Raw genomic sequence first — 72089 nt, 5'->3', positions numbered from 1 at the left:
TACATAGGAGTAAAAAGTAAAAACAAAAACAACATGGGAAACCCATGGACTCCAGCAGTCTGCTTGGCTGCGCCTTTGAACTTCTTGATCTTCATCTTCTGTCTTCGTGTCTTCATGTTCCTAAGCTTGTTCCACTCTCACTTGTTTTCCGTTGAGTTGAGGTCTTTACTGGAACGTCGTCCTTACAACTTCTGGTGATCCTTGCTGTCTCATCTTCAGTCAAGAAAGAAGGGATAGGAGCAACCTTAGGGAAGGTTTCTCTCTGACTTCTGACTTTTCCCCTTTTTGGCAACATAAAAAAGAGAGCTGATGATGGAAGCTATGATTGGATGGGACTTCAACTCCGATTCTCAAGCACTCGTGGGAGAACTTGAAAAGCAGAAGAGATCCCGAGATGCAAAAAGAAGAGGATGCCAGTGGAGAGGTGGAGAGATGAGAAGGGAGACAGAGAAGTGATGGAGACGGAGAGATGGAGAAGAGCAGGGTGTAGGAAAGGAAAGTATGCATAGCATGTTAGAGATAAACATGAGATGTAGCTATGCATACAATCCGGAGGGCGAATAGACAGATGAGAAGAGTAGAATTAGAGGAGTGCGAGAAGTGGGGAGGAGAAGCGAAGGAAATGCGTGGCGAGGCTTTGATGAAAGAAGTAGATCAAAACGCGCCTCGACATACATGGAGGAAAGAGAAGGTGAGGATGAAAAATCGAATCAGTGGTAGTCGTGAGGACTAGCACTATCGATATTGCGTCGTGGTGATGTATGAATGAATGGTGACCGTTGTTCGGTGAATTATCGGTGAGTTATAGATTTTACCTAGAGATTGATCGAAAAAATGAGAAGAGATTGCTAGATTGTTGAGAGCACGAGAAAAGATTGCTGCCGTAGTAAAAGTATTGAAAGCGTAAGTTTACAAAGTGCATGCTAAGGGCTATTTATAGATTACACGTTAAGGGTAAAAGGGTAATTTCATCATTGGAGCACGCATCTCGCATGGTCAGGGGCATAATGGTAAAATTAATGCTAAAGCATGCGCCTCGCATGGTCGAGGGCATAATAGTAAATTTGCTCCCGAGTAAGAGACTTCTCTGCTCTTTCGGTGATTTCTCTGGCGGTAGCCATTCCTCTGACACGGGCCACTTCTCTGGCGAACATGGTTCCTCTGACAGAGGCCATTTCTCTGGCGACACCCCGTTCCTCTGGCGAGATCCGTTCCTCCGATAAAACTCATTCCTCTGTTCTGCACATATTACTCCTCATCAGCTACTCCCCCCTCTGGTCTGACTAGTTCGCTCTGGAGCAGAGTAATCTAGTCAGAGTAATCACCGGCGTGGCTGACGTCATTCGCATTAACTGCCCGTCCTTTCACAGTGTACTTTCCCATATTTCGAGGTTACTTTTTAACCTTCGCGTCTTTTCGTCTCTCCGTAGGAATTCTTGACCGTTGATTATTTCCCTGATGCTACGTATCACTCATCCCGCGTGTTGGTAGTTGCCCGCGTACGTTATACTTAGACGGTTCAAATTTTTACTCTCCACTATTCACCTTCTCCAATTTTCTCCGAACCCTTTCGACTGCGATTTCCGGCGATTCCCCGATCTCAATTCCGGCGTATATCTCACAACCCTTCCGTTCCAGTCTTTACCGTCGATCTTTCTTTGACTTAGGTAACTCGCGTATCCTCCTCTCCCGATATTTGTGTTTAGTGTAGAGTGATTTTGAGAATTGTTGGTGCTCTGATTGAGCGTGGAACCCTAGTTTTTCTTCTCTCTTTTTAAGTTTTTATGATCATGGCCTCTACCTCCATCGCCCAGCCTGACTTCTCCCCTTCCCCTTCTCCCTCTCCGCTAGCTTCTCCGACTAACTCTCCCCCTCCTTCCAACTGTTGGGAACCTTGTGGAATATCCTAACCCTTGTTTTGATGATACCAAAATTCATAGGACTTAATTGTAATAGACTAGAATCTCTTTGAACTCAAGTGTTAGAGTTCGTTTCTAGTTTAGCTTGCGGTGTCGAAGACTGAAGACTGAAGAACGAAGGACTGAAGACTGAAGACTGTTTACCTCGTTTTTGGGTGGTATTTGCGAGTTTTTCTGCTGTGCATTCGAGCATGTTTCGTTTCTTTATGCTCTATTTTTCACGTGCTCGATGACTGTTTGGGTGTACTACTGTCGTGTGCAGAAATCGGGAGTTTTCAAGCTTTTTAGCATCTTTGGGAGCAGTTTTTGGAGTCAGAGCTCACGGCGGCCGCCGTCAAGACGCCGGCCGCGGCCCCACGGCGCGCGCCGTGCATTTTCAAGAGAGATCAGCGAAGGCAGCCTACGGCGCCGCCGTCCCACGGCGGCCGCCGTCCCTGGCATTTTGGCAGTTATGTTTTCTTCCATATAAAAGCCGATTTTTAGGGTTTTTGGACCTATTCTCGACCCCAGCAGCCTCTAAGGCGAATTCCACACTTTTTCCTTGGTTTTTAGAGATTCAAAACATCAACAATAGCTCTTGGATTCATTGGATCACCGTTTATGTCAATTTACATTCCATCGGATTAGTTTACTTGGATCGTACGTTTTGTAAGAACTCACTTGATTCTCTTTAGTTTATTTGAATCCTTTGGTTTGTCTCAATATTTGTTTATGCTTTTGATGATTGATAGATCTTAGATTATTTTCTATAACGTGGTTGATCGTTGATAATTTAAGTATTTGGTTGTTCTTTGTTGATCGCTGCGAATGCTCTTTGATTGTTTGTTAAGAAACCCTTCTAGATAACTATTAAAGTTCGTTTTGATTTTGAATTTGATGTTTGATCTTGTCTTCATGCCTAGGTAGTGATTATTCGTTGTTTACGGGTTTATGTTCATTCGGTTTGGCGTACTAGATTATAACCCTAGTTCGATAGGTTTAATGTTTAATGTTTAATTTCTACGTTTTTAATTATGTTTTGGTGTTTAGAAGAGCGAGATAGTGCCAGACCCAGCTTCCCGATTAGAGTGTTTAGGTTTTCATTCCGTTTCTTGTGAGTAACTCAATTAAAGCCCTGCTAAGCCTTCCGTGTGAGACGACTTGAGTCACCTTACTGCCCTAGAACGACCTCGTATAAATTCGAGTCCATCCGCTAGGTGTTTTGGATGAGTCAAATTTTGGCGCCGTTGCCGGGGAAGGCTTTAGGCATTTGATTGTGTTGCATTTGTTTTCAGTGTTTATTTTGTTTCTTTCTTTTAACTCGGTTATTTTCTCCCTACGGTGCGTTTGATTTGTTTGTTTGTGTTGTGTATGCAAGGACGCAGAAGCTTGAAGAGAAAGCTTGCACCTTACTACGACAACATACATCGACCTCGTGAGATCCTTTCAAGCCTGGAGGAGGAGTCCGAGTCCAGTTTGAGAAACCTTGTGGAATCACAGTTTCGAGAGGAAGACTGTGAAGAGAGAATCGCTTCCAATCCCATCCTGGAAGCCGTTGAGGATACACTTTCAGTGCATTCTGAAGGAGAAGAAGAAGTTCGTCCCAACCCTGACCACGAAGCCATGGCGGAGCAGAATATACAGTACATGGGCGACTTTTCCAGGCCAGTTATTGGGAACACGAGCACTTCGGCGATAGTGCTTCCCACGGCAGTCTGGAATTATAATCCGAAGCCCAACGATTCAAACCTACTTCCGCTCTTTCATGGGATGCCAAGTGAAGATGCCTTGCAGTTCATCCGTGACTTCTGCACTCAAGTGCAGACTTTCCCACTGCTGGAACTCACCGAAGATCAGTTGAGACTTAAGTGCTTACCTTATGCACTCAAGGACCGGGCTAGGACGTGGTTACTGTCCCTGCCGCCAAACTCCATCACCACATAGGGAGAGGCATGCGAGAAGTTCATGCTCAAGTACTACCCTAATCACAAGACACAAGAGATTAGGACCCGAATAATGAACTTCATACAAGGAGCTGACGAGCCTCTCCACGAGGCTTGGGAGAGATTCCAAGAGCTCCTCCGCCATTGCCCACAGCACCAGTTAGCACCCGTCATGTTGATGCAGTTCTTCTATGACGGATTGATTCAGACGGCACAGTTTATGGTGGACAGTACAGCAGGGGGCAACATTGCCCGGAAGACAGCTGATGAGCTCAAGGAGATTTTCAACACACTCGCCGCGAGTTCTCAACAAAAATCAGTCAGAAGTCAATGCTGCTCAGGGCTACCCGGGGAGGCCTCAATTTGAACAGAGGCCCATGTTCAATCAAGGGCAACAAAGCTCTAACTCGGGTTGGAGAACTCAGCAGAATTCTGGATGGAGGAACCAAGCTCCTGGCCAGGGGTCAGGATCAAACCAAGGCAATCAGTTCCGCCGACCTCCTCAGCAATTTGGGTATCAGAACCAGCAACAATTCTACCCACCTCAACAGCAGTTCCCCTTTCCTCAGCAGCAGACTTACCCTCAAGCATATCAGCAACAGCAACCCCAGCAGTATCAGCAGTTCCCTATGCAACAAGGGAATTTTCAGCAGCAGCAACAATACCAGCATGCCCCTCAACAGTTTCAGAAGCAAACTCAACCGCAGAATTCGTCTCTTGAGGACACGATGAAATCTTTTATGGAGATGACCAAACAGAGCATGGAGTCGCAGTCCGCCACAATAAAGCGTCTTGAGACAACCGAGGGGCAGCTCTCTGGGACCTTGAACCAGATGCAACAGCAGCAACAACCAGGGAAGCACCATGGACAAGGATTGCAACCTCACCAAGCTCAAGCAGTCACTGTTTTGTGCAGTGGAAAGGTGGTGAACAATAAAGTGGAAGCCCCTGTGGAAGAGCCCCCTAAGGAAACCCACATGGAGGAGCAAGTACAGAAGCAGCCGCAGCCAAGAGAGGAGGAGAAGGAGAAGGAGTCCGAAGTGAAGCTCCACAAGGCTGCCAAGCCATATAAGCCACCGGTCCCTTACCCAAGCCGATTGAAGAATGAAAAGCTGGACCAATAATTCACCGATTTCTACAACATGTTGGCAAAGGTGAATGTGAACTTGCCTTTGCTGGATGTGATCAGGAATGTCCCAGCTTACTTGAAGTTCTTTAAGGAGTTGGCTTCCAAGAAGAGGAGGTTCGAGGACAACGAGAAAATCTTGGTGTCCGAGGTTGCAAACTCCATAATGCAACAACCCTTACCGACCAAGCAACGAGACCCAGGTAGTTTTGTGATTAATATTACCTTGGGAAATGGTAAAGAGCCCCCGGGAATGTTAGATTTGGGGGCTGGAATCATTTTAATGCCTTACTCTATTTTCAAGCAATTAGAGTTAGGAAATTTGAAACCCACTCGTATGTGTGACGAAGCTGTCGTTTGAGCTTTGTGCAAATAAAATATCCTGTGCCCACAACTAGACTAGCTAGTGGTAAGTCCAGAGTCGAATCCACAGGGAACTGAGCAGTAACTTCTCCTGCAAGGGTGTCACTAACAAGGGTTTGTATTCTGCAGGGTTTTGACCACAACGTGCTTATGGGCAGAACGGGGTTTCCAACTAAAACTGAAATAACAAGGTAAACAAATCAAAACAATTCTGACTTGGGTTCGAATCACTAAACATGAACTGACACTCGATCATTGGTGCAAAGATAAATCACTATACTCGCATACCAGTGGTTATAGGCATAAGGATTGTTGTGCCCCTATTGTCACTCGTCACGCACACAAAAACCCCTTGCCCAATCTATCATTTCAGTTTATGATCCCTTAGAAGGGTCGGCTAATGGAAATCAACTACCCCGGGCAACATCCACGCTCTCTGCGATGGCCTATCGCTAGTTGTGCTTTGCCCAGAATGCTTTAAGAATTAGATAGACCCACTTGACTCTTACACCGATATTTCACAGCAGTCACGGCTCCAACACCAGTTGTACTATTTTGGAGGTCGATGGCAACTCGCCTTTTGCCCAAAGTATTACTTGTGACCAGAACTCCCTAGTTAACTAGTGATCAATTAATCAACCAAGTTGTTACAACCTTTTTGGAATCAAACCTAGTGTATCGGGAATATGCTCATACAGTTGTTATGCCCAAATTAGACCTCTCGAGTTAAGTGTTCATGCTTAGATCATCTTGCCCAAATCAGAATATAAAACTTAGCCAAACATAAAGTAAATAACAAAGGCAAAAGACATAAAGGAAAACATAAAGTGAAAACTGAAATAGAAACTTACTTAAGGCAAAAGGATACTTACGGCCAAAAGTGCCGCAGAAAACATGAACAGAAAATTAAACTGCTATGCCCATAAGGGGCGACTACTCCTACCTAACTATGGAAAGTAAAACTACAGCAATGGTCCTCAAAATTCGTCCTCCACTCTCTCTCTCTACTCTTTTTTCTCTCCTTGAATGATTCATAGCCATGTGGTATTTATAGGCATGAGTTAGGGCTACACAGGCTGGGCCCAAAAGGAGTGGGCTGGAATTAGGGCTCCTTCTGTCCGAGATTTCTTTCCTTATCCAAACCTCAAGGGATAAGGTTTTTGGATTTCTTTCCTTATCTACATCCTCTGCACTCTTCTTCTCTGCCCCGTCTGTACCTTCTGCCCATGATCATCTTCTGGTGCAACTGGGTCCCGAACGGTACTTATGGGCAAAGGGTCGATTTTGCCTTGAGCAACTCCAAACTTTATCTAAGCTTTTGTAACCTGCTGCTCCAATCTCCAATTGGCTCTGTAGCTGTGCTTATACTTCTTCCCCGTACCGAAGTCGCATTATGCCCAGAACATTCTTCTGATGCAACTGGATCCCGCGCGGTACTTATGGGCAAAAGGGTCGATTTGCCCAACATCCTGCTTCTCGGACTTTTGGTCTTCAAAACAAGCTTTTGAGTGTCCCAAACTCCTCTGCTTCAAACTCATGCCCCTTTCGCGGAATGTAGCACCATTATGCCTTAAAAGCACGTTCTGCCCAAAGAATGGGCCTGCCCTGGAACTACGCCCTCCCAGGCGACTGACTCTAGCAAAACAAAGGAAAAAGACTCTATCTAGACCTAAAACAGACACGAAAAACGAGCACAAACATGGGCTCATCAATGTGCTTGCAATTAGCCGATAGGTCGGTGAGGTATCCTCACGGGGTAGTTGGGGATATCCTTGTTAGAGTGGGTGGTTTGATTGTGCCAGTTGATTTTGTTGTTTTGGAAATAGGAGAGGTACATGAAAATGGCAAAGAACATACTCTATTGCTAGGAAGACCATTCATGGCAACTACTAACACGTTGATAGATGTTAAAAATGGCACCATTAAAATGACTGTGTTAGGAGAGTCAGTGTCTTTCTCTGTGCATCATAATCGAGCCATGCCATCATCTTCACTCACTAATGAATGTTCTTACATTGATGCTATTGATGGCTTGGCCGAGATGTTCTTTGTGCAGGAGCAAGAAGTTGTTGAGGTTTTTGCAGGGTCCGCGGACATGGAGGAGTTTGCCCGTGAAGCCGAAAAAAGAGAGCGGGCCCGCAAGGCGAAGCTCCCCATTGATGAGGCCGTGGTGATTGACTATGTAACACCCTAATCTAATTAAGAAGTTAAATAAAACTTTTAAATAAATATTTAATGCGAAACTCTTTAAAAAAAAATTTATTAAATCAACTTTTAAAATAAAATTCTAGCAAACAATTTAAGGAAAGTAAAGCTTTAAATGTAATAAACTTTTTAAAACAATTTTCAAACGATTTAAAAGATATCAACTTTTAATGATATATTCAAAGACTACCTTTGGTTTAAAATCGACAATCAACATCCTGTCCCAAAGCATGACATAAAGATGTCATGAAAATTTTTAACTATTAAGTAAAACTTTAAATACTTGAATCAACTATCTTCAAATGACTTGAGGCGGCCATTCGACCTTCCACGTGCCTCCGGCACCTTAAAACCTGAAAATGTTAATAATGGGATGAGCATACAAAGTATACTCAGTGTGGGATATCATGCAATAATTGTCCAAGATAATAACACAGTAAACACATACGGTCACTTCATATATATCCTCAATATTCGCACTGTGGCAACCCAAGGACTGTGAAGTCCTGGACCCTATTTACGGGCCCCTGGCGACATCCTCAAAATAAACCTCAAATCGCATTGTGGCAATCCAAGGACGGTGAAGTCCTGGACCCTATTTACGGGCCCCTAGCGATATCCTCAAAATATATGTCATAACACATATGGAAAACACATATTATTAAAATGGACAAGAATTAACCACAGCATGTACTGAAATAAATCCCACACCTGTAAATTTGAACTTGAACTCCAACTTCAACTTGAAAGTTAACTTAAGTAATTCAATCAAAATTCATGTCCTAGTCGCGCCGCACCTAGTCAGATAAAAATTCAATAATAAAACATAAGGGCCTAAATAAACTTAAAATAATTTAATTAAATCTAAGTAAATGATTGCATTTTATAATAATAATATTTAAATCCATTTAACATATCTGGACTGAAGAGTAATTTAACACTTGAAAATTTATTCTATAAACCATTGATTTAATTAGTAAAGTAAAATAATAATAAAAATACTTAAAGATCCATTCTTTAGGAAAAGTAGCTAAATTTTCTAATTTAAAACCAAGTTTAAAACCCAATATCAAACAAGGGCTAAACTTAAGCCCACCAATTTCTCTCTTAAGGGAGTACGCATAATCACCCATCCCCTGATCCCCATTTTCCTTTCTTCCTCTTCCTTTTTATTTCTCCCAAATTCACGCTCTCTCTCTCATCCCCAAACTGCACCACTGCTGTCCTTCTCTGGTGAAGCCGCCGGCAGCAGCCGGCGCCTCTCATCTCTCCCTCTCTGACCTTCCCTCATCACTGCTCTTATTGGAATTAAACCCTCCTCACCGCCTGCCTCCCTTTGCCGGCGACAGCAGCCCAACAGCCACCGTCGCCGCCGCTCTTCCTTTTTCCAGATCTGGCGCCGCAGCCGCAGCCTCTCTGCCTGTCTTTTCCAGCCGCCGTGACGCGACAGTACCCGGCGGCGCTGTCCAAGCTGGCTCCCCCTTCGCCTCTCCTGTCCAGCAGCCCTACACCCTTATTTCTCCCTTTTGCTTTCTATTTCTTTTATGTGAAATTAGTAAGATTTGTTCTATCCAATTCTTATGAGAGATTACAAATTAATATATCATTAGGAAAGATGAAATTTTGCGCGTGGGTTACTGATTGAGTTTTCCTTTAATCGGAGGTATTGATTTTATGGATTTTAGAAAAGGAATTGTTGAGCTAACTGCCATGTCTGATCAAGATAAATGAATGGAAAAATAATAGAAGGTGTAGTTTGCTGTATTGAAATAGATTTGTATAAATAAAATTACCGTTGCAATTCTGCAGATGAAGATGAAGATCAGAATGAGGAATTCAAGTTTGCAGGTTTTGATGTTTTTAGAGATGAAATGGTGAATGTTGACGAAAGTAGTAGTTTTGTTGAAATTTCACCAGATGTGTTGAAATGAGGTGATACGTGGCTGAGATATAAGAGGAACACACAATAGAAAAGGTTTGCGTGGCTGTGATATAAGAATAACACGTAAATTCATCTCCATTAATAACATACCTGATACTAATATATTGGCTTTTATAAAAACTTCAGCCCATCAATACTAAAAAATAAGGTCCCACAAAATAGCTTATGAAAATATTGTATTTAAGGCCCAAATTCGTATCAAAATTTTGATAATATACTTCTACTTTTAAAGGCATAATCTAAGGCTCAAGTTATACTTCTAACTAGGGGCGCGACTAGACAATTTATGAGCTTGACATATAATAAAATTCTCAACAACTACACAATTTAAATGCTTAAAAAAAAAATTGAAATTTAAATTAATTTAAAGTAAATAAGTTTAAATAAATGATTTGGTTTCGGGCTGTCACAGACTATGCCACGAAGAGTAAGCCAACTTTGGAACTCAAGGAGCTCCCCAAGAACCTCAAGTACGTATACTTGGAAGGAGATGAGGGAAAGCCAGTGATCATATCTGCCGAACTCACGCACGAGCAAGAGTTGGCGTTGATGGAGGTATTGCGAAAAAACAAGGCAGCTTTCGGATTGGGTCTTGCCGACATAAAAGGCATTAGCCCCGCCACTTGCATGTATAGGATACACCTTGAGAAAGGAGCGAGGCCAAAGAGAGATGGCCAAAGGAGATTGAACCCTGTCCTCATGGAGGTGGTACGCAAAGAAATCCTCAAACTATTGGCGGAGGGGATCATCTACCCCATCGCCGATAGTGAGTGGGTCAGTCCGGTGCATGTGGTGCCGAAGAAAAGAGGGATCACAGTCATCCTAAATGATGATCAAGAGTTGGTGCCAACCCGCCCCGTGATGGGGTGGCGCATGTGCATCGACTACACGAAACTGAATGCTGCTACAAAAAAAGATCACTTTCCCCTCCCTTTTATTGATCAAATGCTCGATCATTTAGCTGGTCATAACTTCTATTGTTTTCTTGATGGCCTTTTGATTTATGCTTAATTGTGCTAAATTTTGGGGTTTATATGAGCTTTATTTTAAGAGAATCTTCTGGAAAATGGTGTGTTTTATGGCTTGTTTGATGCTTTGCAGGAGATTTAGGTTTTTAGATGGAAGAATACAATTTTGGAGATTTCGGGGCTAAAGAGGTGTTTTTAGCATAACTCTGTAGCCAGAGCAGAGCAGCATAGTTCTATCGCCAAAGCCCGCGCTCCAGACCAGACCAGAGAAGTCAGCCGAAGCCCCGAGTAAGACAAACCAATCTCCAGAGCAGCGAAGCCCGCGCTGGAAGCGCCAGAGGAATCGAAGCGCCAGAGGAATCGAAGCGCCAGAGGAATTGAAGCGCCAGAGGAATCGAAACGCCAGCGGAATCAAAGTCCAGTGCAGCGGAATCAAAGTCCAGTGCAGCGGAACCGAAGTCCATTACAGCGGAATCGCAAAGTCCATTACAGCGGAATCGAGAAGCCAGAGAAATCACCATTCCGCTGGCAACCCATCCCGCTGGCGAGAGCCAGAGCGGAAGCCGTTCCGCTGGCGAGAGCCACGATTTCCGCCATAGTGGAGATTATTTCCAGAGCGCGCGTAACAGCTGGACTTACCTCCCTTTGCACGATTCTGTTCCTTTTAGAGTCCGGCTTTGCATGGCAACTTCCATAGTGATCAAGAAGGATTTGAAGTCTATAAATAGGGCCTAGTTTTTCTTTCAGATACAATTCCTTGCCCTAATTTTTGTTTTTCCGAGAGATCATCTTTCCCTTAGCAGCCGCAACTTTAGACTTAGACTTTTTAGTTTACTTTGATTACGTTCATTCTTTTGCTTTAGTTTTCAGTACAGACGATTTCTCTTTTCATTCCAGAGTGGTGATTTTATTTTCTTCGCAATTTAATTTATTCTCTTGTTCTATGTTTACTTTTATTTCTTTGCTTGTTCTTAATTTAAGCATGAGTAGCTAAACTTTTAATTCGGCGAGAATAATGAAACTCTAATTCAATTATCTGTGAGACCTAATTGGTTTAAAATTGATTCCTATTGATTCCGATTAGTTCCTAGGTTCAATGATAATTCTGATTTTATTTAAGCTTGATCAACTTAGGTTTAATTGGATTATAGTCAATTAGCACCTCCAATCCGTAATTGTTGGAATAGGGCTGATTAGTGACAAAACTACCATGTTTGTAGTAGGAATAAATTGGTGGATTAATTATTACTAGCGTATCTAGGATAATTGGTCTAAATTGGGTTCCTTCCTCTTAATGCTATTAGAATATTAAATCTAAGACTGGCGTATCCAACTAGGTTATATTTTAATAAGGGAAATAGATAAGACTAGCGTATCTAGCTGTCTCTCGACATAGTAAGTAGGAATTGGGGTATGTCAGTGCGTATCACGGTATCCTATAACTGGTTGGTTGATAGGGATTGATTAATTATTGCATCGAGGATCAGAGTTGAATTAGAGTGGATTTATTTGAGCCGAATTACCTTTTTATTGATTTATTTCAAGCGTATTTTATTTGATTTAATTCTGCATTCTTAGTTTAATTAACTCCTCTTAAAGTCAAGGCGTGGTGGCATCACCGAATTTATAGATTTAGGGATTTGAATGAGTTTTAACTGCTCTCTGTGGGATCGACCCTGCTTACCAATATACTAATTTATTTTGGTAATTCCGCAGGAATTATTTGGTGGTTGGCGACGTCCACCACCTTTCAGGTTACTACCAAATAGCTACTGCACCAGAGGACCAAGATAAGACGGCATTCACCACTCCCTTTGGCACTTTTGCTTGGAAGAGGATGCCATTCGGATTGTGCAATGCACCGGGGACTTTCCAACGGTGCATGATGTCAATCTTCGCGGAAATGATAGGTGATTTCGTTGAAATTTTTATGGATGACTTTTCCGTGTTTGGTTGCTCTTTTAGTGATTGCTTGTCGAAAATTGATGTGGTGTTGCAAAGGTACATAACTAGTGGGTTGACCTTAAGTTGGGAGAAGAGTCACTTCATGGTGACTAGTGGCATTGTTCTTGGCCACGTCGTGTCTAAAAATAGTATAGAGGTCGATAAAGTCAAGGTCGAGGTCATTCAAAAGTTGCCTCCACCTATTGATGTTAAAGGGATTAGAAGTTTCCTAGGTCATGCCGGGTTTTACCGGCGTTTCATTAAGGATTTTTCTAAGATTAGCCAATCTTTATGCCGTTTACTTGCCCAAGATGTGCCTTTCGAATTCAATGATTCTTGCATGCATGCTTTTGAGTTGTTAAAGCTTAAGTTGAGCACGGCTCCAATTGTGGTTGCACCCGATTGGGCAATGCCTTTTGAAATTATGTGTGATGCATCAAACTCCGCTGTGGGAGCGGTTCTTGGTCAACGTGTTGATAAGATGTTGCGTGTGATTTACTATGCTATCTTGACCTTGAATAGTGCACAAGTGAATTACTGAGGAGCACTTTAGATTGGCGGCTTTCCCCTTCACTATGACAGCAGAGGCGAACTCTTGGTTCGCGAGTCTTCCACCTTATTGTATCACTACGTGGGCAGAGATGAAGAGGCTATTCCTGGAGCATTTTTTCCCTCCCACCAAGACAAATGCGCTAAAGAAGGAGATCAGTGGTGCAAAGCAGGAGTATGATGAATCGTTAAGCGCCTACTGGACCAGATTTAGGAGATTGGTGGATAGTTGCCCGAACCATAAATTTTCCGAGGGAGATCTTCTGCAGTACTTCTACCAAGGGATGACAATAGAAAGCAAGAATTTGGTGAATTCAGCGAGTGGAGGAGGATTTTCCCAAAACACTGTGAGTGAAGCCAAAAGATTAATTCAAGACTTGGTGGAGGCTACGAGGGAGTATGAGGAGCCGCGTATACAATTGCTCAAGAAAGCTGCTCAAGCTAGTTCGTCGGATTTTGAGGATAAGTTCGAAGCAAGGTTGGGGAAAATTGAGAAGATGCTCAGTACTGTGGTGGAGAAGGTCGCAACGGCTGGACAACCATCAGAGAAGCCATGTGGAGCATGTGGTAATCCAAGCCACACCAGCCTGCAATGCACAGGAGATGAGGAAGAATATCAAGCCCAACTTCCCATAATTTTTACAACTGCGACGCGCCACTGCCACCTTTGCCCAAACGGGACCAGTACTCAAACAATCACAATGCGCCATGGAGAAACCATCCCAATTTCCGATGGAGAGATCCCGAACCGAAGCAGCCACCAGCGATGCAACCGCCGCAGCAGCAGAACTACCGTCCTCCTCATCAAAGGATGGGATATTAAGCTCCACAAACTCAGCAACATCCTCCCGAGACGCAAGGCAAGTCACTTGAGGAGATGATGGCGGATTTTATTGGTAACCAACAGTTTCTGCAAAGTAATGTGCAACAGCTTCAACAATCTCAAGCCGAGCAGAAGGTGCAAATCGAAGGACTATCCCGTCAGATGTCTCAGCTCGCCACATCCATGAATCAACTTAAGGGAAATAATGGAGCTTTACCATCTCAAGTTCATGTGAATCCCAAAGACCAAACTCATGTGAATCAACTGTCGGGCACTGTGAACCAGCTACAGCAGCAACAGAACCAAACTCATCAAGTGCTAGCTCTGGCGAAGATGCCAGAACATACTAGGATGCCAGCTCTGACTTGGCAGCCAGAGCAGAGGAGAAGGATGACAGAGCAGAGGAGAACGCCGGAGTTAATAAGGCCAGAGCAGAAACTTCACAAATCCTTTACGCCTTATCAACAACCGAAGTCCAGCCCGCCTCTGCCACCATCAAGTGTTGATCCAACCCAACCATTACCAAAGAAAGAAGATCCAGGGAGTTTCATTATTGGTATTGATTTGGATCAAGCTGGAGAATTCTCGGGAATGTTAGACTTGGGTGCGGCAGTCAATTTGATGCCGTTTGCAATATTCAAGAAATTGGGCAGGAAAGAAGAGGAGCTTAAAAGCACCAAAACAAGACTTCAACTAGCTAATGGAGCAAATTGTAGCACTCGTGGTCTTTTAAAAGATGTTGAAGTCGTGGTGAGAGGAATCACGGTGCTAGCCGATTTTGTGGTGCTCGAGGCAGGGTAAGGTATTACCGGAGAGAATGGACAGCTTGTTCTACTTGGCCGGCCTTTTATCGCTACTACCGAGACACGCATTAATGTGGGTTCTGGAACCTTGAGTATGGTCGGGTCTGGTAGATCGGTAACATTCTCCGTTTTTAATAAGAAACTTATTATTTCTAACTCTTCTATGCATATTTGTTCTCTTGTTGAGATTTCTGACCATAAGGAAGAAGTGGAAATTGTCAGTGCTAACAGTCTTTTGTCAGCTTTGCCTAGCACTCCAGCTCTGACCTTCGCGCCAGCTTTGCAAAGCGCAATGCTGCTTAGTTCAGCCCTGACCCATCCGCCAGCTCTGAACAGCATATGCCAAGATTTTACTAAGGAGAAATTGATGAGCACCGGCCCGGAAGAAGAAAAGGAGACGCCGGTTCTCAGATCAGCAGAGCTGTCTCGGGAGAAAGAGGGTGTGTTGCTAAAGGATGTGTTTGACCCTGGTGAGAATGCTAAGGAGAATTCAAAAGTAGACGGTCACCGCATGAAACCCTTCTATGGGCATTTGAGTACTTCGAAGGTGGTGGAGCTTCCATCTCTGCACGATCCTCACTGATGATTCGAATCTGAAGTCGGGCTGGCGACTTTCAAATCTAGCGCTTGGTGGGAGGCAACACACCGTTGGTTTGTTTTTAGTTTTTGTTTTTGTTGTTCTTGTTTTGTTTTTAGTTGGTGTTTTGTTCTTTGCCCTAAGTTCGGTTGCTATACGGATACTATGATTCTGGAGGTGTTCATGTTTCTGTAGCTCTCTCCTCTGCCTTGCCAGCGCCGCCACTCTCTCCTCTGCCCTGCCAGCGCCACCACTCTCTACTCTGCACAGACCGTACACCCCACTCTTCACCGCCTCTCACGATGCTTCAGTTTTTCATTGCCAATACTCAGGGACGTTTTCTAAACTCTCCTTATTTCCTTTATGCCCTAAGGACATGGCATGCTCTAAGTGTGGGGGGGGGGTGTTTTGTTGTGCTTATATTTTCAAGTGGGCGAGATCAGTCTTTCTATGCTTAGTTTTGGTCTTTGTCTCGTGCGAATTTTTATGAATCGGTGGAAGAAGAGATGGTTTTCGATGTGACTTTCGGGTATGTGAATGAATGGTAGTTATTCTTGCTTTACCTTCGATATATGTTTCTTGATTGTGCAAAGAATTATGAGTTTTGTTGCAACATTTTTGTAAGTTAGTAAAACGTGATTTGTCCGGTAGATGCTAGAAGGAGTGTTGTCATTGTGATTGCCTACGATCGTATCTTATTTGTGAAAATGTTGGACGAATTGCCAACTTTGAAATTGCCAGCTCTGAAACATCTGGCCTGTTCTGAAAATATGATAGCTCTGAGTCTCTGCTCCTCTAGTCTAACTATGAGCATGGGAAACCACGTGAAAAGACTTTGGATTACATCCAAATGGTTTTATTTCATGAATTATGGCTCAACTGTCGAAAATCTTAAGCACAAAAAGTGTGAAAAATGGTGATATTGATTATAAAGGCGATCACATTAGGGAATTCACTTCTAGCGGAGAATTGGGTCTGATCGAATTACTTGCATTACTCTTTTGTTGCTTTTTAAACTTTGTGTTACTTGCATGATCGAGAGATGTGTGTTGATTGTAAAATCTTGAATTGACTTGTGAATGTTTGGATTGGAAATTAGCATTGTTGAAATCAATCTCTTCCTAGGATTCATCTGGATTTTGCTTGAGGACAAGCAAAAGGCTAAGTGTGGGGGGGTTGATTTATGCTTAATTGTGCTAAATTTTGGGGTTTATATGAGCTTTATTTTAAGAGAATCTTCTGGAAAATGGTGCGTTTTATGGCTTGTTTGATGCTTTGCAGGAGATTTAGGTTTTTAGATGGAAGAATACAATTTTGGAGATTTCGGGGCTAAAGAGGTGTTTTTAGCATAACTCTGTAGCCAGAGCAGAGCAGCATAGCTCTATCGCCAAAGCCCGCGCTCCAGACCAGACCAGAGAAGTCAGCCGAAGCCCCGAGTCAGAGAAACCAATCTCCAGAGCAGCGAAGCCCGCGCTGGAAGCACCAGAGGAATCGAAGCGCCAGAGGAATCGAAGCGCCAGAGGAATCGAAACGCCAGCAGAATCAAAGTCCAGTGCAGCGGAATCAAAGTCCAGTGCAGCGGAACCGAAGTCCATTACAGCGGAATCGCAAAGTCCATTACAGCGGAATCGAGAAGCTAGAGAAATCACCATTCCGCTGGCAACCCATCCCGCTGGCGAGAGCCAGAGCGGAAGCCGTTCCGCTGGCGAGAGCCACGATTTCCGCCATAGTGGAGATTATTTCCAGAGCGCGCGTAACAGCTGGACTTACCTCCCTTTGCACGATTCTGTTCCTTTTAGAGTCCGGCTTTGCATGGCAACTTCCATAGTGATCAAGAAGGATTTGAAGTCTATAAATAGGGCCTAGTTTTTCTTTCAGATACAATTCCTTGTCCTAATTTTTGTTTTTCCGAGAGATCATCTTTCCCTTAGCAGCCGCAACTTTAGACTTAGACTTTTTAGTTTACTTTGATTACGTTCATTCTTTTGCTTTAGTTTTCAGTACAGACGATTTCTCTTTTCATTCCAGAGTGGTGATTTTATTTTCTTCGCAATTTAATTTATTCTCTTGTTCTATGTTTACTTTTATTTCTTTGCTTGTTCTTAATTTAAGCATGAGTAGCTAAACTTTTAATTCGGCGAGAATAATGAAACTCTAATTCAATTATCTGTGAGACCTAATTGGTTTAAAATTGATTCCTATTGATTCCGATTAGTTCCTAGGTTCAATGATAATTCTGATTTTATTTAAGCTTGATCAACTTAGGTTTAATTGGATTATAGTCAATTAGCACCTCCAATCCGTAATTGTTGGAATAGGGCTGATTAGTGACAAAACTACCATGTTTGTAGTAGGAATAAATTGGTGGATTAATTATTACTAGCGTATCTAGGATAATTGGTCTAAATTGGGTTCCTTCCTCTTAATGCTATTAGAATATTAAATCTAAGACTGGCGTATCCAACTAGGTTATATTTTAATAAGGGAAATAGACAAGACTAGCGTATCTAGCTGTCTCTCGACATAGTAAGTAGGAATTGGGGTATGTCAGTGCGTATCACGGTATCCTATAACTGGTTGGTTGATAGGGATTGATTAATTATTGCATCGAGGATCAGAGTTGAATTAGAGTGGATTTATTTGAGCCGAATTACCTTTTTATTGATTTATTTCAAGCGTATTTTATTTGATTTAATTCTGCATTCTTAGTTTAATTAACTCCTCTTAAAGTCAAGGCGTGGTGGCATCACCGAATTTATAGATTTAGGGATTTGAATGAGTTTTAACTGCTCTCTGTGGGATCGACCCTGCTTACCAATATACTAATTTATTTTGGTAATTCCGCAGGAATTATTTGGTGGTTGGCGACGTCCACCACCTTTCAGGTTACTACCAAATAGCTACTGCACCAGAGGACCAAGATAAGACGGCATTCACCACTCCCTTTGGCACTTTTGCTTGGAAGAGGATGCCATTCGGATTGTGCAATGCACCGGGGACTTTCCAACGGTGCATGATGTCAATCTTCGCGGAAATGATAGGTGATTTCGTTGAAATTTTTATGGATGACTTTTCCGTGTTTGGTTGCTCTTTTAGTGATTGCTTGTCGAAAATTGATGTGGTGTTGCAAAGGTACATAACTAGTGGGTTGACCTTAAGTTGGGAGAAGAGTCACTTCATGGTGACTAGTGGCATTGTTCTTGGCCACGTCGTGTCTAAAAATGGTATAGAGGTCGATAAAGTCAAGGTCGAGGTCATTCAAAAGTTGCCTCCACCTATTGATGTTAAAGGGATTAGAAGTTTCCTAGGTCATGCCGGGTTTTACCGGCGTTTCATTAAGGATTTTTCTAAGATTAGCCAACCTTTATGCCGTTTATTTGCCCAAGATGTGCCTTTCGAATTCAATGATTCTTGCATGCATGCTTTTGAGTTGTTAAAGCTTAAGTTGAGCACGGCTCCAATTGTGGTTGCACCCGATTGGGCAATGCCTTTTGAAATTATGTGTGATGCATCAAACTCCGCTGTGGGAGCGGTTCCTGGTCAACGTGTTGATAAGATGTTGCGTGTGATTTACTATGCTATCTTGACCTTGAATAGTGCACAAGTGAATTACACCACCACTGAAAAAGAGTTGCTTGCTGTGGTTTTTGCTTTAGATAAGTAATCGTCCATAGTGATCATGCGACACTAAGATATTTGTTGACTAAGTCCCAAGCCAAGCCACGTCTTATCCGTTGGATTTTGTTGTTGCAAGAATTTGATGTTGAGATTAAGGATAGGAAGGGGAGTGAAAACTCTGTGGCCGATCACTTGTCTAGACTTGAACAAAATGAGGTTGAGTCAAACGATGTTGCTATTCATGAGTCTTTCCCATTTGAGCATGCATACGCATTGACTTCGGTCCCGTGGTTTGCAGATATTGTCAATTATCTTGCTTGCGGAGAAATCCGACCTAACCTCACTTCCGAAGAGAGGAAGCGTTTTCTGTCTCTTTGCAGGCAATACTATTGGGAAGATCCCTACTTATTCAAGTTGGGAAAGGACGAAGTGATATGGAGGTGTGTACCCAACGAGGATCAACAACGCGTCTTACAGTGGTGTCATGACGCTCATTGTGGAGGCCATTTTGGCGGTCAAAAGACGGCCCACAAAGTGCTCCAATCTGGTTTGTATTGGCCAACTCTCTTTAAGGATGCTTATTCGTTCTATTTAGCTTGTGATCGTTGTCAACGTGTGGGAAACATTGGCCGAAGGAATGAGATGCCCCTAACTAACATTCTAGTTGTGGAGATTTTTGATGTGTGGGGCATCGATTTCATGGGGCCGTTTCCCAGTTCTTACGGTTTTGAATACATTTTATTGGCGGTTGATTATGTGTCCAAGTGGGTTGAGGCAATCCCCACGAGGACTTGTGATGCTAATGTTGTCCTCAAGTTTGTGCAGGATAACATTTTTTGCCGTTTTGGGTTCCCCCGTGCTATCATTAGTGATGGGGGAAAACACTTCTGCAACAAATTATTTGAGAAGCTCATGCGAAAAAATGGCATCACCCATAAGGTTGCAACTCCTTATCATCCGCAGACCTCAGGGCAAGCCGAAACCAGCAACCGGCAAATAAAGGGCATACTTGAAAAGACAGTGCAACCATCTCGCAAGGATTGGTCCATCAAGCTCTCTGATACCTTATGGGCATATCGGACCGCCTTTAAAGGAGTTCTTGGGATGAGCCCCTACCGCCTTGTGTATGGCAAAGCTTGCCATTTGCCGGTCGAGATTGAGCATCGCACTTATTGGGCTATCAAGGCTGCAAATTTGGACCTTCGGTCCGCAGGGACACACCGAACCTTACAAATGGAAGAGCTTGATGAGTTGCGTAATGAAGCATATGACAATGCGCGCATCTACAAAGATAAAGTGAATAAAATGCATGATCGTCGCGTTGTGCAAAAGGACTTCCACCCGGGCATGAAAGTACTGTTGTTCAACTCACGGTTGAAACTCTTTCCGGGAAAACTCAAGTCCCGCTGGATTGGCCCTTTCATCATCAAAGAAGTACTCAAGCATGGAGTCGTGGTGTTGACCAAGGAAGGCACCGATGAGCAGTTTACAGTCAATGGGCATAGGGTGAAGCCCTACCTGGAGCATGAAGTTGTTGCCGTTGTAGTGGAGTCTCAAGCTCTCCACGACCCGACGTGCTAAGAAGCTATTCAGTGTCGAGCTCTCGACCTTAACTAGAGCGCTTCGTGGGAGGCAACCCACTATTCTCTCTTTTTCCTTTTCTCTTTCGTTTGTGTGGAGTGAGTTCTTGAGGTGTTTTATCTTGTTTTTGCTGGTTTTAATTGGGTTTTCACTAGTGTTTTATTGTGGTGATGCAGGAAGTAGGCTTATCGGACTCTCACCGAGCTCGAAGGAGGTGAGAAGGGGCTGCTGGACGTCCAGGCACACCCGCCGCCGCCCCACGGCGGCGGCCGTACGTTTTCCACCTACAAAATCCACCAAAAAGCCGAAGGGGGGGGGGGGACGGCGGCGCCGTCCCACGGCGGGCGCCATCACACCCGTACCAGCCCAGCCACAAAAATCCCGAAGGGGGTCCATGGCGGCGCCGTGCCACGGCGGCCGCCGTCACCCGCAACTTAGCCAAAAAACCCGAAGGGGATCCACGGCGGCGCCGTGCCACGGCGGCCGCCGTTACCCCCAGCCCAGCCCAGCCCTGCCCAGCCCGTCTGCTCAGCCCGGCCCGGCCCGTCCCTACCCCTTTAAATACCAAACCCTAATCATTTTATCCCAAAACCTCCCACCCGCCTCCCTCTTTTCCCCCCCTCTCTCTTCCCTCACCAACCTCCATCACCTCCACCAATCTCCATCACCACCACCGCTGCCACGCCGCCACCCAGCCGCCGCCGCCGCCGCCACAGCTGCACCCTCCGCTGCAGCAACTCCCACCACCAGCTCCAACCCGCCACCACCAGCTCCTCCGGCCCAGCACCACCGCCTCCAGCCGTCCACAGCCGCCGCCGTGAGCACGGCCACCGCCGTCTGCACCGCCGCCGCCGTCTGCACAGTTGCCGCCGTCCGCAGCCACCGCCATCTACCTCTTACTATGGCTAATCTCAACACATACAAGCGCCGACGACGCCTTCAAGTCTCCGACGAAGAGGACGAGGCACCACCTAGCCCTCGAGCCTCCCCTAGCCGCCCTCCCCGTCCTCCCACTCCACCGAAGGATATCCGCCACATCTACAATGCCCCTTTCGCCATCTATGAAGATTGGGAGGGCACTCGGTGGAAGGCCCTAAAAGGAAAGCATGTCACTCAACCCCACTGCTTAGATTGGCCATTGCTCATAAAGATACACCTGGACAAAACCATTGAGAAGCATCTGCAGAATTTGGGACTCTACAAGTATACACAAACCACACCGCCGGGCTTGCTTCAGTTGCATTTAGAGTTCTTATGCACCCTCAACTTCACCGCCGGCAAGTCCCAGCTCCATTGTCGCATGCTTAATAGGCCGCTCGTGATTGACTACCGGGTGATGAACGAAGTCTTTGGTTTCCACCCGAAGCCATTAAAGGGCTTCCCGGAGAATTGGGTGGCCGCCAATGCTTGGAAAGAGTTAACGGGTTTGCCCACTTGGACCGGCCAGGGTGCCCCGAGTAACCAGCTCCGGGACGTCGACATGGGCATTCTACACAAATTCTTGTCTTTCTATGTTGTGGGCAAGGAACAGGCGAACAAAGTTAATGCGTCCGAGGTATACATGTTATGGTGTGCCAAGCGTAAGAAGAAGATTGATGCCACCACTATTATTTGGAACCAGCTGCACACCATGGCCCGGCACGGAGGATTCAAGCCCTCCCTGAGCCCCATTTCGACCGCCCTCTCCATCCACTTCCGTCTCTTCACGCCGACCGAGGTCCCCGACCACCTGCGCCCCGTTATGACAAGGCCCATCGATCGCTCAGAGCTCAAGATGTTTGTGGCCTCTGATTTCACAATCATTCCTTAGGCCCAACGCCCCAATGTTCGTACCATCTTGCAGCAGCTCAACCGGGGCGAAGGCACTTCATCCTCGGCGCGCCATATCTTAGATGACGACGATGAGGACGATGATGACGCGGAGGAGGAGCCTGCGCCACCACCGGCTTTCACTTATGATCCTGATGCCGGCTCCTCCGCTGTCTTTCAGCAGTTCCAGGCTCACTTCGACGAGTCCTTTAGCCAGTTTCGCCAGGAGGTATACTCTCGTTTTGATACGGTACAAGACTCGGTAGGCGGCCTCTATGATAGGATCGACGACATTTATGGTCATCTGGACCATCTTGGTGGCCAAGTGACGCCCATGCAGGCACAGTTGGGCGACGTCTACGGCCGTGTCAATACCATAGGCGGGGAGGTCACGCGGTTGCGTGAACAAGTGTCGGCGTTTGATGCTCGATTTGCCCAATACAACCAGGGCCTCACCGACACTAACTACTACATTGCCGACCTCGAGAGGCAGTGGGCCGCTTTCTCCCTGCAGAACCAGGACCAGTTCCGGCATCCCCCGGGCCCCCCATCGGAGCCCCTACTGAGCTTCCATTTACCCAACTTTGTACATATTCTTTTCTTTCTTCGCTTTCCCGTTTCATGCTGTTTTCTCTTGTGGTTTTGTGGTTGCTCATTTTACAGGTTCTTGGTCGCAGCTCTCCCTGCCGCCGTCGCCGTGTTTAGCTGCACGCCTACTCAGGGACGTTCTCTAACTTTCTATTTATTGTGCCCTGAGGACAGTGCAAGTTTTTCTCTGTGGGGGAGGGGCGTTATTCGTTTGTGGGGGTGTTGTGGTTTTGTCTTTGGTCGTACTGTTGATTGTGCTGCATGCGGAGTTTATGATGCTCTATCGCTACGTTGCATGCTTGGTTGTGGTGCCCTGCTTGCTTGTTTTGGGGCGAATGGTCCCCTCGTCTTGTTTTTTTTTTTTTTTTTTTTTTTTTTTTAAGTGCATCGCATGTTGATGGTGGTTCACTGGCGATTCTGGGTTGTGATTCGTGCTGTTTGCTGTCCTTGTCTCTTATGATTGATTTGTTCCCAATGTGGTGTAGTTAGTTTAATGTTTTGATGTAACACCCTGATGAGCAACTCTTGACGTGATTTGTCCAGTAGATGCTAGGGGGAGTGTTTTCAGTGCAATATCCTAATATCTTTCTCTGTGTTGAATTGTTTGGTTGGTTGTTGAGTTTTTGATAGCTCTGGGTCTCTGCTCCTCTAGTGGCTTCATTATGAGCATGGGAAACCACACGAGAATATTTTGGATCACCTCCAAAAGTTTAATCTCGTGAATTACGGCCCATCTATTAAGAGCGAAAATAACTTGACCAAAAAAAAAAAGTGAAATGTGAAAAAAATGAAAGAATGTGAAAAAGGAACGAGAGATGATTATAAAGGAAATTGCATTAGGAAATTCACCCCTAGCGGAGAATTGGATCTGATCGGATTGAGTTGTATCACCTTGTTGCTGCATTTTTAAACCTTAACTTTGAACAGCTGATTGGGGACATTGATATCTTGAAGGACTTGGATTGGTTAGTGTTTTGCTTGGTGAGAAGAATCGCTTCTGGATTTTCTGTCGATGTTGTGATTGTTGTTTGAGGACAAGCAAGGATTTAAGTGTGGGGGGTTGTTTACCTCGTTTTTGGGTGGTATTTGCGAGTTTTTCTACTGTGCATTCAAGCATGTTTCGTTTCTTTTTGCTCTATTTTTCACGTGCTCGATGACTGTTTGGGTGTGCTACTGTCGTGTGCAGGAATCGGGAGTTGTCAAGCTTTTTAGCATCTTTGGGAGCAGTTTTTGGAGTCAGAGCTCACGGTCGCCGCCGTCTCATGGCGGCCGCCGTTAAGACGCCGACCGCGGCCCCACGGCGCGCGCCGTGCATTTTCAAGAGAGATCAGCGAAGGCAGCCTACGGCGCCGCCGTGTCACGGCGGCCGCCGTCCCTGGCGTTTCGGCAGTTATGTTTTCTTCCATATAAAAGCTGATTTTTATGGTTTTGGGACCTATTCTCGACCCCAGCAGCCTCTAAGGCGAATTCCACACTTTTTCCTTGGTTTTTAGAGATTCAAAACATCAACAATAGCTCTTGGATTCATTGGATCACCGTTTATGTCAATTTACATTCCATCGGATTAGTTTACTTGGATCGTACGTTTTGTAAGAACTCACTTGATTCTCTTTAGTTTATTTGAATCATTTGGTTTGTCTCAGTATTTGTTTATGCTTTTGATGATTGATAGATCTTAGATTATTTTCTATAACGTGGTTGATCGTTGATAATTTAAGTATTTGGTTGTTATTTGTTGATCGCTGCGAATGCTCTTTGATTGTTTGTTAAGAAACCCTTCTAGATAACTATTAAAGTTCGTTTTGATTTTGAATTTGATGTTTGATCTTGTCTTCATGCCTAGGTAGTGATTATTCGTTGTTTACGGGTTTATGTTTGTTCGGTTTGGCGTACTAGATTATAACCCTAGTTCGATAGGTTTAATGTTTAATGTTTAATTTCTACATTTCTAGTTACTACATATCTACTGCATAGTTAATGTTTATTGCTTTCTTTCAATTATGTTTTGGTGTTTAGAAGAGCGAGATAGTGCCAGACCCAGCTTCCCGATTAGAGTGTTTAGGTTTTCATTCCGTTTCTTGTCAGTAACTCAATTAAAGCCCTGCTAAGCTTTCCGTGTGAGACGACTTGAGTCACCTTTTTGCCCTAGAACGACCTCGTACAAACTTCTTCAATTTTCTCCGAACCCTTTCGACTGCGATTTTCGGCGATTCCCCGATCTCAATTCCGGCGTATATCTCATAACCCTTCCGTTCCAGTCTTTACCGTCGATCTTTCTTTGACTTAGGTAACTCGCGTATCCTCCTCTCCCGATATTTGTGTTTAGTGTAGAGTGATTTTGAGAATTGTTGGTGCTCTGATTGAGCGTGGAACCCTAGTTTTTCTTCTCTCTTTTTAAGTTTTTATGATCATGGCCTCTACCTCCATCGCCCAGCCTGACTTCTCCCCTTCCCCTTCTCCCTCTCCGCTAGCTTCTCCGACTAACTCTCCCCCTCCTTCCAACTGTTGGGAACCTTGTGGAATATCCTAACCCTTGTTTTGATGATACCAAAATTCATAGGACTTAATTGTAATAGACTAGAATCTCTTTGAACTCAAGTGTTAGAGTTCGTTTCTAGTTTAGCTTGCGGTGTCGAAGACTGAAGACTGAAGAACGAAGAACTGAAGACTGAAGACTGCAGATACCAACTGAAGTATCAGTTGAAGACTGATTACTTAATGCGCGCAATGGACTGATATTAAAGTCAAGTATCAGTTGAAATATTCCTCCTTGGACTGATCTTCCAACGTTCAGAGGAAGCCACGTACTCACAAAGTACAGCCGCATTAAATGCAGAGATCTCAGGATCTTATCTCTGTAGAGGTCATTCTTATCTGGTGGTTACTTTTCAGAGACGTCACATCTCCTGTCCATCAAAGAGAGCCGTTTCCACCCAGACAAGGAACCTCGAAGATTGAAGCCTCAACCCAAATTCGAATTGCTCTCCAACGGAAGAAATCTTGAGGACGATCTACGCCAACGGATCTATTCAAGAGTTCTCCTACAAATAGCGCTCGAGGATCACTTCAACCTTCACCGATTCAACGACATAAGCTGAAGCTCTGCCGAAATTGCTACTCAGCCTAAAGCTTAAAATCTCCCCAAAGCTTGAATCGAAGAAGAGAGTTCCATAGCCAAAATCAGTCACTGCTGATTACACACATTCTCTTAGACCTTAGGCAAACCTCTGTTTACCCAGAAGCCAAAGGTCAAACTTGCTTCAAAGAACTTGTTCTTTGTAAGTATAGTTGGCACTCGTTCAAACCTCCTCCCCAAAAGAGTGTTTGAGTGATTCGGAGTTCAGGAAGGGACTCTGACTCTGAGTGAGAAGTCTTAGCACGGGTTGTGTTGAGCAGAGAAATCCGACGCGAGTGAAGCGTGGGTCCTGAAGAAGGGTTTTCTTTAGTGGTACGATTGTGTGCACACGACAAGCACATGGTTTGGTTTGCAGTGCACCTGTTAAGCACTTGCGGAGTGGATTGTTGGTCTGATCAACCAACCGTGGATGTAGGAAAGGGTTTTTCCGAACCACGTAAAAATCTCTGTGTTGTTTACAGTTTTCAGTTTTACATTCCTACTTGTGTTATTTCTTTTGATAAACTGAACACTGATTAACTGCAAAGAGAAACCTAATAACCAACAACGTGCTCCATCAAGGCTATTGCGAAACTAAGTTTAATTTTCGCTGCGTATGATATCAGTCTGACTGATCTATCTTCTGATAGTCAAAAAGAGTGTTATCATCTCTGTTTTAGCAAACACGAATGAAGCCCTTACTTGGATCAGTTAAGTTCCAGCAACTTAACTGATAACTCTTTACTGAAGATCTTTCAGTATCAGTCGTCAACGCTGTTTGGTCAAAACTGATTTCTGTTAAACAGGCGTCTTTGTTTGCATGTAAAGTTTCGTTTAGATCTCTGACTGAGATCCCTCTGATTGAGGATTGTTGAAAAATAGCCCATAGGTGTATTCCCCCCCCTCATACACCTATTCGAGACCCTCAGGACCTAACAATTGGTATCAGAGCAGGTTGTTCGCAAGAACTATCTGTATCTGATTAGGTTCAAATTGAACTAGATCCTTTTTCTCAAAGGTCTCGAAAAAGTTCACTCTTTCTTTTTGTGCTTGCTATTTGTTCTATCTGCTGTTATCTGTTCTCTTTTTTTTTTATGGAGACTAACTACAACAGATTATCTTCTCTACCAATGTTTAGTATTGAAAAATACGACATATGGAAGTTTCGGCTTGTAAGCTTCCTCACCGCCCAACATTGCCGAATGTGGGAAGTCATCACCAGCGGACCAATCACCATCACCGAAACCGTCAAAAGGGTTCCTGTTAATCCACAACAAGATCCTTACGATGAGGTCCAGTCCAAGCAAAAAGCAGACTTCACCATAGAAGAAAGGAAGCAAGATGAGCTAGACAACCTCGCCAAAAGCATCATCTCCGGCACCGTTCCCGACAAGCATGTCATGAAGATCATCAAGTGCGGAACTGCAAAGGAGATGTGGGACATTCTGAAAAGAATGTGCGTAGGTTCCGAGGAAATCAAGGAGAATAAGCTATCCATAGCTTGCCAGAAGTTCGACTCCTTCCTCATGCTCAAGAATGAATCTGTCGAGGAAATGGAACTTAGATTCATTCAAATTTTGAATGAAGTTCAATCCATTTCCAAAGATAAATACACTCAACGAGAAATCAATCTGAAGATTCTTCGAGCATTGCCACGTGGAGAATGGCAGATCTACTCAGTCGCTCATCAGCATAAGCCTGGATTCAGTCAGCTCCCGACAAACAAGCTTTTCTCCGATCTCATGGCAAATGAGTTCGACCTTCTGAGAAATCTTGGAAACAAGAAGGCTGGAGGATCAGACGAAGATGGTCCATCAACCTCAAGAGGAGTAGCACTGAAAGCCTCAACAAGAGAAGGCAAGAAGCAGATCAAGGAACCAACGAAACTCAACCCTGAGGACTTCTTCAGTCAATATACTTTGTTGACTGAAAGATTCAACAAGATGGAGTCCAAGTTCCGGAAGTACAGAAGGTTCCACAAGCAGCACTACAAAGGAAAGGAAAGAGAAAGAAACTCCAGACATTCCACAGATCGAAGCGGAGAAAGGAAGTCAGCCGCTTACGACATCAAAGACATGGAATGCTTTGGATGTGGAAAGAAAGGGCACTTTCGAAATGAATGCCCTGATCTGACTCAAGCTGAGCGCAGAGAGCTGAAAGCTAAGAAAGATCGCAGCTTTTCGAAGAAGAAAGCGATGGTTGCTGACGATGCTGATTCTTCCAAAGACACATCAGAATCATCCGACTTCGACAGCTCCAGCTCAGACGATGAGAGCCGAGCCCTGATGGCCAATGAATCAGAAAGCGTGGCTGACAACAGCTACGACAATGGAATGAATGGCTCAGAGCTAATCTCTCACTCAAAAACTCCTTATACTGATAACTTCCTGATGCTTTCAGGAGACCACTCAGAATCTGGAGATAGCTCATCCGATGAGACTGATGAGTTTGATCAGCTCATGACTGATCACTGTCAGTTGAGGAAAATGTTCGAAGATCTCCTCAAGCAGAATCAGAAAATGAACAAGGAGATCAATGATGAACGAGCTAAGAATCAGACAATCATCTACTTTTCGAATGAAACTTGTCTTGATCAGCTAATCATGGAGAACAGCCGACTGAAAGAAAAGCTCAGAATCTCCAACTCAGAATGTGAGCGAGCATCTCATGAGATCAAGAGGCTCAATCACAAGCTGGAAGAAACAGTCAAGAACTGCATGATGCAGTCACCCATGATGAGCAACTTTCCATCAAAAGGACTTGTTAAAAGCATTGGAGGAAAGGTTGCAGCTGACAAAGGAAAGAATGTCATGATCATTTCAAAGGACGATCCTTCTGAAATCACAACATCAGAAGAATCAAGAGATCATGATATGGATGAAGTTCTCAAACGCATACTGATGGCTAGATCAAATGTTCCACCTCCACGAAGCTACAGACGAGCAAAGGAGGCCCCCAACCAGATCATCCTACTGAGAAGACTGGAAAGCAGATTTCAGTCAAAGATCGGGGAAGGAACATCAGGAATCAAGAAGAATCTTCCTCACCAATCCAGGGGGAAGAAAGGCCACATCAGTTAAAAACTGACATCAGTTCAGTTTCGGAAGGAACAACATCCATGGAGATCAAACAATGCTGAGTCCAGTCGAGCCAAGCGACATCCACGACAACAAGCAACTGGACATCAGTCTCGTCTCCATAAGTCTGCAAAGACTCGAGTATCTCAAGGAAGATACTTCACCGAGCAAAGAAGACCTCAACCACTCATCAGACAGAACTGCTACAAGAGTGAGGCCTTCAAAGGAATTTCTCAACAGAAGAATGCTCGTGTGCCAACTGAAGTGCCAACAACGTCAATCGGACAATCAACAAAGCGCAAGAGATCAGCCAGACCAATTCTGAAGCAGATATGGGTTCCAAAGGGAACTCGAACTAACATCGAAGGACCCAAAGCTTGATTAGGTTCCTGAAGCTACTCTTCCTTGCAGGTCAATGTCAGGAAACACAAAAAGAAGGAAGATGTTAAAGCTTCAATCAGAACGTGGTATCTGGATAGTGGCTGCTCGAAGCACACGACGGGCTACAAAGAATATCTGTCTCAGTATGTTGAGAAAGCTGGAACCAAAGTTGCATTCGGAGACAACTCAATCGGAGAAACAAAAGGCTACGGTGTGCTCAACATGGGTAACGCCAGTATCAGTAATGTTAGCTTTGTTTCTGGTCTTAAACATAATCTGTTGTCTGTGAGTCAATTTTGTGACAGTGGTTTCACAGTGAAGATCAAGAAGGATGAATTCACTGTTAGAAACAATCAAAAGAAAGTGGTTCTGAAAGGATTCAGACAAGGGAGTCTCTATGTCGTTTCTTGGGAAGACAGCCCACCAGAAACATGCCTCATCAGCAAAAGCAGCTCGGAGCTCAACTGGCTGTGGCACAAGAGACTCAACCATCTCAACTTCAAGACGATCAACAAACTTGCTAAACATCAACTGGTAGAAGGACTTCCTTCTATTGTGTTCCAGAAGAAGCAAGAATGTGAAGCATGTCAAAGAGGAAAGCAGACGCGGATGTCATTCAAGTCAAAATCAGGACACTCTTCTGAAAGAATTCTGCATCTACTTCACATGGATCTGTTTGGCCCTATCACTCCAAGAAGCTACAACGGTAGGAACTACACCTTAGTAGTTGTGGATGACTATTCACGATATACTTGGGTCATCTTTCTCTTCAAGAAGAAAGAGACGCTGGAGGAACTGCCAAAGCTGCTGAGAAGACTGAGCGTTGAAAAGGAAGTCAACATCATCAGCATCAGATCAGATCGTGGGACTGAGTTCCTCAATACTGTCATTCGTGAGTATTGTGATGAACAAGGAATCAGTCATCAAACTTCTGCAGCAAGAACTCCACAGCAGAACGGAGTTGCAGAAAGAAGAAACTGGTCTTTAAAGGAAGCAGCAAGGATGATGCTAGCCGAATCAAAACTCCCCTTGAAGTTTTGGGCCGAAGCAGTCAACAACGCATGCTACACGCAGAATCGCTCCTTCCTCACTCAGAGACATGGAAAAACTCCATACGAGCTATGGAAGAACAGAAAGCCTTCGATTGCCTACTTTCATGCTTTCGGTTCTAAGTGTTTCATCCACAACAATGAAAAGAAGAGGTTAAACACTTTCGATAGCAAGGCTGATCCATGTGTCTTCCTTGGATACTCTGGAACAGAACGATCAAGCAAAGCCTATCGAGTGTTTAACTCTCAAACTCTTTGTGTTGAAGAAACACCTCATGTGATATTTGATGAGTCTACAGATGATTTCAGGGAACAAGAAGCTGAAAAGTGTATCCAGAACACGGAAGGTTCCAAAGCTGAAATCCACAACACCGAGCCCTCTACTGTCTTGGTGTGGGGACCAGGCAAAGATGAAGATACTGAGAAGCTTCAGTATCAAAAGATCAGCCAAAGGTCTGAAGTTCAGACTGGAGCCAATGCAGATGGCATCAGTCAAGGGGGAACTCCAGTTGCTGAAGATCGAGTTGAACGTGCAGAAGCAGCTCCAGCTCAACTCTCCCCTGCTCCAGAAAGTGCTCAACACTTCAGAACCATTCTGACCGAAGAAGCCCCACCATCTCCAGAAGAGATCAAGAAGTATCGAAGATGGTTTGAACTCCACTCAAAGGACAACATCATTGGAGAACCATCAGATGGCGTCAAGACTCGGAGATCAATGTGCAACCTCGTCTTCGACATCAATCAGAACTGCATCAACGAAGATAAGATTTTCAACTATTTCTTATCATCTACAGAGCCCAAGGATATTGAAGAAGCTCTGAAGTCTACTCAATGGGTCATCGCAATGCAAGAAGAACTCAATGAACTCAACCAGAATTCAGTTTGGGAGCTTGTGGATCGACCAGACGATGCAAAGGTGATTGGCTTGAAATGGATTTTCAAGAACAAGAAAGACGAAGAAGGAAACGTTGTGAGAAACAAAGCAAGGCTTGTAGCAAAAGGATACAGTCAAGAAGAAGGAATTGACTACGACGAAACGTTCGCCCCAGTTGCCAGATTGGAAGCAGTCAGACTCTTCTTAGCCTTCGTAGCTCACAAAGGTTTCAAGGTACACCAAATGGATGTCAAGTGTGCATTTCTCAATGGAGTGCTCACAGATGAAGTCTACGTGGAACAACCTCCAGGGTTTGAGGTTGCTGGACCAGAAAAAGTGTACAAGCTGAAGAAAGCGCTCTATGGATTGAAGCAAGCACCAAGAGCGTGGTATGATACTCTCTCAGAGTATCTTGTTGAACAAGGTTTCAAGAAAGGATATGTGGACAGAACTCTGTTCACTCTCAAAGAAGGAGAAGATCTCTTGCTTGTTCAGATTTATGTCGACGACATAATTTTCGGATCCAAATCCGAACGCATGTGCAAGAAGTTTGCTGACATCATGACCAACAAGTTTCAAATGTCCATGATGGGAGAAATGAATTTCTTTCTCGTATTGCAAGTCAAGCAGACCAACGAAGGAATACTGATCAGTCAGTCCAAGTATGCCAAGGAACTGATAGCCAAGTTCGGTATTCAGCACATGAAATCAGTCAAGATCCCAATGAACACAAACTGGAAAATTGATCCAAGTTCAAAAGGAAAATCTGTCTCTTCGACGAAGTACAGAGAAATCATTGGATCTTTGCTGTATTTGACTGCAAGCAGACCAGACATCGCATTTGCAGTCGGGGTTTGTGCAAGATATCAATCAGATCCAAAGGAAGCTCATTTGGATGCAGTAAAGCAGATTCTAAGATATCTCAAAGGCACCCTCAATTTAGGATTGTGGTATCCAGCAGACGACGACGATATCAAGTTCACCAGATATTCAGACTCAGACTTCGGTGGATGCAAGCTTGATCGCAAATCAACCTCCGGAACATGTCAATTCCTAGGCAACAAGCTCATCTCTTGATTTTCAAAGAAGCAGACTTCAGTCGCTACCTCTACAACTGAAGCTGAATATGTTGCTGCCGGAAGCTGCTGCTTACAAATTCTGTGGTTAGTCCATCAGTTGAAGGACTATGGGATCGACGAAAAGGAAGTTCCTATCTATTGCGACAGCTCCAGTGCTATTGCAATCTCCCAGAATCCAGTTCATCACACCAGAGTTAAGCATATTTCTATTCGACATCAGTTCATCCGTGATCATGTCGAAAAGAAGAATATCTCTATAGAATGGATTCCCACTGCTGTTCAGAGAGCGGACCTGCTGACCAAGGCTCTTCCAGAAGAGAGGTTCAATGATCTGTGTGGAAAGATCGGCCTCATCAACCCTGAAGAGTGATGCTGTATTTGGAGACCTTCTCAAACAGTCGTGATGACTGGTGGTCAACCAACTGCTAATTCTACGATCGCCGACATGGAAAGCAATGAAGTCTGAACGCTCATCTGAAGAAGAAGTCATCCTGATGATTCAACCAGGATCACGTGGTATCAACTGACTACAATGTTCAGTTGATCAGTAAGTATTTTAAAAGCTTACTTTTAAAATCAGTTATTTCAGTTCAGAGTTTTGAGTTTCAGTTCAAAATCTTTCTCTAACTGATCAGTTTCTTTCAAAAACTTTAACTGATTGTTGGAAAATGGAATATCCGAGAAGGTCAATTTTTTTTTAAGGAAAAAATCTGTTTTGATTGAACTTGTCCTGATCTTTTACCAAAAATCTTTCCAACCTTTTTGCCTCTGTGATAAAATTTCTTGAGAAGCTCATTGACATGACAGAATGCAATGATGCCTCTCACCTTTTTGAAGTCTCAGTCCCTCGCAGTGACGGCGGACGTGAATTTTTTTCTTCAAATACATTTTAAGCACAGTTTTCGAAAAACTTTTCATCTTCTTACATGGTTCACATCTTGTCTATTTATACCATGTTGTCTTCACTATTTTTCTGCATCAACTAACAACTCTCCACAGCCTTCACTGTGAGAAAATCTTTCAAATCTTTCCAAAAGTTGCAGAGAAAAATTGTTCCGACTAAAGGAGAAATCTATGACTGCAAAGTCATGGAGTGGAAGAATGACGCTCACATACCTGGTCTTCACCGGACCCTTCCACTGGATCTCAACGTCTCTCCGACGTCAAAGTTTGCTCTACCCTCACTTGTATCCATCGAAGCGAGTGTCTTCCATTCTCATGCCTGGCGCCAAGAAGCTTCACAGCTTCTGGAAGAGATCTTCCTTATCGCATCTATTGCACTCCTCCCTGGCTTGCAACAAACAACGAGACCTCTCTCGTTGTTGGCCGGCATCTTCAGCCGCACCAGGTCTATTCTTCAAAGACCCAGTGCCGGCGAATCGACGGTGTTAGTCTTTTCAGCTGCCACCGGTTTGATTCTTCCTTCTCACGCCCATCTTTCCTTCTCTCTTTCTTTCCAATTCACCAACCTCTCGTTTTCCTCATATGGCTACCCTCTTCTCTTTCCAAGGCAGCTTTCTTCTTTCTCTCGTCTTCTACGTTTTCTTGTCTCTTCCACTTCTCCGTCTCTCTCATCTCCTCACCTCATCACTGGCGTCCTCTTCCTTCTGCATCTCGGGATCACTTCTCTATTTCCAAGCTCTCCCATGAATGCTTGGGAATCGGAGTTGAAGTCCCATCCGATCATAGCTTCCATCATCAGCTCTCTTTTTGATGTTGCCAAAAAGGGGAAAGTCAGAAGTCAGAGAGAAACCTTCCCTAAGGTTGCCCATGTCCCTTCTTTCTTGACTGTAGATGAGATAGCAAAGGATCACCAGAAGTTGTAAGGACGACGTTCCAGTAAAGACCTAAAATCAACGGAAAACAAGTGAGAGTGGAACAAGCTTAGGAACATGAAGACACGAAGACAGAAGATAAAGATCAAGAAGTTCAAGGCGCAGCCAAGCAGACTGCTGGAGTCCATGGGTTTCCCATGCTATTTTTGTTTTTCTTTTTACTCCAATGTAAGTCTCGCTCTGTACCTCGACTGATGGCTTATCAGTCTTTAATTAATGAAAAGAACTTCTTTTTGATCTCAACCTGAAGACAATGACTCTTTGTCCAGGCTCTGATTATGTTTTTCTGTCTTCTCTTTGTTCTGTTTTTGAACTGTTTCGTTCTTAACTATAAGTACAAGTTTTTAGGTTCTATTGTTAAGGGGGAACTGGTTTCACCCCAGTTTTAGAACTTGTATTGTGAGTTCAGTCTTTTTGTTGTCTAGAACTGCTGTGTGGTTTTGGCATCATCAAAAAGGGGGAAATTGTTGGGAACCTTGTCGAATATCCTAACCCTTGTTTTGATGATACCAAAATTCATAGGACTTAATTGTAATAGACTAGAATCTCTTTGAACTCAAGTGTTAGAGTTCGTTTCTAGTTTAGCTTGCGGTGTCGAAGACTGAAGACTGAAGAACGAAGGACTGAAGACTGAAGACTGCAGATACCAACTGAAGTATCAGTTGAAGAATCAGTTGAAGACTGATTACTTAATGCGCGCAATGGACTGATACTAAAGTCAAGTATCAGTTGAAATATTCCTCCTCGGACTGATCTTCCAACGTTCAGAGGAAGCCACATACTCACAAAGTACAGCCACATTAAATGCAGAGATCTCAGGATCTTATCTCTGCAGATGTCATTCCTATCTGGTGGTTACTTTTCAGAGACGTCACATCTCATGTCCATCAAAGAGAGTCGTTTCCACCCAGACAAGGAACCTCGAAGATTGAAGCCTCAGCCCAAATTCGAATTGCTCTCCAACGAAGAAATCTTGAGGACGATCTACGCCAACAGATCTATTCAAGAGTTCTCCTACAAATAGCGCTCGAGGATCACTTCAACCTTCACCGATTCAACGACATAAGCTGAAGCTCTGCCGAAATTGCTACTCAGCCTAAAGCTTAAAATCTCCCCAAAGCTTGAATCGAAGAAGAGAATTTCAAAGCCAAAATCAGTCACTGCTGATTACACACATTCTCTTAGACCTTAGGCAAACCTCTGTTTACCCAGAAGCCAAAGGTCAAACTTGCTTCAAAGAACTTGTTCTTTGTAAGTATAGTTGGCACTCGTTCAAACCTCCTCCCCAAAAGAGTGTTTGAGTGATTCGGAGTTCAGGAAGGTACTCTGACTCTGAGTGAGAAGTCTTAGCACAGGTTGTGTTGAGCAGAGAAATCCGACGCAAGTGAAGCGTGGGTCCTGAAGAAGGGTTTTCTTCAGTGGTACGGTTGTGTGCACCCGGCCAGCACATGGTTTGGTTTGCAGTGCACCTGTTAAGCACTTGCGGAGTGGATTGTTGGTCTGATCAACCAACCGTGGATGTAGGAAAGGGTTTTTCCGAACCACGTAAAAGTCTCTGTGTTGTTTACAGTTTTCAGTTTTACATTCCTACTTGTGTTATTTCTTTTGATAAACTGAACACTGATTAACTGCAAAGAGAAACTTAATAACCAACAACGTGCTCCACCGAGGCTATTGCGAAACTAAGTTTAATTTCTGCTGCGTATGTGATAACACTCATGTTTCCATGGTTTTAGTGTTCATATGATGTCAATTTTATAGGAAACTGAGTGTTGGATGATTGTTTTATGCTTAATTTGCTTTATCTTTTGAAACATGTTTCTTACTCGAACTTTGAAGGAAATTTTAGGTTTATTGAGTTCGAATTTGGAAAACGTACCTGAACTAGAAGTTGTAGATCGTCTCGATACGAGTTCGTGAGCGCAAACGGATCATAAATCGGAGTTCGGACGAGAAAGTTATGACCAAAACAAGAAAGTTGCGCGCAGCAGCGAAACGGCGGCGACCCCGCGGCGACCGGGCGGCGACCGCCGGGCAGCCCGCCGAGTTTTCGGCGCTACCTCCGTATTTTTGCGTTTTTTAGGCGTTTTTCAAGTCCTTTTCGAGCTCAAACTCTGTATTTTACCCTGGTACTATAAATAGGTCTTCTTTTGACCTATTTTGGGTTCCTTTTTCAGTTCCCAACTTTAGTTTTTCAGTTTTATAGCTTTAGATTTTTATTGCTTTCCAGTTTTTAGAGCTTGGATTGGATTTCCACAAGATTGAAGATTCAAGATCATTCTTTCAATTTTATTTAATTCAGTTCTTTCAATTGCGTACTTTTTAATTATGTTTATGTTTTATTTCAGTATGTCTGGCTAGTTTCGTTTAGCTGATTCTAGGGTTTGTAAATAGTTGATTGAATTTATGTGATTTATTTGTTAGTACATATTTACCTTCCAGTTTATGATTCATAATTCCTGGTGCTTGTTTTCTTGTGAATTATCTGATCAATAGTTTGCATGTGTAGCTATTCGGTTTGAGACCTAGCGGAGATAACTGTTTAGCGGATTCAGGAATGTATGATATGATTTTAACCTTGAGACCTAGCGGAGATAGGTGGATCATAGGGAGCTATTCTTATGAGCTATTGGGAGTTAGTAGATTTTCTTGAGACCTAACGGAGATAGATAATTTACTAATCTACGATCGTTGCTGCTCTAGCGAGAGTGATTGATTAATTAAGTGATCTCTCATCATAACTGGATTAAACTGGTACATAGGATTAATAGATTTATTATGTGGATTTAGTTAATGAATTTACTACCCTAGGATCAGTTGTCTTTTAATATTCGAATTTTCCTACGTGTTTTTACTTATTGTTATTTGCGTTTTAGTTTAAAGTTAATTAAACCTTCCTTCTTTCGTTTGCCTGAATATTACTAGAGTGTAATTAGGATTACTTAGAGTGATTCGTCATAATAGTCCCTGTGGATACGATACTCGGTTACTTAATTTGTGCTACAATTGCACCGTGTTAGTTGCGGTAATTTGTTGCTAATAATTTAGTGATCAACTTTTTGGCGCCGTTGCCGGGGACTATTTAGAATTAACTTTAATATTTCTGATTAGACTTAAGCATTATTTCAGGCGTTAAAAGTTTTAATTTTATTTTTTTTAGTTTTTAAATTTCTGTTTTTGTTTGTTGTCTCAGGCGTGCATGATCACGAGATCCAAAGGAAAGGAACATCTAGTACCTTTGAACTTGGAAATCGAAAAACAGTACAAAAGAGACAACCGCGAAAAGAAGAAGCAAGCAATGGCAGAGCAACAGAATAACATGGACCTTGAAACTCTTGTGCGAACCGTGACACACCTTCAGAGGCAGCTAGACGAAGAGAGAGAGCGCAACCGGACTCCTCCACCAGAGCCACCACTGAATCACATGTATCAGCCTCGGGTTGATCAATTTCAAGGAGGCAGATGGGGACCAACTGTTCAGGCTACCACGTTCGAGCTGAAGCCGGGATTGATAAACATGGTGCAAGCTGAACAGTTTAGTGGAATGGCTTCCGAAAACCCGCATGCTCACATTACTCAGTTTCTAGATATCTGCGACACTATTAAGCAGAATGGAGTGCCACCAGATGCCATCAGAATGAAGATGTTTGGATTCTCTCTCAGGGACAAAGCGAAGGAGTGGTTCAAGAGTTTGGACAGAGGTGCTATTACTGGATGGGAAGATTTGTGTAGAGCTTTCCTGTCAAAATACTTTCCTGCTTCTAAAGCTCAGAAAATCATTGCGGAGATTTCTCACTTTTCCCAGCTAGGAGATGAGACCATTCATGATGCCTGGGAAAGATTTCGTGAGCTGCTCAGGAACTGTCCACAACATGGTTTCACGGAGGATCAGCAAATCATTCACTTTTATAATGGTTTGACTGGTCTAACAAAAAGTATGGTGGATGCTACTGCAGGTGGATGTCTTCTCCATAGAAATACAAGGGAGGCTTATCGTGTGATAGAAGAGATGGCCTCCAATAGTTATCAATGGCCGAATGACAGAAATTCTACGAGAAGAATTGCAGCTGTGCATGAGGAGAGAGATGATTTTAAGGAGAAATATGAAGCTCTTCAAAAGCAGTATGAGTTGGAGAGAAAAGCATTACTAGCTAAAATTCCTAAGCAGCCGAGTTTATCTGATGTGTCACAGTTTGAAGATGCTAATTATGTCCAGCAGCAGTACCAATTCAATAGACCAAACTATCAGGGACATCAGAGCGGAAATCCACCGTATCATCCTAATAATAGGAATCATCCAAATTTTTCCTATTCAAATCCCAACAGTGTTGTGCAGCCTCCACCTGGGTTTTCTGTGTCTAGTGGAAGAGTAATCAATGAGCCAAAGAAAGATTCAATGGAGGAAATGATGAAGCAAGTATTGATGAAGGTCACTGGGATGGAGACAAATTCGGCAAACATGGGGACCAAAATCTCCAACATGGAGCAAAACTTTTCAGCGTTGTCAAAGCAGGTGCAGATGTTGGAGATTCGAGTTGGTCAGATGGCTAACCAAGCAGCTGCACAGCACAAGCCAGGCCAATTTCCTAGCAACACTCAGTTCAATCCGAAGAGCCAACATCAACAATTTCAGCAAAATCAGCAATGTCATTCCATACTGGTGGTTGATACTACAGTTGAGGATGCAGAGCAGCGGGATCATACTGAGCAGAGGAATGACAAGGGAAAAGGAAAAGTAGTGGAGGACGACGATGATGACTTGGAGGAGCTTGCAACGAAACAGACGCCTCCCCCTAAAAAGGATTCGAGCTCTTCTGCTGTTAAGGAGCCGGTTCCAACTCTTACGTTTCCCAGGCCAGAGTACAAGCCTGTAGCACCCTTCCCGAATAGCCTGGCAAAGCCGAAGATGGATGAGAAGTTTTTGGAGACATTTAAGAAGTTGGCTGTGAATATTCCTTCCGTGGAGATCTTGAGAAACAAGCCAAATGAGGTGCAAATTGTGAAGGCTGTGATGGAAAAGAAGAGAGCATTCAATGAATTTGAGGAGGTGCTCGCAGTGAAGGAGTATCAGTTGGCTCCAAAGAGAGAAGATCCGGACAGCTTCAATATTCCTGTGAAGATTGGAAAGTCATTGTTTGAGAAAGTGATGTGTGACACCGGAGCAAGCATAAATGTCATGCCTCTCAAAGTGTATAGGAAGTTGCAACTGGGGGATTTGAAGCCAACTAACAAGACAATTCAGCTTATTGATAAGTCTTGCTCTAAACCTCTAGGAGTAGCGGAAGATGTGCTTGTGAAAGTGAGTGATTTTTTCTTCCCAGTCGACTTTGTAGTGTTGGATATTCCGGAGGATCCAAAGATGCCTTTGCTGTTAGGAAGACCTTTCCTTGCCACATGCGGAGCAAAGCTAGATATGCAAAGGGGGACGATGACATTGGGAGCCTATGGGGAAACTGTGATTTTCAAGAAACCTCCACCAAAGGAAGTTCCCCAGAATGAAGTGATAAATTTGGCTGACAGTTTTCTAGCAAATTCGGAGAATGAAGAGGTTGAGAAAAATGAGCTGCCCAAGTACGAAGCCAAGAAAAAGACTCCAAAACCAAAAGAAGTGCTGACTTTTGAGAAGTGTTTGTTTTTGGAGTATGATGAGGGGTCTTTGAAAACCCATACCCCCAAGAAGAAGAAAGTGAAATTCCGGATTTTTCGGAACAAGAATGAGAAGGGGGCAATGCTTGTGGAGGATGTCCGAGCCAAGAGAAGTGTCTTGGTGGAGAGGGCACCAAAGAGTAGAAAAGCTTTCCAATGGTTAGAGTGTTGTTTCCGACCTCCATGAGTTTTTGAGGTATCGTCGAGCTCTAGACGTTAAATTAAGCACTTGTTGGGAGGTAACCCAACCTTTTTCTTTGTTTTGTTTTCCTTTCGTTTAGTTTCTTTTTGTTTTCTTTTGTTTCTTTGTTTCTTCGTTTTGGGGTTTTAGTGCAGTGTTGATCTTGGAAGATGCGGGAACTCGCGCCTTGTTCATATCACCACCGTGGAGCATGTGTTTCTGTGAGTAGTGACACACATATCATCATCCCTCCAAACTTATTTTCGAACTTATGTTCTGTAATAAGTTTGGGGGAGGGGGGTGAGAGTAGATATGTGTATCACTTTTATTATTTTTGTTGGCTTTATTGTTTTATCCTGCTTGGTTGGTGGTGTGTGTTTTTGTTTTGAGATGTTTATTGCTCCATTAGATTTCTGGTAAGATGCCAATGATGATTTCTGTGAAAAAAAAATTGGAATTTGATTTTCTTTGATGATTTGAGCATAATTGGAACTAATTTGCATAATTCTAGAGTGATTTTAACCTTGATTTTTGGACGTTGAATAAACCTGTGAGATTTTGAGCCATAACTGTTTATAATACACAGTTTATTCTTTGTTGTGAGTTTTGTCATTGCATGTGGTGATCTTCTAGAACTTGCCATGGTTTCTGTGTCGAGGTTGCTGTTGTGCCCAGGATTAGGAGATGATTTTAGGCCATCTTTTGTTAGCCACTTTATTATCCCAAACACTGTCCTTGAAAAAAAATTATCCTTTGTTACCACTTTGAGCCTATTTAGCTTTTATTCTTTAGCTGGATGATAGGGGGTGATGAAGTATATGGGAATCTTTATGTGGTGAATATTCATAGTGGGTTGTGAAAAAGAAGGGATGATATTGAGCTACTATTTACTCTTATAAGCTCTAGAAAAGTTGTGAAAAAAAAAGAAGAAAAAAAAAGAAAAAAAAAAGAGAGAGAAAAGAAAAAGAAAGAGAAAAAAAAAAGTATAAAGTCGAGTGTATATTGAGATATTTGTTTGAAAATCGACTTTGTGTGTTGGAAATAAATGGAGAGCATAAAAGAGTGTTTAGTTCTGTTTTGTGATGATTAAATCCCTTGAGTTGTGTCGATTATGGTGATATAGTTGGGTGGAAGATGGAATTTTTTCCATGCTTGATTAGTGAAGCTATAAGGTTGGTGTTCTTGATCTATTTGAGTCATTTAGCCTATATTTCCCTACCTTAACCAATGTCCCTACATTATAACCCGAATAAAAAGACCTTTTTGATCTTAGTCCTGGCACACTATTAGCGATGGAGATTGTAGACGATTGGCAAGCCTATGGTAAGAGATCTGCATTGTATTGAATTTCGTTGAGAGTATACACGTCCTATTCCATCAAATTGAGAGTTGAGTGATACACATACCTGGTGAGATTCAATTGTTTGGAATGTCAAGGTTGATTTTGCTATAGGTTGTGTTTATTGGTGAATTTTGTGCTTATTTATTGAGGATTTGAGAATTCTATTATTCTTTATTATTCGGAGGCATCGATGAACTAGATTTCTTACCCATTCGTGTTATTGATTTTATTCTTCCCATTATTCGAGGACGAACAATGGCTTAAGTTTGGGGGAGTTGATAACACTCATGTTTCCATGGTTTTAGTGTTCATATGATGTCAATTTTATAGGAAACTGAGTGTTGGATGATTGTTTTATGCTTAATTTGCTTTATCTTTTGAAACATGTTTCTTACTCGAATTTTGAAGGAAATTTTAGGTTTATTGAGTTCTAATTTGGAAAACTTACCTGAAATAGAAGTTGTAGATCGTCTCGATACGAGTTCGTGAGCGTAAACGGATCATAAATCGGAGTTCGGACGAGAACGTTATGACCAAAACAAGAAAGTTGCGCGCAGCAGCGAAACGGCGGCGACCCCGCGGCGACCGGGCGGCGACCGCCGCCCGAAGAAGGATTTTTGGGAAGGATCCGGCGACCGGCCGGCGACCGCCGGGCAGCCCGCCGAGTTTTCGGCGCTACCTCCGTATTTTTGCGTTTTTTAGGCGTTTTTCAAGTCCTTTTCGAGCTCAAACTCTGTATTTTACCCTGGTACTATAAATAGGTCTTCTTTTGACCTATTTTGGGTTCCTTTTTCAGTTCCCAACTTTAGTTTTTCAGTTTTATAGCTTTAGATTTTTATTGCTTTCCAGTTTTTAAAGCTTGGATTGGATTTCCACAAGATTGAAGATTCAAGATCATTCTTTCAATTTTATTTAATTCAGTTCTTTCAATTGCGTACTTTTTAATTATGTTTATGTTTTATTTCAGTATGTCTGGCTAGTTTCGTTTAGCTGATTCTAGGGTTTGTAAATAGTTGATTGAATTTATGTGATTTATTTGTTAGTACATATTTACCTTCCAGTTTATGATTCATAATTCCTGGTGTTTGTTTTCTTGTGAATTATCTGATCAATAGTTTGCATGTGTAGCTATTCAGTTTGAGACCTAGCGGAGATAACTGTTTAGCGGATTCAGGAATGTATGATATGATTTTAACCTTGAGACCTAGCGGAGATAGGTGGATCATAGGGAGCTATTCTTATGAGCTATTGGGAGTTAGTAGATTTTCTTGAGACCTAACGGAGATAGATAATTTACTAATCTACGATCGTTGCTGCTCTAGCGAGAGTGATTGATTAATTAAGTGATCTCTCATCATAACTGGATTAAACTGGTACATAGGATTAATAGATTTATTATGTGGATTTAGTTAATGAATTTACTACCCTAGGATCAGTTGTCTTTTAATATTCGAATTTTCCTACGTGTTTTTACTTATTGTTATTTGCGTTTTAGTTTAAAGTTAATTAAACCTTCCTTCTTTCGTTTGCCTGAATATTACTAGAGTGTAATTAGGATTACTTAGAGTGATTCGTCATAATAGTCCCTGTGGATACGATACTCGGTTACTTAATTTGTGCTACAATTGCACCGTGTTAGTTGCGGTAATTTGTTGCTAATAATTTAGTGATCAGTATGATATCAGTCTGACTGATCTATCTTCTGATAGTCAGGAAGAGTGTTATCATCTCTGTTTTAGCAAACACGACTGAAGCCCTTACTTGGATCAATTATGTTCTAGCAACTTAACTGATAACTCTTTACTGAAGAGCTTTCAGTATCAGTCGTCAACCCTGTTTGGTCAAAACTGATTTCTGTTAAACAGGCGTCTTTGTTTGCATGTAAAGTTTCGTTTAGATCTCTGACTGAGATCCCTCTGATTGAGGATTGTTGAAAAATAGCCCATAGGTGTATTCCCCCCCCTCATACACCTATTCGAGACCCTCAGGACCTAACACCAACCCTAGCTATCTCAGGATTCCCCAGCATCGTCTGAGCCTCCTCCTTCCGCTCCCAAATCACCCAAGACCATTCCTCCATCCCGCCTAGGCGTTGCGCGGAGATGCAGGTGATGTTTGACAGGTGCCAATGTCCGGAAGGTTTGACTTTTGAGCCTTATTCCAAGGCCTCCGAGCCCTTCACCAAACTGCACATGAATAAGATCCCCTTCTTCCGTGCCCAAGTGGTCGCTGGTTTAAGGTTTCCCCCTCCCGCCCTCTTAGTAAAAGTCTGCAATCACTTCCGAATTCCCTTCTTCCAATTGGCCCCCTCCGCTCTCCAGAGGTTATTTTCTTTCCATATCCTCTGCACAACTCATGGTGTTCAGGACACCGCTACCCTATTTCTTCAAACCCAAACCCTGAGGTGGCAGGGCCACCCTTTGTACAGCTTTACCGCCCGCAAAACCTATCCCACCACCTTCCTTAATTCCCTCAACTCCCACGACAAAGGCTTCATAGCCTTTTATTGCTTTGTGAAAACCAACCGGGGTTCTTGGCATCAATTCGATGCTCAGGAGCTGCTATGGCATGAGTCTCGGACTAGCTATAAGCCTCCTGCCCTAGGGAAGCCACCGATTTTGACTTAGGTGTGATAGGCTTCCTCAACACCCTGAATAGAGATGATCCCCTTCCCTGTAAGGAGCTGGCTGAGAGTAATTCGGCCTTAGCTGCCACCGGCTTGTTTCCCCTATTTCCCCGCCGCTCTATAGGTAAAATTAGGTGTTAGTAAATATGCACAAATTATTTATTACCTTGCCTTTGGTTGATAAATTCTTATTTGTTTGCAGGAATGTCGTGGAGAAGCAAGTGCAGAGCCGATCTCTTATCTGCCCGTCCTTCTGGCTAGGAGGGACAGGGCTCTGGGCAGCCTGTGGACCCCGGGGTGGATGTTTCCCAGATGATACCTGTTGTCCCTGGGAAGATTACTCCTGTGCAACACTTCCCCCCTGGCAAGGGGGAAGACATGGAGGTGCTGACCATGTTCAGCCCAGAGGGCCAGAGGGCAACGGGCTCCGGCTCTGGCCAGAGCAGAGGGAAATCCGCCATTCTAGTGGTGGATATTGAGGATGATGCACCCATCTCCCAAGTACTCCACACCATCCCTACTCCTGACTCCCGCCTAGTCCAAAAGAAGAGGAAGGCTGCCACGCTGGCCCTTGCAGAGAAACGTCGCAAGGAGAGCCTGCAGAAAGCCACCAAGTTTGTGGACCCCGAGGCTGGGTCGGCAGGTGAAGTGGAGGCGGTCTCCGTGGATGCTGAAGGGGGTAAGACATTGGCCTTGTCTGCAGGGGAGTCAGAGGCCTCAGGCTCCAGGTCGATCTCGTCCCTAAAGGGGCGCGATTTTGTTCACACCCTGCTCTCCCACGTCCATCCCAAGGATAGGAAGGCAGCAAATAAAGTGAAGAAGGCGGTGCTGGCTAACCAACTCAGCCAGTTGGTTCTTCAGGTACCCTGCGCATTTTACCATATTTAAATGATTTTATTACTAACCTCTTGGTTCCTTGGCTCTGACCCTTTCCTTTCGCTTCTCTGTAGTTGGAGTCCCGTGTTAGGGCAGTGGTCCAGTGCATCGATGACTATGATGCACTGGAGAATAATTTGGAGGCAGAGAAGCAGCGGACGGCACAACGCGATGACGAGGTCGTCGGTACCGTAGAGCGGCTCAGCAAAGCCGAGGTAGACGTGGCTGAGCGGCAAGCCAAACTAGCTTAGACGGAGGTGGAGAAGGCCTCTCTAGCCTCTGAGCTGCAGAGGGTTAAGAAGGAAGGTCATGACAGCCTCCTCCGCTTCAAGGCGAAATATGATGAGGAGTATAAGGAGGCCAAGCGTGGCTGGAGGAGAGCCTGTGCTGGTGCTCAGAACCGTGGTTATGCTCTGGGGGCCCGGGACCAGCGCCTGGAGTTTTTCTTGTCTCCCCAAGGCCAACAGTTCCTGGATATGATGCTGGAGGGTACTCTGGCGACCTTTCAGCGGACTCCGAATTATCTGGAGGGCTTTGGCTCCACCTTCACCTATGTAATAAAGCAATCTGCGATAAAGGCATTGGAGATGGCGGGCGCGTCCGCGGAGCAGATTGCTGCTCTGGACATGACGGCCTTGATGGACAACATCAAGGACGAGGATCTGAATCAGCTGTTGGGGATCACTGCCGAGTCCCCAAAGAAGCCGGAGTGGTGGTATCCAGTTTTGGAGAAGGCCCTCCCCCAATTTACTTTTGGGGTATTCTCTGAGCCGGTACCTACTGCCCCCGCATACCGGCCTCCCTTCTGTGCTACCCTGGTAAACTTTGTAAACCAGCTGAGGGGCCAGGCTGGTGACACTTCCCTGGGGTTCTCGCAATTCAGCATGGAGCCTCCTCTGCCTTCCGGCTTCAAGACCTCGGCCTTTGAGGATCCGGCCTCCTTCTCCGCTGCGGTGGATCAACTCTATGCCCTGTATAAAGATGAAACAAATTATGCGCAGGAGGCATTAAAGTTGTTGGATATGGAGGTCCGTCTCCCCGAGGTGAAAGATACTGGCACGTTGCCGGTGCTCGCAGAGGGAGCCTCCTCTAGTGGGGCTTCTGCAGTTGTTGTCCCTGCTCCAGTCTCTTCTGCCCCTGCTGCTCCAGTCTCCTCTGCCCCTGCTGCCCCGGTCTCCTCTATCCCTGCTGCTCCGGTCCCCTCTGTCCCTGCTCCTGAATCTGCTATCCCTGCTCCTCCCTCCTGACTAACCTTTTTTGTAATCTCAGACTTGTAAATACTTTAGTGTCTATTTTGCTCTTAATGTATAATCCTGCCGTTTTGGCATTATGAATGAAATTTCCTCATGACTCATCTTCTTCTTTTAATTTCTGTACTGGCTTTGCCTTCGTTCGTCCTTCATGTTATTTTGTTGCTTGTTGTGGTCGATGTGAACTTGCATCCCAGGATCTCGAGATATGACGTATGTTTTTGTTGTGTAGAGTAGAATTCTTTTTTTTTTTAAGTGCTTGTGATTCCTTCAGTCGGCTTTCCTCTGGGCAGCTTTTCTACTTATGCTTTCCGTTTGATGTTTCTGGATGATCCTTCTAATTTCCCCTTTCGGGAATGTCTCTAGTTCGCCCCTCTGTGGTTGCTCTGTCTCCACTATCTGGGTATTCCTCTGATTCTTCCTTCTGCGATTTCTTTGATTCCTGCTTTGAGGGTTTCACTGACTCCTGCTGTGAGGATTTCTCTGACTCCTATTTTGAAGATTTCTCTGACTCCTCCCTCTAGGTCATCCATTCGCTGCTTCCTTTGGTGCTTTCTTTCGCTGCTTTCCTTTCGTGCTTTCTTTCGCTGCTTCCCCTCGCTGCTTCCCTTTGCTACTTCCCTTTGGAACTCTCTGCGCGGAGCATGGAAGACCCTGGGGGTGCAACCAACTTTCGCGGCTTACGATTCAACAGTAACACCCTACATGGAGCATGGAAGACCCTGGGGGTGCAACCAACTTTCGTGGCTTACGGTTCAACAGTAACACCCTGCACGGAGCATGGAAGACCCTGGGGGTGCAACCAACTTTCGTGGCTTACGGTTCAACAGTAACACCCTGCACGGAGCATGGAAGACCCTGGGGGTGCAACCAACTTTCGTGGCTTACGGTTCAACAGTAACACCCTGCACCGAGCATGGAAGACCCTGGGGGTGCAATCAACTTTCGTGGCTTACGGTTCAATAGTAACACCCTGCATGGAGCATGAAAGACCCTGGGGGTGCAACCAACTTTCGTGGCTTACGGTTCAACAGTAACACCCTGCACGGAGCATGGAAGACCCTGGGGGTGCAACCAACTTTCGTGGCTTACGGTTAAAATGATTTCTCTGATCCGCCCTTGATGTTTGCTTTTCCCTTGACTTGCTAGGAAGCAATTTTGCATTTGTTTTTCCCTTGACTTGCTAAGCAGCAATTTTGAATTTGTTTTTCCATTGACTTGCTAAGCAGCAATTTTGAATTTGTAAATTGTGGATTATGGGTATACACCCTACTCCCCCCTCTGGTGACATGTGCAATGCTCTGCATGAACATTTTAAGTGAAATATGCAATTTGGAAAGCAATAAATTAAAGTAAATGAGTCAACACCAGGGAATTCCCTAGAACCACGTATCCGATTTTATTGATATCATGGCCCCGAACCTCGTTAAAACCCCTGTGGGGAAAAAGAGTATTCGGTCTACAATTTGACATGTCACCGAATTAATATTACACATAGAACTTTTTCAAAGTATTGATGTTCCATGGTCTGGGGAGGGCTCTGCCGTCTGGATCCGACAAAGTGTATGCTCCACCACCCAGGACCTCGGTGATGATGAAAGTACCCTCCCAATTGGGTTCGAACTTGCCTACTGGTTTCAATGCATCGGCCTTCTTGAGGACTAGATCGCCCTTGGCTAGCTTCCTTGCTCTGACCCTCTTGTCGTATCCCACCTTGATGATGCTTTTGTACTTCGCTGCTCTGACTTGAGCTTCGTCCCTCTGTGCTTCAACGAGGTCAAGCTCTGTTCTTCGAAGTTCGGAATTTTGCTCTGTGTCGTAGGTAGTAATGCGATATGACTCCAATCTGGCCTCCGCTGGTATCACTGCATTGGATCCGTATACCAGGGTAAAATGCGCCTCACCGGTTGCTGTCTTTGGGCTAGTTTGGTAGGCCCAAAGGACAGTGTCCAACTCCTCGACCCATTTTTCTCTGCTCTGATTCAGCCGCTTTTTGATTCCCTCACAGATTGATCTGTTTGCTAGCTCCACTTGCCTATTTGCTTGAGGGTGGGCCACGGACACGAAACGTTGGGTGATGTCCATTTGGTCACAGAAGTCAGCAATTCTCTGCCCTGTGAATTGGGTTCCATTGTCTGACACAATGATCCTACAGACGCCAAATCTGCAGCATAAGTTTCGCCAAATGAAGCGTTCCACTGTTACCTCATCAATCTTTCCCACGGCCTCGGCTTCCACCCACTTGGAGAAGTAATCCACTGCTACAATGAGAATGCATTTTCCCCCTGGTGCGGTAGGTAGTTTCCCGACGATGTTTATGCCCCACTTGTCAAATGGGCATGCAGCATACATGACTCCCATAGTTTCCCCCGGGACATTGATTCTCCCAGCATGTCTCTGGCAAGCCTCGCATCTGTGGACGAATTACCTGGCATCCTTGTTGATTTTAGGCCAATAGAACCCTGCCCGAATGATTTTTCATACGAGATCTCTGAATCCCGTGTGCCCACCACAGCAACCTGCATGAATCTCTTTTAAAGCAAAGTTAGCCTCTTCGGGAGATAAGCATTTTAATAATGGCTGAGTAAAGGATTGCTTGTAGAGTTGATCATTGATCAAGCAATAGTTCTCGTAGCGAGCCCTCTGATTGGATTCTTTGCTCAACCGCTTCCCTGTCTTAAGAAAGTGTATAATTGGGGCCCGCCAGTCATCCCTAATTTCCACCAAAAAGACCTGTGAAGTCCCCATTTCTCTGGTATCACAGAGCAATATGATCTCATCATTCCACGTCTGTTCCACTGCACTAGCCATTCGTGCCAACAAATATGCCTTTGTATTTTCTTCCCGGGAAATCTGCTCGATTTTAAACTCCATGAACTTTTGCTTCATTTCATTGATTTTGCAGTGATAAGCTTTCATCCGATGATCTTTGACATGATATGCCCCCGACAATTGTTGAGCCACTAGTTGGGAATCGCTTGTATAAGTACAATATTTCCCCCGGGACTGGCTTGGTCAGAGTCGGGAGCTCCGCTAGGTAGGCTTTGAGGTCCTCAAATGCCGTCCGACATTCCGCTGTCCATTGAAACTTGGTTCCTTTCCTTAAGATTTTGAAGAATGGCATGCTACGCTCTGCCGACCGCGAGATGAACCTGCTCAGAGTAGTGATACGCCCGTTCAGAGTCTGCACTTCCTTGATCCCTCTGGGTGGTGTCATATCCATGATAGCCTTGACTTTTTCCGTATTGACTTCAATCCCTGCGGGAGTAACTTTGTATCCCAAGAATTTTCCCGTGGTGACCCCAAAGGTGCACTTCGCCGGGTTGAGCATAAGTCTGTGGTTTCTTATGACCGTGAAGACTTATCCAGGTCAGAGACGTGATCCTCCGCTCTGACACTGCGCACCAACATATCGTCTACATAAACTGATATATTTTTTGAAAGTTGTTCTTTAAAGATTTTTTCCATCATCCTTTGATATGTAGCCCCTGCGTTCTTTAAGCCAAATGGCATGCTCTTCCAGCCATAAACCTCACAACAGACGGCGAAAGCCGTTTTAGCAATGCCCCCTCTATGCATCTTCACCTGATGATAACCCTGGTACGCATCCATCATTGACAAAAGCGCGCAACCAGAGGTAGAGTCTACTAACTGATCAATCCTCGGCAGAGGATAGTGGTCTTTTGGGCAGGCAACGTTCAAATCTCTGTAGTCTACGCACATCCTCCAGGTATTCGTTTTCTTGGCCACCATTACGGCGTTCAAAATCCACTCTGGGTATTGTACTTCCTCAATATGCCCTGCGTCCAGCAGCCCTTAGACCTGTTCCCTGATTGCGGCGTCTTTCTCGGCCCCAAAGTGTCTCGTTCTTTGTTTCACTGGCTTGACCTTAGGATCCACGTTGAGGCAATGCTCTGCCAACCCTCTGTCTATTCCCTTTAAATCGGCTGTGCTGAAGGCGAACACATCCGCGTTTCTTCGGAGGCAATTAATTAGCTCATCTGTAGTCAATCTTGGTTTGAAAACCCTCTCGCCCGGGGAATAATTCTATCATATTGCATACGTCACTAGTGGAAACCAGGGCGGACTTCTCTGCACTGTCCCGATCATTTAACAACTTTGCCAACTCCTGACGCTCCTCCACTGGAGCGGTGATTTCGCCCACATTTCCCTTTTTCCGGGTATCTGGTCTCTCTGTTATTCTTTCCCTTTTCTGCCCTGAAGAGTGTGTAAGCATCTGTACATGGCATGCTTTCGACATTTTTTGGTCGCCCCATACTTCTCCCACTCTTCCCCCTCCGATGGGGAATTTCATCTTCAGGTGAAACATGGAGATGATTGCCCTGAAGGCCGTCAAAGCAGGGCGTCCTAGTATTACATTATAGGATGGTTTCGGCATGTCCACTACCAAGAATCGTGTTACCCTGGTCTTGCTGGCCTCTGCGTTGCCCAGGTTTAATGACAACTCCACAAACCCTATGGGCATAACCATTTCTCCCCCAAACCCAAATAACGGGGCATTTGTTGGTTCAATGTGGGCATCGACTCCCATGTTCTGGAGACACTCCAGATATAAAATATTTACTGCACTGCCGGAGTCTACAAAGACACGATGAATAATGCAACCAGCTATGTCTGCCGTGATAACCAGCGCATCGTCATGTGGATACATAAGCGTTCGCAAGTCCTCTGCCCCGAAGCTGATGACCGGCTCTTCTGCCGCGTCCGTAATCTCCATCACTGGCTTAGGATAATACCCGGATTTTACTGCACGTACAACTTGTTTCTTGGCCCTGTTGGATGTAGGTGTCCCATTTTCCCCAAAGATCATGTGCACCTCTCTTCGGTATGGGAAGGGAGGTGCCCGACCCTCTGCTCCTCCTTGGAGATTATCCCGATTTTCCTCTGGCCTTCGGTCTCGGTTGTTCCCCTGGTCCTGTCGGGGCTCGTTTCTCTGCTCTGGCCTCTGATCTCGGCCTTCATTCCCTCTGGCAATAAATTGATCCAGATTACCTTGACGCACCAAAAACTCCAACTGATGATTAAGGTGCCCGCAATGCTTGGTATAATGCCCATAAGCGTTATGGTATTCACATAATTTATTATTAGGGCCCTGTTGTGGCTGCCCATCCCGATAAGTGCCGGGTGCCCGGAAAAATGGCTGATTTTTAATTAAATGAAATATCTCCTCCGGAGATTTGTTCAAGGGGGTATATTCATCAAAACGATTAACCTCATTCACAGTGCGCTGTTGGCGCGGTGGTCCCTCTGCTTGGGTAGGGGGTACCCTCGGGGGCAATCCTCTGAAAGGGGTCCGATCCTAGTTTCTGTTGTACCACTCTGTTGTATCCTCGGCCTTCTTAGCCTTGTGTTTGTCATTTTCCGCTTTTCGTGCCATCCTGGCATCTTCCAACTGCAAATACCCCGGCAACCGAGCCATGATATCATCAAAGTCCCTGGCCGGTCTGATCTGTAACTCATCGAAGAAGAGTCCCGGCTTTAGCCCTCTGACGTAGGCGCAGTTCTTGATCTGAGATTCTGCTTCTGGCACCTCCAGAGCAGCGAGGTTAAACCTAGCAGTATACTCCCGCAGTGTTTCATTCTGATCTTGTTTAATATCCATTAGGGAAAGGGCTGACTTCCCTACCCTTCGTGAGCTTGCGAATTGTCTTAGAAAACGCGTTTGTAAGTCTTCAAATGAATGAATGGAATTTGGGGCGAGCGTCCCAAACCACAACTGGGCAGGTCCGGTTAGCGTGGTGGAGAATATCCGACATTTGATGCCCTCAGTGTACATGTGGAGAGTAACCAGTCCTTCAAACCGGTTGAGGTGTACTTCTGGGTCAGTGGTACCATCGTAGTCCAGAGAAATGGGTTTGTAACTTCTTGGCAGAGTATCTGACAAACATGGTTTTCGTACCTCAATATCGCATGAATTGTTGTCATTTTCCCACATGAATTGATTGCTAATATGTGTTTGTATCCCAATTTTGAGTTTTGTTGAGCTTTAATTCTTTGGTGTAGTTTTGGAGTGATTTCAGGGAAAATCAAGAATTAATTGGAGGATTTTGAATACATGAGATCGAAGTACGTCTCGAGAGGAATCCGTGAGCGCAAACGGCGACCAAATCCGAGTCCGGACGAGGGAGAACGGAGCAAAACGAGCGGACTGTGCAAAACGCCCAGTACCCCGCGGTCACCACCCGCGGCCGCGGGGTAAGACCGCGGGTCTGCTGTTCCCGACTCAGGAGACACCCGCGGTCACCACCCGCGGCCGCGGGGCGAGACCGCGGGTCCCCTGACTCTCCCCCACGTTTGCCGGCCGCGGGCGCGGGCCAGGACCGCGGGAAAAGGGCGGAGCCTCCCCAAGTGGGCCCCAGTCGGGTTTTTCACCCCTTAAACCCCTTTCTCCCCCTTTTCCTCACATTATTCATCATCCCCAACATTCAACACACCCAATTTCCATCTTCCCCAATTCCTCCACACCAAACCCTAGCCTCCATTACCACATCTTTTTACCAAGATTGAATGCATTGAAGAGGAGAGAAGATTGAAGAAAGCTCATTAATAGGATTTGTCACTTCTTACTCTCTCTTTCATTTATGTATTTCTTTGATTTAGGTTTGTTGTTTGTGAACATGTTTGAATAAATCCCCCATTAGTTTGGGGATTAGGCTAGTTGATTATGTGATGGATTGATTATTATGCTTAATATATGTCTTGATTATTTCCTTGTTATTATCTTTTCAAGCCCTAGCTTTAATTCTTGTATGGATTGTTGGCCACTTTCTATGCATTTCTAATTTGTGATTTGAATTGGGAGAGGATAATCATAATAGATTAGGAGCTTGAAACATATTGACTCAATAAACCGGGAGGTTGAGAGTTGGGTGAGAGTTTACCGATCCTTTGTGCTTTTGGGAGTTATAGGTTAGAAGTTGACCGGGGACGGCAACTATGAGCCGTAATCTACCGTTTTAGTCGTCCGGGAGGGGGCTAGAACTAGTGGGGAGATCACTCTAGATAAATAGGAATATCAAGACTAATATTGAGCTAATTTGAAGTCCATTGCTAATCCATCGATGCCTAATCCCTAAACCACCTTCATCACTTAATTAATCCACTTTATTTGATTGTTCTTATTTTATCTTTGAATTTGTTAGTTAATCAAACCACTCACCTCCTTGTTTAGTCTAAATAGCTCTAGCATAATGAATTAGGATAATCACTAGATTGAACTACTAATCCTTGTGGGATACGACCTTGCTTCCATATATTACAACTACCCGTATACTTGCGGCGTGGTGAAAATATTTGCGAACAAGTTTTTGGCGCCGTTGCCGGGGATTGGTTGAGTTTTTACTTTTGATATTGTGAAAAGTTGTTTTTATCTAATTTAGATATTGTTTTTATGTTTGTTTATTTATATGTTTATTTATTTTTGTTAGAGAAAATTGCTCCACAACCGTAAAAGCGGCACCAAAAATAGATGATGGAAGAAATGAGTTGGTTGAGCAACTCCAACTACAATTGGCGTTGATGCAACTTAAGTTGCGTGTTTTGGAAGCCAAAAGAAATTGTAGGCAACCAATGATCCAAAAAGCCTTCCAACCAACACCTTCCTATGGTGAGTATTATGACATGGGGTGCAATGCCATGGAGTGGCAATCACCATTGGAGTATGAGGACCATTTCAATAGTTGGAATTATGAAAATTCTTATTCCACTCAAGAAGGCTTCCAAGGGGGAAATCGATACTATCAAGTGGAGAAATCGAATTCGAAAGACGATCTCCTACAATGCTTCTTAACTACACAAGCTTGGATAGAAAAAAGTCTAGCAAAATCGGAGGTTATGCTAGATGAGCAAAGGAGGTCTTTGGCTACCACTATGGAAAATCAAAAGCGAATTGATGATTTGTGCATGGCCATTAGCCTACGGAATGGAACCTTGTATGAGGAACCAATGCCGATGCTAAGTGAAGAGCCTCAAGAAGTTGAAGAAGAGTATAAAGAAGATGAGGATCAATTCTCCAAACCCCCTGAAGTCGAGGGCCCAACTTTTCCAACGCAACCTCTACAATTCCAAAAAGATGAAGATTTCACAAGCTTTAAAGAATGCAAAGTCAAAAATTTTGTCGATCCTTACCTCGACACGGGCGATTATATGAAGGCTTGCTTCTTTCACTTTTATTTATCTTCATCTTTTGATTTTCACTTTGATTTATCTAATAAAGAATTGTTTGAGTGTTGTGGTACTCTAGATGGTGAACGAGATTACCATGACTCCCGGGATGTCTCAAAAATTGCTAAGCCACCATATTTTTGGGTGGCAACGGATGGAGTATGCAAATTTGATGAGAAATGGCCACCGCCTAAGCCTCCACCTCGTTTGTGAGTATGAGACAAGTGACCATTTTCTCCTTCATCCAAACTTATTTCTCCTTTGTGTGAAATAAGTTTGGGGGGAGAGTGAAGATGGGTTACTTATCTCGTTTATCCGTTGTTTATCTATTTAGTTAGTTTAGTTTTCGAATAATGAGATTTTGTCTCTTTTCTTGAGCTTTTCCATGTCTATTAAGTTTGAGCTTGATTGTTGAAAAACATGAGTTGGATGAAATGTGTGTTGGGCTTATGATATGATTGTTGTTTTTGAAAAAAATTGTTGTGTGTCACTTGTTGATTTTGCATGTAGAGTTTGAACTTGTGACAATGAGCTAAATGTTGTACCTCCAAGAACTTGAAAATGAAAATGAGCTTGTGAGAATTGAGTCTTTGATTGTCATACATTCACAATCTCATTTTGTTCTTGAGTGTAAATCATTTGAGCATGTGTGTTGATCTCTAGAACTTGCCATGAGTCATCTCTTGAAAATAAAAGTAGATGTGTTGTTAATATTGAAGTGATTTAAGGCCATCTTTGTTAGCCACTTGACCCCAATTGTGCCAAATTCTCATATGATCCTAGTTTACCCCTTTTGTGCCTTGTAGCCTTTCTTTGAATGAACCAATGATAAAGGGGTAGAACTTAGAGTGTTAGTGGTTGCTTTGATGAAGAAAAAAGTTTGGGAAATGATTGAAATTGCTTATCAAGCTTTGATTGTGTGAAAATCACTAATCCCCTATGAGCTCAAAAAGAAAAAGAAATGAAAATGAATGTGAATAAAAGAGCATAAAGGGGAGTGATTTGCCTTTTGAATCATAGCCATGATAGATATCACTAAGGATGAAAAGATGAAATGTAGGGATTTTGGTTTTTGATTGATAAGAGAAATGGTGAAGTTGATTTTTTCATTGTGATTGATAGATTGTGGGATGAGTCACTTTGCCTAAAAAAACTACTCACCTTATCAAAGAGCCCTCATTACAACCCAATGAAAGCCCTTTTTGATCTCTATTTATAACACATTGAAGCATAGAGAGTTAGGACAAATGGCAAGCATATGGTAGATTGCATGCACTGTTTCGAATTGAGTGTAAACACGTCCATTCTAAACACTTGAGAGTCGAGTGCATCATTGAAACATTCACCTTGTGAGGATTCAAGCTTGGAGGCTATAATGTTGAACTTACTATCACTTGTGACTTCTTGAAATACATATCTACTTGTGATACACTAGTGAAATATTTTGAAAAAATTGAAGCCCTTGAAATGACACCAATTCATTCTCACATGTTTGTTATCTTTTATTTCTCTTCTCTTTGTTGTTTAGGGACAAACAACGCTTTAAGTTTGGGGGGGTTGACAAACATGGTTTTCGTACCTCAATATCGCATGAATTGTTGTCATTTTCCCCCATGAATTGATTGCTAATATGTGTTTGTATCCCAATTTTGAGTTTTGTTGAGCTTTAATTCTTTGGTGTAGTTTTGGAGTGATTTCAGGGAAAATCAAGAATTAATTGGAGGATTTTGAATACATGAGATCGAAGTACGTCTCGAGAGGAATCCGTGAGCGCAAACGGCGACCAAATCCGAGTCCGGACGAGGGAGAACGGAGCAAAACGAGCGGACTGTGCAAAACGCCCAGTACCCCGCGGTCACCATCCGCGGCCGCGGGGTAAGACCGCGGGTCTGCTGTTCCCGACTCAGGAGACACCCGCGGTCACCACCCGCGGCCGCGGGGCGGGACCGCGGGTCCCCTGACTCTCCCCCACGTTTGCCGGCCGCGGGCGCGGGCCAGGACCGCGGGAAAAGGGCGGAGCCTCCCCAAGTGGGCCCCAGTCGGGTTTTTCACCCCTTAAACCCCTTTCTCCCCCTTTTCCTCACATTATTCATCATCCCCAACATTCAACACACCCAATTTCCATCTTCCCCAATTCCTCCACACCAAACCCTAGCCTCCATTACCACATCTTTTTACCAAGATTGAATGCATTGAAGAGGAGAGAAGATTGAAGAAAGCTCATTAATAGGATTTGTCACTTCTTACTCTCTCTTTCATTTATGTATTTCTTTGATTTAGGTTTGTTGTTTGTGAACATGTTTGAATAAATCCCCCATTAGTTTGGGGATTAGGCTAGTTGATTATGTGATGGATTGATTATTATGCTTAATATATGTCTTGATTATTTCCTTGTTATTATCTTTTCAAGCCCTAGCTTTAATTCTTGTATGGATTGTTGGCCACTTTCTATGCATTTCTAATTTGTGATTTGAATTGGGAGAGGATAATCATAATAGATTAGGAGCTTGAAACATATTGACTCAATAAACCGGGAGGTTGAGAGTTGGGTGAGAGTTTACCGATCCTTTGTGCTTTTGGGAGTTATAGGTTAGAAGTTGACCGGGGACGGCAACTATGAGCCGTAATCTACCGTTTTAGTCGTCCGGGAGGGGGCTAGAACTAGTGGGGAGATCACTCTAGATAAATAGGAATATCAAGACTAATATTGAGCTAATTTGAAGTCCATTGCTAATCCATCGATGCCTAATCCCTAAACCACCTTCATCACTTAATTAATCCACTTTATTTGATTGTTCTTATTTTATCTTTGAATTTGTTAGTTAATCAAACCACTCACCTCCTTGTTTAGTCTAAATAGCTCTAGCATAATGAATTAGGATAATCACTAGATTGAACTACTAATCCTTGTGGGATACGACCTTGCTTCCATATATTACAACTACCCGTATACTTGCGGCGTGGTGAAAATATTTGCGAACAGTATCCGCCAGAATGTTAGCGGAGAAAGGGCTCCTGCTGGTGGTGGGGACCCTCGATGTTCTAGCTCGCTTGTCATCCTTGTTCCTTCCGTGCTCCCTTCTGTCCCTTGGTGGGTCATGAGCGTGTCGCTTGTGAACCCTGTGGTCCTGTTTCCCGGAGGAGTACTCCTGCTCCCGTCCCTCTGACCTCTTTATCTGTTGTGATTTCTCTGACCGGTGTGATCTCTCTGATCGGTACGACTTCTCTGCCCTCTGGGATTTCTCTGACCTTTGTACCCTTTCGTCCCTCTGGGACTTCTCCCTCAGCGAGTCTTCCAAATCCTTGAGCTGGTTTTTCAGTTGTGATACTTGGTTTTTCAGCCTCCTGTTCTCCCTTGGCCTTCCCTCCTCGAATATGGGAGTGACGGATTGACTATCAGACTCGTCAACCCCCTCCTTCCTGACGATGCTATTGAGCCTAACTCGGCTCCCCTCTGGTCTTCTCTCCACCTCCCTCTCAGTAGGGACCTTCTGTATCTCCCTAGGCATCACAGCCTGTTTGTTGGCGAACGGGTCGTTTACTTCCAGAGCAGCAGGAGGCGGGACTTCAGTACCCTGTGGATTAATCGCACCCATCAGGGGAGCTGCAGCGGGGACGGTAGACAGCAGGAGTCCCCAAGCCCTGGCGCACAGTAGCGTAGTTGAGCAGAGCCATCATCTGCTCTGCCAACCCAAAATTTAGTGGTCCACCACCAGACGTGGGGACTAAGCCTGGCCTATCGGAACCCGGGGTCATCAGAGCAGATCTTTGGGTATTAGCATTCTGCCCTGTCAGTGGGGTAGCTGAGATAGTGTGAAAGCCTGGCGGCGTGGTGAAGACGGTGCTAGCCTGCACACCGTTAAACAGCGAAGTAGGAACCTCCGTAGTATGAGCAGCGGAGTTAAGCCCGACGTTGTCAAATTCCTTCTCCAGAGTGCGGTGAGCGTCCGAAGAACCCATAGTACCTAGAGATTGAAAATGTGAGAAGACATTTCAAGTAAAAAGTAGATCAGATTATCTGTTATCGGAGGAATACGAAATGTGGAATATCGCGAATTCTGGCGCGAAAGCCATTAAGAGATCCCATAAGAAACACCCCCATGTCCTAGGAAATAAACCCAGAGCATGGTTTAAAATGTAAGCGAAGAAATCGATAAGGATTTTCCCATGGATTCGAAGTCAAGTTCCAAAGAGAAGACGTATTACTCGGTAATTGAACCATGAAAATCCCAAAAGCACAGAAACAGAGCATTAGTCAACAGATCATTAGCGAAACACGTTAGATTCATAAAGAAAATAGGAATTAAACGAGAAAACAGTATGACCACACACAATTATCATAATCGCGTGCAAAATAACCATAAATCAACCTTCGATCCTTAATTCCCACACCCTTCCCCACATGCACATGCAAGGAAAACATAAAAAAACCACCGATCCTAAAGGATTGGAGGTGGATCGGCATGAACTACGCGAGTATCGGCCCGGATTTGGTTGGGTAAACGAATTATCAGCTCAATTGGGACCTGCGCACGCAAATCCGACCATAATTACGGATCTGCATGCGCAGGCGGTCGAACCTCACGTCTTAGCCCAGATATTCCCACAGACGGCGCCAGATGGTGATGTATGAATGAACGGTGACCGTTGTTCGGTGAACTATCGGTGAGTTATAGATTTTACCTGGAGATTGATCGGAAAAATGAGAAGAGATTGCTAGATTGTTGAGAGCACGAGAAAAGATTGATGCCGTAGTAAAAGTATTGAAAGCGTAAGTTTACAAAGCGCGTGCTAAGGGCTATTTATAGATTACACGTTAAGGGTAAAAGGGTAATTTCATCGTTGGAGTACGCATCTCGCATGGTCAGGGGCATAATGGTAAAAATAATGCTAAAGCATGCGCCTCGCATGGTCGAGGGCATAATAGTAAATTTGCTCCCGAGTAAGAGACTTCTCCGCTCTTTCGGTGATTTCTCTGGCGGTAGCCATTCCTCTGACACGGGCCACTTCTCTGGCGAACATGGTTCCTCTGACAGAGGCCATTTCTCTGGCGACACCCCGTTCCTCTGGCAAGGTCTATTCCTCTGGCGAGATCCGTTCCTCCGATAAAACTCATTCCTCTGTTCTGCACATATTACTCCTCATCACGCCGGTTGACAACGAGCTCCTGCTCATTGTTGTTGCACCACATGGAAGCTTCACAAAAAGGTGAGAAGCTAGCCTGAAGAACAGGTGAAGTCCGTCTGCTTGAGACAGGTACTTCAAGCCATATGGTCCGGGCATGAGGATGGAAGACACTCGCTTCGCTGGATACAGGTGAGGGTAGAGCAAACTTTGATGTCGGAGAGACGTTGAGATCCAGTGGAAGGGTCCGGTGAAGACCAAGTATGTGAGCGTCATTCTCCCACTCCATGACTTTGCAGTCATAGATTTCTCCTTTAGTCGGAACAAAATTTTTCTGCAACTTTGAAGGTTTGAAAGTTTTTCTCACAGTGAAGGCTGTGGAGAGTCGTTAGTAGATGCAGAAAAAGAGTGAAGACAACATGATATTAAATAGACAAAATTTATACCAAGTAAGAAGATGAAAAGTTTTTCGAAGACTGTGCCTAAAAATGTTTTTGAAGAAAATTTCACGTCCGCCGTCACTGCAGGGGACTGAAGCTTCAAAAAGGTGAAATGTATCATTGCATTATGTCATGTCAATGAGGTACTCAAGAAATTTTATACAGAGACAACAGGTTGGAAAGATTTTTAGAGAAGATATTGACAAGTTCAATCAGAACAGATTTTCCCTTTTTAAAACACTGTCCTTCTCGGATATTCCATTTTCCAACAATCAGTTAAAGTTTTTGAAAGAAACTGATCAGTTAGAGAAATATTTTGAATTTCAACTCAAGGCTCTTAACTGAAATAACTGATTTAAAAAAAAAAACTTACTGATCGACTGATCATTGTAGTCAGTCGATACCAATTAATCCTGGTTGAATCATCAGGATGACTTTTCTTCAGATGAGCGTTTGACTTCATTACTTTCCACGTCAGTGGATGTTGAACAGTAAATGGAAGACCACCAGTCAGCATGACTGTTTGAGAAAATCTTCAAACACAGCATCACTCTTCAGGGTTGATAAGGTTGATCCTTCCACACAGATCGTTGAACCTTTCTTCTGGAAGAGCTTTGGTCAGCAAGTCCGCTCTCTGAACAGCAGTTGGAATCCATTCCACAGAGATATTCTTCTTTTTGACGTGATCACGGATGAAGTGATGTCGAATAGCAATATGCTTGACTCTGGTGTGATGAACTGGATTCTGGGATATTGCAATAGCACTGGAGCTGTCGCAATAGATTGAGACTTCCTTTTCATCTATCCCATAGGCCTTCAACTGTTGTACTAACCACATGAGTTGTGAGCAGCAGCTTCCGGTAGAAACATATTCAGCTTCAGTTGTAGAGGTGGCGACTGAAGTCTGCTTCTTTGAAAACCAAGAGATGAGCATGTTGCCTACGAATTGATAGGTTCCGGAGGTTGATTTGCAATCAATTTTGCATTCAGTAAAATCTGAGTCTGAATATCCGGTGAGCTTGAAGTCGTCGTCTGCTGGGTACCACAATCCTAAGTTGGGTGTGCCTTTAAGATATCGTAGAATTCGCTTTGCTGCATCCAAATGAGCTTCATTTGGATCTAAGTGATATCTTGCACATACTCCGACTGCAAATGCGATGTCTGGTCTGTTCGCAGTCAAATACAGCAATGATCCAATGATTTCTCTGTACATCGTCGAAGAGACAGATTTTCCTTCAGAGCCTGGATCAACTTTCCAGTTTGTGTTCATTGGGATCTTGACTGATTTCATGTGATGAATACCGAACTTGGCTATCAGTTCCTTGGCATACTTGGACTGACTGATCAGTATTCCTTCGTTGGTCTGCTTGACTTGCAATCCGAGAAAGAAATTCATTTCTCCCATCATGGAAATTTGGAACTTGTTGGTCATGATGTCAGCAAACTTTTTGCACATGCGTTCGGATTTGGATCCGAAGATTATGTCATCGACATAAATCTGAACAAGTAAGAGATCTTCTCCTTCTTTGAGAGTGAACAAAGTTCTGTCGACAGATCCTTTCTTGAAACCTTGTTCAACAAGATACTCCGAGAGAGTATCATACCACGCTCTTGGAGCTTGCTTCAAGCCATAGAGCGCTTTCTTCAGCTTGTACACCTTTTTTGGTCCAGCAACCTCAAAGCCTGGAGGTTGTTCCACATAGACATCATCGGTGAGCACTCCATTGAGAAATGCACACTTGACATCTGTTAGGTCCTGAGGGTCTCGAATAGGTGTATAGGGGGGGAATACACCTATGGGCTATTTTTCAACAATCCTCAATCAGAGGGATCTCAGTCAGAGATCAAAACGAAACTTTGCATGCAAACAAAGATGCATGTTTTACTGAAATCAGTTTTGACCAAACAGGGTTGTCAACTGATACTGAAAGCTCTTCTGTAAAGAGTTATCAGTTAAGTTACTGGAACTTAACTGATGCAAATAAGGGCTTCAGTCGCGTTTGCTAAAACAGAGATGATATTAAATTGAATTAACGTTCCGTTTGCCCGATGATCGTTTCTTGGTTATTATTAATTTACCATACAACGATTAATCTTAACATGCTCCTATGAATTTAATAGTTGCACATAGGTGTTAGGAATTACTTACTTGTAAAGCGGATGCACAGGTCGTTGATGATCGTGTCGAAAGACTCCAGCTCTGATCTTCTCGACTGTATCCCGCTCAACTCCCAACGTTGGATGGACAACGAGCTATGGAAATTCCCAAGACAGAAATCACCTCACGTTCCCTGCGCCTCTCTCTGCTCTCAAAAACTCTAATAATTATCAGTGTCTTTTCCTGAGAGCTGACAGCTGTATTTAATAATACAGAAACTGAGAGGGGGCGCCAGTTATAGGGTGAGGGCCGAAAATCTGCCCTACTTGGGCTAGGAGACATTGGGCCAGCCCAGGGACCAGATACAAGGAATAAAGATGGGCCTCAAATAAATTAATTTATCTATGGTCAGCCCAGACCATAATTAATTTATAAATATCAGTTCATTCCACTAGAGAACCGATACTGACTTACCACTTTATTGCCGGTGATGAGTCGGGGCTTGTATTTAGACTTATTAAATCTCCGTATTTAAAATATCCGACATCCATTAATTAATTAGAGCTCTGACAGCTTAAATTAATTAATCTCTTAATAATTCCTTAAGCAGTACCACTCAAAACTTTATTATTACGCCTGAACTTAATCAACCTGCAGGGTTTAGCGTAATAAACCTTATTGAGCTCCTTAAGGGGATGTCATTATCCTATACCGAATACGGGTACTAATACAGATAATCAGATATCATATATTAACCGCTATCACCCAAGATACAGAGTACTCGAGTTAGAATATAACTTTCACCCATAGTAAGTCAAAGTGATATACGAATTAACATATATATCTGAATACTTATTAATATTAAGATCTTATAAGTCACCGAGATCTTGATTCTTCACTTAAGTCAGATAGAAGAATACATCTCAAACTGTGGTCCTATCAATACGTAATGACGTACCAGTATAGACAAGTAGCCAAGACAAACTACTTCCATCTATACTGCAGCCTAAACCAATAACTTGTCCTAGAGTTATTTCGGCTGTGATCATATTATATCTCTTAAGGTTATTCCAATTATATGGTCTTCTGTGATCTACAACACACCATATAATCTACTCATACAGAGATAAAGAACATACATATGCAATCATGAACACAATCAGATAAGAGATAAGAATAGTGAAAACAGGAATCATTGTATACAAGCATAAAGTTCTTGCTTTCAGTATACAAATCCAACAATCTCCCACTTATACTAAAGCAAAACTTTTAGTATACAATGTGTCTAAATACTGGCTATTACAAAAACTTCACTTCATCTCTCCCACTTATACTGAAAGTTTTTCTCTAAGTGGGTGGCATCAACCGCAATCCCATCCCTCGAGCATGCTTCTCATAGGTCTTTTGCGGTAAGCTTTTCGTGAAAGGATCAGCTAGGTTCTCCAATGTGTCAATCTTCTCAACTAGCACATCTCCTCTTCTTACGATTTCTCGTATGATGTGGTACTTTCTCTCTATGTGTTTGGATGCCTTGTGACTCCTGGGTTCCTTAGAATTTTCCACTGCATCCGAGTTATCACAATAAATTATGATACTCTTAGGCAAATTAGGGACCACTTCTAGATCCAAGAGGTAGTTCCGGAACCATACAGCCTCCTTAGCAGCTTCCGAAGCAGCTACATACTCGGCTTCCATGGTGGAGTCTGCAATGCACTTCTGCTTTGCACTCCGCCATGATACGGCTCCACCTCCCAAGGTAAACACATAACCAGAGGTAGATCTCTTCTCATCCCGGTCAGCCTGGAAATCCGAATCGGTGTAACCCAAAGGAAATAGACTATCTGACTGGTAAACTAGCCTATAATCTCGAGTCTGTTTCAGGTACTTGAGAATATGCTTTACCGCAGTCCAGTGTCCTGGTCCAGGGTTCGACTGATATCTTGCAACCATGCCAACGACATAGCAAATATCAGGTCTCGTGCATAGCATCGCATACATGAGGCTACCTACGGCGGAAGCATAGGGTATCTTCCTCATCTTCTCAACCTCACTAGGCGTCTTAGGACACATGTCCTTAGACAGAGGAATGCCATGTCTAAAAGGTAGCAAGCCTTTCTTGGCATTTTGCATGCTAAAATGAGCAATCGCAGTATCAATGTAAAACGCTTGAGATAAGCTCAACATCCTTTTCTGGCGATCACGAACGACCTTGATCCCCAGGATGTACGCTGCATCTCCTAAGTCTTTTCATTTGAAACTGTTCGGATAACCACTTCTTTATGTCTGATAATAGCTCAACATTGTTGCCAATGAGGAGGATATCATTTACATAAAGTGCAAGGAAAACCACGTCACCATTGGCATCTAAACGGTACACGCAACTTTCGTTCTCACAACGAGTAAATCCATAGGATTTAATGACCTCGTCAAAATGTTTGTTCCATGACCTCGAAGCTTGCTTTAGTCCATAAATGGACTTCTTAAGCTTCCACACAAGATGCTCTTCGCCCTTTTTCACAAACCCTTCGGGTTGCTGCATATAGATGTCTCTTCCTTCTTCAAGGAAACCGTTTAGAAAAGCGGTTTTAACATCCATTTGCCAAACTTCAAGGTTCATGTGGGCTGCTATGGCAAGGAGTATTCGGATGGACTTAAGCATGGCAACCGGCGAAAAGGTCTCATCATAATCTATACCCTGTTCCTAGGTATAACCTTTCGCCACCAGTCTAGCTTTAAAAGCTACGACTTCGCCATCCGAATCTCTCTTTCTCTTGTATACCCACCTACTACCTATAGCTAAAAGGCCATCTGGTAGTTCGGTCTTCTCGTATACATCCATAGCACCCATGGATTCTATCTCAGAAACCATGGCTTCGTACCAAGAATCTGCATCTTGATCTTTCATCGCTTGTCTAAAGTTGTCAGGGTCGATATCCTTTTGTTCATCAACAGGGAGAAGATCCGAAGATTCTCCCAAGAACATAAATCGATCGGGTTGAACTATAACCCTCCCACTACGACGAAGCGGTGGTGGTACAGCTGTGACAATGGTTTGTGCAGTATCCTGTGGTGCATTCACTTGCACACTTGGCTGGGGTGATGGAATCGCCTGTCCATTGCCTTCGATTTCTTGAAGAACAATCTCGGACTTAGACTTGTGCTTATCTATATAATCCTGTTCCAAGAATCGTGCGTTGGTGCTAACAACCACTTTCTGATCCTTAGGATTATAAAAATAACCACCTTTCGTTCCCTTAGGATATCCTATAAACAACATTAATTCACATCTAGGTTCCAATTTCTTCGCTTCCTTGTCCAGCACGTATGCAGGACAACCCCATACCTTTATATGGGTCAAGCTGGGCTGGCGCCTGATGCGTCTTCAACTTTTGGACCTTTTGGCCCTATTTTTCCCTTTATTTGTGTCGGTACAGGTCTGTTAGGGGGAAAACGAAGTTGTGAAGGAAGGAAGGTGAGTAGAGCAGAAACGGAAGAAATACGGTCAGAATGGGCATTACCGAGCCTGGATTGCTAAGTCATGTTTACCAGCATGGAGCTTCGGCCAACAAGTACCTCTCCAATTCAACTTGGGGCATGGGAACCTGGAGCAACCCACCTGGTATAAGTCACACCAAAGAGAGCAATCCGTCTGATCGTTACCATGAGAAGCAGACAGCCAGAGCCATAAAAGGAAGGTCAATCTTGGAGATCTTGAAGAAACAAGTAGAAGGTGGAGGAAGAAACTGGAAGGATCGATGGAATGGGAAAGGTTGACTAAGCTTGCAGCTGGACGCCATCTTCAATCAGGATCAATCAAAGATTGAACTAATTAAGGAAAGAAGATCCCGGCGAAGATTTGGAACCGACGCAGCTAGGGTTAGGCCTCTACCATCCGGCAGTATAAAAGACTAATGTTGTGCAGCGTGAAGAAGTTCTTGGCACCTTGAAACTCTTGTTTTTACTTTCAGTATTCAATTAAGTTCGCCGTGTGTGGCTTCCAAAACAATTTACATTTTCGTGCTTTTCCATTTCCCGTTGTGTTTCTACTTTTGAACAAGTTCGAAGGCTTGAAGCCTAGGTACTATTTAACTATTTCAGCATTTCTTTTCGTTCTTTGATGTGTTTAATCCCTTTTGTATTTATGAATTGCATTATGTGTGAGTAATCCCCTTGGTGAGGTTTTAGGGGTGGAAATAATTGTTGTTGACATGTAAACATTCGTGAGGCACTTGTTCTTTCGGTTGAATCTCGTGGTTCCGGAAGGATCTGTTCGAAACCATGGACAGTAGGGGCCTAACGGGTGATCTCCGTTCGGTAAAATGCTGCCCATGTCAGGCAAAGGCCAGGGTATACCAAGGTACAACAATCGGTATGCCCAAGACCGAGTAGCTGAACAGCGTCAACAAAAGGCGTTTTAGATCCAGAAGGTGAGCAAAGGATTGATGGGATACACTGTCCTCCCTCAGTCTTGGGCTTCTCTAGAGACCATCCATCAACTGTGACGAGGCATAAAGCCATGGTTATCAAACGAGGGAAGCAATCTCGGCGCCGTAGCATGTCTATGACTGGTCGGCTGACAAAGCCGAAAATAGTTGAGTCCAGGAGGCATGTGTCACTAAAAGCGCGGAGTTGGGGATCTCGGGAGAGAAGGTTGGTGAGGGTCATACTTGGTGAGTAACGGGTATGGCTACCATCTAAGGAGGAGTGAAGCACTGCCTTGTGACCGGGGATTGTGTGACCTTCGGACCAAGTGACCACAATGAGAATCAACCATCCTATACGTGAAGTATAAACCCTTGAAATGCCCCAATGTCTTTGGGCCACGCCTTGGGCTTGTATGGATCGTAGACGGATCATCAGTGTGCCTATAACCGAAACGAATGTTAACAACAGTTATGACCTAACCGAATAATCTCACCCCTTTGTTATTATTGATCTTGCTTATTTCTTGTGTAGAGTATACAGATTGAGAATTGTGACACCTCAGTTTGTCGTAGGAGAACAAAGTGGTTCCTCACTCCCTGTGGGATTCGACCCTGCGCTTACCACTAAGACTAAGTTCTTATCGTGAAAAGTAGGAGCGTGTATTGTCCGTACTGGGTTTACACAGGTATTTTGTCCACACCGCACGACGGGTGTGTGCCAAAATTGGCGCCGTTGCCGGGGAGTGACGCGCAGCAATTTTGTTCTCTCCTCATTCCATCTTCCGCTACTGGTGTATGCGTGGAACTCGTAGAGCTGTAAGAGCATTGGTATTTGACCCCGATATTGATCGTACAGAGAGACGACTGCACGCAGAAGCACGAATAGCGAGACGCGAAGCTATGGCAGAAGCTGAACAAGCAGATGCCGTACCGGAGCAGACCCTCAGACAGTTGGCATACCCAACTAACCTCAACTTGAGGCCGAACGGAATCACCTTACCCGCAAATCTGTTTGCACCTCGTCGGTATGACATGAAGCCCTCATTGCTTCAAATCTTACCGAAGTTCAATGGATATCAAGGAGATGACCCTCATACTCATCTCCAAGATTTTGAGATGACAATCATGCACCAATCAAATGATGAACAGCAAGAGTATGTCAAGTTGATACTCTTCCCGTTTACCCTGGTGGACAATGCAAGAAGATGGCTGTATGACCTACCCGAGGGCAGTGTCACTACATGGGCACAACTGCAACAAGCCTTCTTAGAAGAATTCTTCCCAGAAGCACGAGTGGAGCGGATGCGATGGGATATCCGCAGCATAAGGCAAGATGGGCTAGAATCCTTCTACGAATACTGGACGAGATTCAAGATAATGTTAAGCAATTGCCCCCATCACCAAATCTCTCCGAAAGACCAGGTGGAGAGCTTTGTAAAGGGCATGCGGAGGAACGATCGCAGTCTAGTCCTAGCAGCCTGTAATGGATCGTTGATGAGCAAAACCCCGTTGGAAGTCTTCCAACTGTTGGGCACCATGGCAGAAGAATCACGCGATGAAGGGCATGAAAGGAATCTGGAGAAACCAAGGAAAGCTGAAGAGAAGGAAGGGATGTCTAATCTGGAGAAAACTATGGAGAAGAGCATGAACGAACTCAAGAAACTTCTTTCGGGCTTGACTATACCAAAGAAGATTCGCCAGTGTGGCCTTTGCGATGCCACTGGACACCAATCTGAAAATTGTCCAAATTTTGGTGAAGATATTGTTGATGTCAATGCCATTGGAGGACATGATGGGAATCCACGGAAGTACGATCCTTATGCAAATACTTACAACCCTGGGTGGAGAGATCACCCCAACTTTCGGTGGAAGCAAGATGGTCAGCCCCAACAGCAGAACAATATGGGCGCACCAGTGCAACGTCCTCAGTATAATCAGAACCAGCATCAACAACAATACCAGTTAGGACCACCTCAACACCACAACCAGAATCAGCAACAACCTCCTTACCAACCCCCACATCGGAGAGCACCTTGGGAAGAAGCAATTGAAAGCATGGCTAAGGAGAGCGAGAAGTTTCGCAATGAAATTCGTGCCGGCATGAACCAAACTAACCAGCAAATTAGTCATTTGACTAAGGCAGTGGCCAAACTGGAGGAGAACGCTGGTAAACTCCCAGCAATGGGAATCAACCCCAGAGAGCATGCCCAAGTAGTGCTAACCGAGTTTCCTGAGGGGGAAGAAAAGGAGGAAGGATTGTTAGCAGAAGCTGAATTGCTTCGAGGAGGCTGGAATAAAAACGGGAAGGGTCCAACCAATGAACAAGCTGGAGGTGGCAACCCAACCGAAGCACCCTACTCGGGACGCTTGAAACAGAAGGCTAGAGAGAAGGAAGCAAGTGAAATGATGAAGATGTTTCAGAAGGTTGAGTTAAGCATACCTTTACTCGATGCTATCAGACAAATCCCCAAATATGTCAAGTTCTTGAAAGACCTTTGTTCAAGAAAAGTCAAAATGGAGGAAGAAGTCCGGTACGTGATGGGAGAAAGTGTTTCGGCAGTGATCCAACGGAAGCTACCCACTAAGCGAAAGGATCCAGGGATGTTTACTGACTCAACTCAAACACTAGTGAATTGACTCGCAATCGTACGAGGTCAATTGCAGTGAGCAAGCTAACCCAAGTCGTCTCTCAAGGAAGATTCAACAGGGCACCTAATCGTGTCACACACAAAAAGCAAAAAAACCTAAACACTCTAATCGGTTTCACGCTGGCACACTCTTAAACTAAAACAGAAATTAAATAAGCTCTGTAAATTTACCTAGGCATGAAATAAATAAAGCATGTAAAATTATCTAATGCAGAATTTATAGAAGGCATGTAAATTATCTAGGCACAGATTAAACGGCGTAAGATTATCTAAGGTTTTAAACTAAGAGCATTAATTCAAACATAAACCATTTCAGTAAACATTAATTATCTAGGCAATGAATTAAATGATTAAGCACAATAAATTTATCTAGAGCGTGAATGAAAATAATGAATACTGTGAAATCAATAAGCGAGAAATTATCTAGGCAAGAATAAAATCACTTACAGTAAAGCCGATCCTGAAAATAAATCTCTAGCTACGAATTATCTAGGCGTAAGGATAAATTCTCAACGCAAAATAACCCTAACTAAGAAAACAGGAAACCCTAACTATGAACTGCGTCTAGAAATGGAACTGCCGCTTTTTGGAGAGCGGAAGAATGAATGATTGATAACCCTAGAATTGAGAAGTCTCGCCCTTTTATATCCAAAAAAATAAAACACGCCAATAGCTTCTTTAACACTGCATCCGGGACACGTGGCAATCTCTAACTGGAGCAAAAGAGACTAAAATAGGGTGAAGCTTGGGTTACACACGGGCGAGAGCCTTGGCACGCGACGAGGGCTCGCTTGGGCGAGGGAATGAGGTGCATCGGCGAGGGGAACTGCAGCTCGGCGATGGGGGTGCTGAACTCGGCGATGGGGGGCTGCTCCTCGGCGAGCAGTTGGGCGAGGCTGGAGCTCCTCGGCGCTGGCTGGGCGAGGGAATGAGGGAGGCCTCGGTGAGGAGAGCTGCTGAAGCTCGGCGATGGGAGGCTGGATCGGCGAGGGGGGCTGCAGCTCGGCGCGGAGTGAAGACCCTCGGCGCTGGGGCTCGCCGAGGGGAAAGGGTGCTCGGCGATGGGGGAGCAGGCGCCCGGCGATGGGCGCGCGGGCCATGCGCACTCGGGCGAGAGTCTTGGGCAGCCCGACGACGGGTGTGAGCACGCCTCGACACCTTTTTGCTCCAGATTCGTCTGAGTTTAACATTTTTTCCTTTTAGAACCTCCCTGCAAAACATTACATCACCATCACAAACTACTAATAAAATCAATAAAATATGATTCCATTAAATAACTATAAATCCCCGAAAATCATAACAATAAGGCATAAATCATTTACCATTCCATGCAACATAGGAGGAACCAACATGGATAAGGCAATGATGGATCTTGGAGCCTCCATTAATGTGATGCCGTTGGCTGTGTACAAGAGATTGAATATTGGCGAGATGAGGGACACCCGTGTGGTCATACAGTTAGCTGACAGATCCAACGCTTACCCTGAAGGAGTAGTGGAAGACGTGCTGATCAAGGTTGGGGATTTGATTTTCCCAGCAGACTTCTATGTTCTAGATACCGGACCTGAAACTGGAGAGAATGCCATACTATTGGGAAGGCCGTTCATGATGACCGCCGGAACCAAGATCGATATGAAAACCGGAATCTTGACATGTGAGTTCGACGGAGTTCAAGTGGAATTCAATATCTATGAGACCATGAAGAGGAAACAAGCAATGGAGACGGTGGACATGGTCGATGTATTTGAACCCTTGGTGCAGGAACAAGGAATTACTTTCAGTTCCAGGGATACCACGGAGAAGGTGATTCAATATGGTCTGACTGATCGGGATGCCGAACATATAGAGGACGATGAAATGAAGGAAGCTATAATGGAGCTCTACTCCCTCCGAGAAAGCACTTTAGAAGCCGAGGTGGAGGTAGACCAGAAGATCAAGGAATTAATCCAGGAAGTCTATCTAGCCGGGGGAGCAGAGGCAAGCAAACCGGAGTTATTGGCTCAGTATGGGCCGAACGAGAAGCTGTTACCTTCCATTCAGAAAGCACCCGTTTTGGAGCTCAAACAATTACCTAAGCATTTACAGTATGCTTATTTGGGACCAGAAGAGATGTTACCAGTTATCATCAGTTCTGATCTAACCGTCGTGCAGCAAGACCGATTGGTCAGAGTATTACGAGAGAACAGGGAAGCCATTGGTTGGACCTTAGCTGATATAAAAGGCATCAGTCCTACGGAGTGCATGCATCACATTTACCTTGAGGAGGGAGCCAGACCCGTTCGAGATTCTCAAAGGAAGATGAACCCGGTCATGAAAGAGGTAGTGCTGAAAGAAATTCTCAAGCTGTTGGAGTTGGGAATCATCTACCCCATATCCGATAGCCAATGGGTGAGTCCAGTCCATGTCGTACCGAAGAAGTCAGGGATACAGGTTGTGGAGAATGATCAAGGCGAGCTTGTGCCCACCCGATTGCAAACTGGATGGAGAGTTTGCATTGATTACAGGAAGCTGAATGATGCAACCAGGAAGGACCACTTCCCACTGCCCTTTATCGACCAGATGTTGGAGAGATTGACCGGTAATGCCTATTACTGTTTTCTCGACGGATATTCTGGATACATGCAAATTTTTGTGGCACATGAGGACCAGGAGAAAACCACTTTCACCTGCGTATTTGGGACATTTGCATACCGGAGAATGCCGTTCGGACTCTGCAACGCACCGGGAACTTTTCAACGGTGTATGATGAGCATCTTCTCCGACCTATTGGAGAATTGCATTGAAGTATTCATGGATGACTTCACCGTATATGGTAGTTCTTTCGACACATGTTTGAAGCATCTAGAGCTTGTCCTGAAAAGATGTGTGGAGAAAAGCCTAGTCCTTAATTATGAAAAATGCCATTTTATGGTAAGGGAAGGAATAGTGCTTGGGCACGTGATTTCAGAAAGGGGTATTGAAGTGGACAAGGCGAAAGTCGATTCCATCGCCAAATTGCCCTACCCGACGACCGTGAAGCACATACGGGCATTCCTAGGCCATGCAGGCTTCTACCGGCGATTTATCAAAGATTTTGCCAAGATTGCTCAGCCCATGACCAGAC

General features: G+C 44.1%; 1 protein-coding gene and 1 non-coding gene across 2 annotated transcripts; one reads left to right on the top strand and one right to left on the bottom strand.

The window, feature by feature from the left end:
• The first annotated feature begins 3521 nt into the window (after positions 1–3521).
• LOC130994339 (gamma-gliadin-like) lies at positions 3522–4965 on the top strand. The gene is made up of 2 exons (XM_057919387.1): positions 3522–3596; positions 4303–4965. The coding sequence occupies exons 1-2, from the start codon at positions 3522–3524 to the stop codon at positions 4963–4965; spliced, it is 738 nt and encodes a 245-aa protein (XP_057775370.1).
• Positions 4966–37919: 32954 nt separating this feature from the next.
• LOC130996301 (small nucleolar RNA R71) lies at positions 37920–38026 on the bottom strand. The gene has a single exon (XR_009092487.1). It is a non-coding gene; the product is annotated as a small nucleolar RNA R71 (small nucleolar RNA).
• Positions 38027–72089: the final 34063 nt, after the last annotated feature.

Source organism: Salvia miltiorrhiza, chromosome 7 (genome assembly GCF_028751815.1).
Source record: "Salvia miltiorrhiza cultivar Shanhuang (shh) chromosome 7, IMPLAD_Smil_shh, whole genome shotgun sequence".
NCBI lineage: Eukaryota > Viridiplantae > Streptophyta > Magnoliopsida > Lamiales > Lamiaceae > Salvia > Salvia miltiorrhiza.
This window is presented reverse-complemented; position numbering and strand designations above follow the sequence as displayed.

Bases quoted from the DNA above. Each gene is read 5' to 3' on its own strand.
- LOC130994339 (XM_057919387.1), top strand. From the start codon at position 3,522: ATGGCGGAGCAGAATATACAGTACATGGGCGACTTTTCCAGGCCAGTT. The intron at 3,597-4,302 runs GTGCTTCCCACG...GCTCCTGGCCAG, and splicing joins ACACGAGCACTTCGGCGATA to GGGTCAGGATCAAACCAAGG.